The sequence below is a fragment of the Xenia sp. Carnegie-2017 genome, unplaced genomic scaffold (assembly GCF_021976095.1).
Source record: "Xenia sp. Carnegie-2017 unplaced genomic scaffold, XeniaSp_v1 HiC_scaffold_14, whole genome shotgun sequence".
NCBI lineage: Eukaryota > Metazoa > Cnidaria > Anthozoa > Malacalcyonacea > Xeniidae > Xenia > Xenia sp. Carnegie-2017.
Window position 1 is genome coordinate 7389007 of NW_025813447.1, and position 62873 is coordinate 7451879.

Genomic DNA, 62873 nt, shown 5'->3' on the forward strand with positions numbered 1-62873 from the left:
GGAATATCTTTAAAGGTTTAAGCACCCTGCATCCAAGCAAAGTTCTTGATGTAACAACGAGAGCCGATTTTGAGCAACTGCCACTTCCTAATCTACGAAAGGATCAAGATTATGCAATTGAGGAGCAGTACAGGAAGATCGTCCACCGAAATTGGAAAGAGGAACAAATTTTTAACGGCATCATACCTGATACAGCAGTTGCATTTTGGTCAAAGATAGTTCAGTTCCAAACTTCTCTTGGGGTCAAACCATTCAAGGAATTGGCAACTTACGCCTTAAGCTGCCTGACAAATCCTGTAAGCAATGCAGTGGTTGAAAGAACCTTTTCCTTGGTGACATCAGTGAAGACAAAACAACGCAATAGGATGAGCTTAGAACTGCTAAATGCCATTATTCGTATTCGTTCCAGCCTACACTTTGCCTGGAACTGCTGCATTAACTTTAAGGTAACTAAGCGAATGCTTGAGCTGTTTGCCACTAAACACATGTATGAATGTGAGTAGAATAAACATTATAAGAACTATGCATAAATATTTATATAAATCTGTATATATGGAGAGCAGTAAAAAATGACAACTATGCACGTCGAGATCTTATAGAAAGACAGATAAAATAGTTTATTCACTTTGTATTTTTGACATGGCCTTTTTAAGCTTGTAATGCTTATCAAGAAATTTTTGGATGTGTAGTTCATTTTTTCTCTTCATTTCGTCAACAAGCACCTTATATTTTTGCAACAGCGAATAAATTTTCAGTCTTACGTTCTGTATTCACCTCTTCCCATATGTCCTTTGATGTGAACATTAGGCGTTGGCATCGCTAGATTTGCAATGTATGGTATATATTTATGATAAATCCATATAGACTATAAGAAGCAATTAGAAAAACTTATTAAAACCGCATGCCATAAACAGTGCGGGCTCAGAAAACAAGTTTGGCCTCTTTTGTTGCCATTTGGCCACTTTTCAAACCATATTTGGCTACAAATGAGCGCTGGAGCCTAACAACCCTGGTTAACAGTCGTGATAATTCAAATGATCTGGGGTACAACCACAAGCTAACTTGTGTCCTAAATACACATTAAACATTTTACAAAGTCACAGGAAGGAGATAGGAAATCAACAACAATAAATTTTCCAAATATATTTAAATGTTATACTGACCTTGAGTCCATGACCTCATAATTTGGGTGTAATGTTGAACCTCTGTCTCAGTCCCTTCCCTCCTTCAAATGGATGTGAGTACAACAAATAAAGGGCTGCTCATCAGTTTGTGTGTATAAAATACTGACTTACTGTGTTACATTGCTTCATGCATACAAGCAAAGTATTAAATATGTCAAAAATATAGTAAAATGCAAAGCTACACTTTAATTCTTTAGTCTTGTGTTTAATTCATTTTCTAAGTTTTATATTCATTGGCAAGTCTTGTAGTGAGTTAAAATTTTGTATATTTCAACAAATATTTAAAATACTTTAGCATGGCGCTCACTAAGAATGGTAATGAATACATATGTGAACACTTTTCTTAAATATAGCACACCTTGCTAAGCTAAGAATACCGAATTCTAGCTGGTCCTTACCATAACAGTGACCCATTTTGAAAGAATAGATAGTTTACCTTTATAGCTCAGAAAAATTAAAACTAAAAGTATATTGTTGACAAAAGATCAATCTATATGGCTAAGTTCTAAAGGACAGAAGTGTTGCAAAAAATAAAAAATCAACATATTCAACAAAGTTGTGTACATGTCCAATTGCAGCCATTAATATTAAACTATTTCATGGTTGTATACTATTTTTATTAAGATGGGTAACGACACATCAAAGCCATTACCTCAAGTCAATGTTGGCTTTTCTACCATGTGTATATCTCTTCACGACACTGATTGCATCACTGTTCTTCACCATGATCAAGATGCACTGTCGACCATAAGGCAGGCAATTATGGAATCTTGGCCCCACGGCATTCAAAACGAATATGCCATTTGTGGGACGGGTCATGCATTCAAAGTTATAGGTAACTGAACAGATAAATTTTGATCGTAAACGGTGTACAATTTTATCTGAGTCGGCAATATCTCGCTATGTTTGTTTTAGGTAATCCATTTAATTCACCTGAATCGATTAGCTCTCGAAATTCACGACAAATGATAGCGACAATCCTTCATAGATTATACAACATTGGGCGAAGAGTGGTGGTATCATGTGACCTCGGACGCTTGAACGATAAAAGTGCGGTGTTTCTCACACGATCTCCCAGCCATTTCTCATCGGCATATCCATTTGTCTGCGTTGGCTTGAGCAGCACCGACAAACTTATGATTATCAATCTGCCAACCCAGCTCGTCGAAACCTTTAAGCAGACAGTCCGCCGCAATTGGACGAGAGGAATTCAAAATGAATCCTATCAAAATGGAGTGTTTGAGATAAAGATGTGCGGTAACCCTTGGGAGTCAACGGACGAGCAATCCATCATGGCAAAACTGCTGCTCCAAAATTTAGTCGGGTTTTTTTATCAACACCAATACTCCTTCGCTGTCAACGTGAACCTCAAAAGTACCGCAGACTCTCTCTTCTTTCGCCACGATCCCGACCTGCCCGCAGGCTCGTTCCCCCAACTTTGTACGATAAGCCTTAATCGTACCGATCGTCTCCGAATTCTTTGCGCCCCCGAGCCGATCATAACAATAATACGCGGTGTTATACAAAGCGTATGGTCACCCGGTACGATTCAGAATGAGAAAGACCATCATGGAAGCTGGGAATTCAAACTTTCAGGCAATCCTTGGCATTCTTCAAAGGGGGAGTCGGTGATGGCAAGGTACAAGAAAGACGGCTAGACTGCCGTTTAGCGGACACCCGAAGCGCTTTTATCGGGAGCGCGGGCTCGTTTTTGCCAATGATTATAGGTTAGGGTTTGGGTCAGTGTCCAAGGTGTCCGCTAAACTGCAGTAGTCCCCAATAGACAATACTGTTTCGAAATGTTTAAAAGAACGCAGCATCCTCATGCAGGCATAGAAACACACGTTTAGCTTAAAAGTAATAAATATTTTTTGCTAGAATTAGCTTACGTACAAGTAATCTGTAAGTTACAATGAGGCTAACATTGCATGCTTGAGTGACCATGACGTTAAAGTGCCCCTATCTGCAAAATTGTTATTAGCGATATCAAAACTTGGTGTAATATCTAAAGTTTTTCAATTTGGTCAAATTGTCTTCTTGTTGAAGGCTAAAGTTGCCTTTCAATGGACCTTGTCCCTCGTGGCATGAAGCCAGGGTCTAGCCAAATTCTGACGTCATCCAAGGTAGTCGGTAAATATATCTTGTATTGAGGAATCCCTTGCATGATGTCACAAAGGTCCGTTCTAACGACGGACAAGGTCCATTAAAAGGAACATTTTTGCTAACTTTAAATAGCAATAACAATGGAACGATTTGGCAAACTTAAAAATTTTTGCTGAAAGGGGCACTTTGAAATTGGCCGTTTCACAGCATGACTATACATAACGTTGTTCTTTCTACTTTTTTTAGGTATTTAATTCTCAAGATTTTGGAAGCAATGATGGTACAGGGTTGGCATAACATAGCAGCCATAGATATCTCACGTCGCCTAAGTGATAAATCCGTGTTGATATTTAAAAAAGGCGAGCCCAAATGCTGTCCGGTCATGTGTCTCAGTTTAACGGATTCGGATAAATTGCGTCTGATCAACGCGCCACATGAACTGGACGATACGTTCAAGGAGATTGTCCTTAGCCGCTGGATGAATGGGATCCAGGAAGAAAAAATAATGAACCTTAGTTTTGGTGGCGTACGCCAATTGAAACTCAGAGGTTGTCCGTGGAACGGTGGAATAAACAACGATACGTGTCACATGCGCAGCTTTCTTTGCAACGTTATAGAGGCGTACGCAGCACGTGGTTGGCGCGTGTTGATGGCAGGGGACGTCTCGGCCAAATACGAAAGTAACTGCTGCTGTGAACCTGACTACCCCATTGATGTCCACAGCTTTTGGTTTGTTTGCGACGGAATGCAACTATCCTCACCTCCAACAGCACATTATCCTACTTCCGGCTACGGCATCATGCCTTCTCCTAATGCAGAGAACCCACCAACCGCACCTTACCCACCAACCACAGGATATGGATTGCACCCTAATCCTAACCCAAACATTTCTCCACACGAACCTCCTCCTACATATGGTCAGGCCGTCGGTTGGGAAGCAGGAAGAAATTGAAGGAAACACGACTTTATGAAACGCATATTAAAGTATTTAGTCTGAATGATTGAACGTTCTGTGAACGCTTAAATGGTCTATTTAATCAATTCGAGAAAAGGTCTTTATAGCATGATGGTCATCAAGCGATAGATATTGATATTTTTCTATGTTATTCCACAATGCTTGTTGTCGCCATGGTAATTGGTGAAGCTGGGTAAAGCTTGTGTTCACACAATGATAAAATCAATCAAAAAACTTCACAAGCTAAATGTGCATACTTAATACCAGCAAGAAAATATAATGAAAATTCTTGTTAAATTGTATATCAACAAGTGTAGACTTACTTTCGGCAGGAAAACTCTTATTTCGGTTCCCTTTGTAGTATTTAGTACGTGCCTACTTAACTCCCATCGACAGATAATAAACCGTAGATGACATACTCGTTCTTTAATCCAATAAGCAAGATTGATGTCCAGGAATCTGTGCGGGCACTTAGCAAATGATCACCTCACGATACATCCATGTCAATAGAATCATCGGCAACGACTGATATATCCTTGGCTTCCTTGATGCCCCCTGGATCATCTAAAAGGATGATAACAAACATAGAAAAGTTTGGAAATATGTTACGTAACTCGAATTCGGTTTTAACAGGAAGGCGAGGTAGAAAGACCCATCGCAAATTTGATACACTTCGCATTTTAGAGAAGGGTGTTCGCCGTTTCTCATTTTGCTATTAAAATTTAAAAAGTTTGCGGAGATTTAATTGAGGACACAAATAAATATTCACCTTCCAACATTTCTTGTAGTTCGTGTATTGTATGAACGAGTAAGTGGAGCTGTTTCTTTCGAAGCTCGAGCTGTGGGGAAAATGATCACACAAAATATACTGAGAAAAACCGAGGCGATGCTGTTTTCTTTTATAAAAAAATCGCCAAACGTTACCTTCGTTGTGAGAGTTTGCTGCGTTTCAGTTAAAGTCTGCAGTTCCTTTTCTAAGACATTTATCTCGCTGTACACCACAAGACATAAATGAAATATAGACATAGATTTCCATATGAATCAAATACATTTGGTTCGATATATATAAAGTAGGTACAGTACATCAGAATGACCTAGTAAAAGGACATTCATGTTAAAATTGAAAGGATGTTTTATCGACTTGTACTTTTTAACGACTTTATCAGTTTCGATAATTGTAAATGGAAAAGCACCGCACAGTAAAAGGGTCTGCACAGTGTTTTTTTTTTAGGATTTTTTCCACCTTTCCACGCACTGACTGTCTGTCTGAGAGAGCGTTAATATCTTAAGTAACGCAGCATGTGGCACATTTTACAACGATTACTGTCAGGGCACATTTCGCGCCTATTCAGGAGCAATATACGCCGGTTTTTGTCTGTCAGTATAAAAACTTAATCTCCACACGGAATTTTAAGACAGATAATTGATTTCTTTAAACAGACCACAGCCCATCTTACCTCGAAGTTTCTTTTCGATTTGGCTGTTTTGATATAACTTTTGCGAGAGCATCATACTCTAAACAAAATACAAAAAGCAACTGATCAGAATGTTGCATGAAAAAAGTTATTTTAAAGCCAGAGCAAAGTGACTTTATCATAATTGTAATCAATAAATCACTGTGGCAGACTAAATTATAGTTTTCTAACAAAATGTACTATACCTTGTCTGTTCTTTCGAACTGTTTTAGCCTCATCCAAATCTCTTTTACACTCCTTAATTTGATCATTGGCACTCTTTATGCTTTCCCCTAAACACAGAGGCTCAATATTAAGTCCATTTTATAACAATTCAACAGAAAACTAATTTTATTATATGACTGAACTTTTTAATCCCAGTTCACATACGTCCATCATAAAGGCCAATTAAAAAAAAAACTCATAAAATATCACACCAATATTTTCATAAAGGTCCATGTAATTCTTCATTTCAACTTGATTCATTTCAAAGACTTGCAGCGTTTTACAAATGTTAAAGTCGCATTGCACCAGCAAAATCATCATTTTGTTGTACAAATGATCCCTAATATAACAAATCCATAATAAATTGTCATCTTGCAGGATTCATAAATGTTACTGCTATATTTTATAGTTTCCAAAACAATCAAACATCAATATAATCAATTCCTGAATACTTGAATGCATTGCTTTTTATACACTAACTAACGGCAATATAAACTTGATCGTTAGAAACGTTTAACCAGCAGACCAAAACTTTACAAGTTTACATATAAACCCAGCTTTATAAATGCTTGCCTATTTATTAATAATATAGGTATTTCGAAGGCTGAAAGAAATTATTTGTAATTAATCTGATCATTGGCTACCCCAATATGGACATGTTAACTCGTAAAGATCCTAACGACGCAAAGACAACTAGAGAGTCCACAGAATTTCAAAAAAGGATTCTTGCATATATACAAAGGACGGTAACTGAGCTACACCAGCGTTTTCCTAGAAATTGGTAATATAAGGTCAGACGTTGCTATCATTTCAATAAAAAACATACAATTTTGCGACATTTCTTTCTTGGAATTGCATTCAACATGTGTTAGTAGAATTCGCTGTTCACTACCGTCATTACACTGATCACACAGCTTAAATTACATAAAGTTGTGGTTTAATAGCATTGATGTCTTTGAACTGATTAATTTTGGAATACAATGAAACTCTCCGCAAGATACTGGACAACAGGAGTAAGAAGTAACTCTAAAACTATTACCTTTCGTCCTCGTTACCCTCGAAGTGAAACCACTTCAAAAACGTCTTCAGTAAGGTCTGAATTTTTCGATTATCCCCACTTCCTTCACCATCAATCAGCAATCTTCGTCTTACAATTATGTCTGCAAAACAACAGAATAACATTAAATGGAAAACGCGCTTAATTTCAAAATAAATATGAACGATATTTTGAAACACATACCGTCCGTGGAAGCCATGTTGGATTTGTGGCAAGAAGCCGCTGAGCCACTTTTCGTAGGCTCCTACAGTCGAATGCATGTTTCTAATTCTGCAACCAAGTTTTCATTTTATTCGAAAATTGGTTGAAAAATTTCAAATTTCGCTACCAGTTTCGCTATCAAATTATAGAACTTTTCACATTTATTAATTTTCGGTTTTCAGTAATAAAACAACAATTATTTACACAAATATATTGTTTAAAATCTCAAGTACTAACTTACTCAGTTAGTTAATACAATTTTAGTGGTAAAAGTATACGATAAGAATAATACAAATTTTTTATTTTTGTACAAGTTACAAATAAATTTAAGAGGGAAGTTTGATAAAAAATGCTCAGGTAAACACACCCACACTTATCGGGATTATTTGGTAACAAGTAAAGCTGTTGGCACCTCCCCATTCACAGATTTTTCGCTAAGTGGCGCTTCTGTATACGTATCTATTCTGTGTTAACAGCCGTGATAATTCAAATGATCTGGGGTACAACCACAAGCTAACTTGTGTCCTAAATACGCATTAAACATTTTACAAAGTCACAGGAAGGAGATAGGAAATCAACAACAATAAATTTTCCAAATATACTTCGCAATGTTATACTGACCTTGAGTCCATGACCTCATAATTTGGGTGTAATGTTGAACCTCTGTCTCAGTCCCTTCCCTCCTTCAAATGGATGTGAGTACAACAAATAAAGGGCTGCTCATCAGTTTGTGTGTATAAAATATCGGAATTACTTGGTAACAAGTAAAGTTGTTGGCACCTCCCCATTCACCAAACAGTCGCTAGTGTATGAGGAAAATGCCATTAACATGTCGAGAGATGAATTGCATAATCTTGTTATTTATGATATGCTCATAATGCTCATGCAGTGAAATTTAATCAAGCCCTTCGCTTTGTTTCGAAGAAATTCTTAACTAAGCGCCCTACAGGTGAATCACGTTTATCTCCTTAACCTTTCGAACCAGTATTTTAAAAAGCTGGAATTAATAAATTTTAATTAAAGTATAACTATAGGAATTAAAGTCACGCAATCAAATTGTTAAAATTATGGGAACTGATTCATGAGAATTACAAATCTAATGTTGTTTTCGTTCGCAAGCGTAACGTACCGACACGTACGTTTAAACTGATTTTAAATAAAAATTTCAGCCAGTGCTTGTTGGATAATGCTAGTGCACAAAAATACTTACTACAAACTACCTTTTCCACAATATCTAAAAGTTAATTTTACAATTCACGAGCTTCACAACAAGTTAAGACCTGATATTTACAATCACACTCGTTAATAAGCTCTTAGCTGACATGATGACAAACATGATTTGGCGAGGGAGCACAAGCGATGGCTAGCCCCTCGTACAAAAATTACGAGCGAGACACCTATCCAAGGAATCACGAGACTTTAGCAACTCGTATGCCGACGGCAATCGCTCGCTACCATTCGAAATACAAAATACTATGAAAAAGATTTGTAACTTTCACAAAATGCCACGATTACGGGACAGTTATGACAAAGCATGTTAATATTACGAAATACGAACGAAAACGGATAAAACATTACAAATACTTCGAGCTTATGTAAAAATTTTAAGAACTCCGAAAATACAAAATATAAAAGAATTTTCAGATAGTCACCATATAATGACTGTAAAAAGGATTTCAGTACAGTGCATGCGCATTTGTTAATTTCTGCCTCTAGTCTGCATTATTTAAAGTGGTTATATCACGAATTTTAGCCCCCCTTTTTTATTAGCTAAATTGAAAGACCTTGTTTCAGTGATTTTAAACCTGCAATTATAATTGAAATTGGATTGGTGAAAGTGATTTTACGGACGTTCAAAGTCACGATTTTCAGCATTTTTTTTGCGAACTTTTTGATCGGTATGCTTATGAGTTGTGACGTAGAAAGTTGAACACATATATCAACATGGCGTATTCTACTAGTAATCTTAATAAGAAACGCGGAGGAAAACGCTGTGTTGCTGGCGGAAATAATCAAATTAGTTGCGCCAATGATTCAAAAACCGAAGGAATGTCGATGCATCTGTTTCCTAAAAAAGAAACAGAGCCGCAAAGACATAGAAAATGGGTAAATTTTGTGCGTAAACATAGACCGGGTTTTGAGGCTTCCTCTACCTCGTGTCTGTGTTCTGCGCATTTTGAAGATTCTTGTTTTGACCTTAATTTGAGTGTGTAAGTCAAGCTCAAAAGAAGGTTGAAGAAAGATGCTATCCCAACCATTGACGTGGCTGGGATTCCTGAACCATTACAGGACGAAATAACCGATCGAAAGCGAAGACAAGTAAGTTTACGCTTGTTTATTAATTTTCTTTGTCATATGTAAATTTGATATAAGTTTTGTAGATTCGACATACTCTCCATAAGCCATCGCTGAAGGAAACATGTTCTCTCAATGATGAAGTACCATCTACTAGTGATGAAGCTGAGCATGTTTGAGTATGCACTGGGGAAGCAAACGATTCGCCATTTGAACGGCTTGCTATTTTCCATTTTTACATTTATGCTATGATTTAATTTCATATATTTTTTCTTTTGTCTTTTTTCCCAGACTGACATTGAAGAAAAGATATTCTTTCATTTAATTCTTTCAGCTTAACCTCTCAGTAGTTGCACCAATTTGTTTTTATTGTTTACTCTTGTTTCAAACCATTAAACTGCATGTCAACTTATATAGTGCATCCATGTATCTCCTATTTGGTTTTCATCTAGGCATATATCCTGACCATTCCAAACTCAGAAAAGAAGGTCAACAGTCTCTACAGTGCACAAGTTAAAGACTATTCCATCATCGCCTCTCTGATATAACCTGTTGTGTTACCACTTGATATGCTTTCCGAATAAAGTGGTAAACACAAGCAGGTAAAGGCCAGTATTCTCCCATCCCATAGACCCACAAAACCATCGCATCAACCATCTGTATGCCACAGCTCTCAAGTACCTGAAGTAAATAAAAAGGTTGGACTAATTATTGTTGATGAAACAATGTTGATTATAACATTGTTTCTCATACAATTTACAATCTTACATATTTAGTGATTGTGATGCTTGGCGGCGATAAGCACGTCCATTCCTATCTCTCAATAGTGGCCCGACGTTTTCAAGGACAGCCTCATGAACTAAAGGCCCAAATTTGGCATGCTGTGTTATGCATGATATTTTCTCAATGCTGCCATCGAATGTCATTTTCTGCAAAGCTGGTCCATTTCCTTACAGCATCTGTACTCTAATGCGCCTTCTAACAAATCGGTATGACAGCATTGACAATTACACCTGAAACGTGGGAGCATTCTGGTTTATAAAGTAACTTTATGTATATTACAAACAGGAGAAAACAACAACTTACCATTCACCAAGTGGAATTACGCCATCACTTCGTTGTTCTAATGTCGCAGGGAGATTTCCATCGGGATCATCTGGAGTATGCACTTCATCACCATCTCCTGCTAGCGGTTCATCGTCATATGCGAAGTCGTTTAAATGCTCGACATAACCCACGGATTCCGAGCTCGAATCAGATACGCATTCAGACATCGAATTCGAATTATCTGAGCACTGATTTGATGCCATACTTTCCGGACAACTTTTTTTTTAATATTTTATTGAAAATACTGTCATTATTTGTTTTTAAGACAAGAAAAACGACAACAAAATCACCTTCTATAATATAATATTATACTGACGGAAACAGACGTGTTCAACTATCTACGTCACAAGTATCAATATGGCGTCGTAAAAAATTCGCAAATAGTACCCGACTTTGGAGGCAAAATTAAGCAACTTATATTTATCTGTTTAAGTCCAGCGACATGTCATAGTTCTTCAAATAATCCAAATTTTCAATTAAGCTCGTAAAAAAGGGGGGCTAAAATTCGTGATATAACCACTTTAAGAAATAAAAGATGTTTACTGTGTTTACACGGGCTTTATACAAACCGAGGAGACCTTTGGGAGAACTCGAGAGCAGATAAGTGCAAGCCAGAGACCGAAGGTCGAGGGTTGTTCGTGCTCGAGAGTTCTCACAAACGTCTCCGAGGTTTGCATAAGCCAGTGCAAACACGAAAAACATCTTTTATTTCTTTTATAAAATAACAATAATGCGAAACAGACAAACATTTTAATTTTTCCTCTAAAATGTATTAATGATCGATTTGCAGATTCTCTTTGACTGAAATGATTGTTATTATTTATTTTACTGCTTGAGCTCAGATGTGTTTTGCACATGCTAGACCAATCAGCGCACGCGTTTCATTGTGTTAATTTTATAATCATAACTGAAACGAGGTTCACTTTTCGTTTTCATTCAAACGCCACTTTGACACAATGATTTGTTTGCAATTCAGCTAAATGTTTTCGCAAAAGGAGCTTCATTAACTATCGTTGAAAAATGAAAAATTTACGAAACAATGCTAGTCGTACGCGTTTCATGCACTTTAAAATCGTATAATGAATATACGTGGGATGTAGCTAAGAGTCATATACAGTCCCCCATAAAAAATACAGCCATCCAAACCGTCTTGAATGAATCATAAGTATCATAACATCACGTTTCAAAGCCCCCCCGACTAAACAGAAGGCGCTTTTTTCAAACCATTTAAAAATTACGTAGTTTTACACTTCCTACTATCGTTCAATCGAATGCATTCCGCGAATAACTGGCCACCATACAAGCACTCGCATGACGGAGGTAACCAAAGGATGACTACTAACAAATGATCTTGAACAAAAAACTACTAACCCATCATAAACGAAACAGATGTGGAAACTTGACCTTTGTAAATGAGAGAAAGTCGGAGTTCTGCCAAACTATGACGTTCATGGAGTATCTGTTACGGAAATGTTTTCACAACATGAAACCCCAAGCAGGGGAATGCCTGCATTATAAGAAACTCGCACATTCGGAGTAAAACCATCAACGCACACAACACACTGTCGAGTGAACATCTAAGTAAAGGTACGGAGAAGAGAGAATATAGAAGGTGCAAGACTTCCAGCAGAAATATCTTCAATCCTATTTGACTACAAACGGTGAGTGGGATGTCTTTCGTATAATTTGATTGGTATTTCAAAATTATATGCATGTTGCTATACTAGTTTGTGAAATCTTTCAACATAGCTGGTCCAGTCTTTATAGGCCGATACTAAGCAACCAGCGATTTTTCGTGAGAAACATGTTTTCAGCGCGAATCATGCAAATTATGGTTTTTTTCAACAAGAAGGTAACACCTAGCTTCACTGTTGCGTCACTGATCCACTTTTATCTTGTATTATGATCAAATCGGCTGCAAGAATAGGATATATCACTAAAATCAGATGTTTTAAAACATCTATGACGTAAATGACAGACATTAATAGCAAAGCCATGTGTTCGATGATGAATGAGGAGGAAATGTTCTCAGCTACAATGTTAAGCTCATTATCACGACCTTTAACCTGAGTTTTTTTTGCAAAAGTTGAAAGAAAACTGGCGTTTTCTATCATGCTGTTTTGTTTTGAAGGTTTCGATAATGTAACTGAGAAGAATATTTCCGCTGTTTCAACTTTGAAAGTCAAAAAGAGAGACGAATCGTTTTTAGTCTGACAACGCCCTCCCATCATGCTGACCAAAACTAAAGGAATAATTATGAAACTAGAGAACGATAACAAAGACTTTACAACATTGCAACAGCTATTAGGAAAATAAAACACGTTTATAAAGAAATTTTTGTGTTTTTTAGAGTATGACGAAAGACATCGTGATTGTTGGTGATGGAATGAGCGGGAAAACGTCGGCTATAAAAGTCTACCTTGGTAAACAATTTCCAAGCAAATACATGCCTACTATCTGCGAAAGTCATACGAAGAAAGTTCGACTTAATGGGAGACCTATATCTTTGCAACTTTGGGACACCGCTGTACAAGAGGATATCGAAGTATTTCGACCAATGTTGTATCGAAAAGCATCGGTGTTTATTGTTATGTACTCAATTGACCGACCAGAATCCCTGGAAAACGTTTACGAGAAATGGACACCAGAATTAAGAAATTATTGCCCTAACGTCCCAATTATATTGGTTGGAAACAAAATGGATCGTCGACAGCTGTCGTCAGCTCATGGCCAGCGGTGGTCAAAAAACGACGAAGTGCCAGTGAGTTCGTCAACAGGACGCGAGATTGCAAGGAAAATAAATGCATTCGCGTACAAAGAATGTTCAGCTTTATCTGGGAAGGCGTCAAAGAGATATTTCAAGTAGCCTTGCAAGCAACGCAAGAAAGGAAAGGACAGGATCCTTGGAAGCGATTGAAGGACGCCATGATTCCTAAAGCATGCAACAAAGCAAATAAAAGTCTCGCGTGCGAAAAAAAGAAGATTACTACAGAAACACACAGTCGAAACTGAATTCGAATCAAAGGGCTTTTCCGAGATGGATGAAAGAAAAGAGAGAGACCAAAGGCCAAAGGTCTCAAGAAGAAATCACGCAATCACGTTAGTGAAAGACGTGATGGAATGTTGAAGACATTCTTTGATTGGAAACAAAGTCGGAAACAACGATAATTGAAAACACTCAACAAATTGTGTGCATACCATGGTACAGACAGAACAGTATTAACAAAACTGTGAAATGTTTTACAGTAAACTAAAGTAGCAAGAAGAAATTACTCATTAATAAACTTTGTAAACTAAAAACAGAAACTAGTTGAATGTTGAGCTATTGCCAACAATACTGATTTATTTATAAAATCAGATGTACATAAAAAGTAGAAAACGTGTAAACCACAGGAAATTATAACAAATGATTCATTTTTCGCATACTGCTATCGCGTGAAAATGCATTGAAACAATGAAATGAAATTACAAGCGAGGAGTTTCCCCAATAATTTAAATTTTGTCATTTCTACAAAATGAATTGCTATTAAAGATGGCTACAAATCCATGTTACGAGCATGCGTGTATTGATGTTTGGCTCAGTTTACGGTCAGCGGTCAATAAATAGCGTAGTGAACGCACGTAACATGAAACAGCAACCTTAAAATCACGTGAAAAGGTTTACCTAAGCTGGGCTTTTTATTTTTACCGACATTTCTCGTTTTTTAATGGGAAAGGAACAAAATGGCCTTTCTCTGATGATGATTATTGATTATTGATTGCATTGTCGTAGTCATGCAACAGGAGATCCTGAAATTCGAATAACGTTAGCTTCAACGCCTCGCGTACATCATCGGAGCTGCACGTAATACATTCGACGCACGGATAGATGTCGACCACCTGAGACCACAGTCTTGGATCAACTGAAAATTGCAGTTTGGAATAATAATTTAAGACGTATGTAACTTGGAAATATTTATCGTCGGCTGCAATAGATAGAACAATCTTACCTTTGCAATTAGTTGAAGGCGATTTTGAATTTTTTCAATGACAACACTAAAGTTGCCATCGCCTTTATCACAAATGTAACCTCAGCCATACGTGTTCTGAATGAAAGGAAAAATGGAAGCAAAAAGACCTTTCACTAAGGATGACGAGAATTATAAATAGATTTGTAAATTATAAATAAATTTGGTTTGTAAATTATAAAAAGAACGACTGAACATCCATGTTGCTACAGTAAGTTGGTCATTTGATGAATATATGGGATTGGACAAGAACATATAAGGATGCAAATAAAAAACAGGAGATAGGCATTAACACATGGAGATGCAAACCTAAGTAGGGGGATAGACGTTTTCAAATAGGATACAAAGAAAACTGCAGGAGATAGACATTAACACATTGGGATGCAAATAAAAATAAAAGGGATAAACAATGAAACATCGGGATGCAAATAAAATACATAGGATAGGGAATGAATGTGACACATGCACGACATATATACACATAAAGGACATAAATTTGCGAGGATCGATGAGCATATGAGGATAGTTATGAGCACATGCACGATGGACGTAAATACACAACGAGACATATAAACATTTGGCTAAACCAGGAATGGAGCCATGATGGTTTCGTAGAAGGGGTGATTTAGTTTGTATTAGATTCAGATTGTTAATTCTTACTCTAGCAAGTCAGATTTATTTGTCAAGGTCTGTGAACTTTCATTATGATCGGAAGAGTTTCGGAACTGGGGTTCATTAAACACCAGTCGTGATCACAATTGTTTTTGCTTAGTTGTTTGGCACATTAGTATTTTGTAGCGATGTGGGCACGACTCCGCACCACTTCCATAAATCCATCTTTGAGTTAATCATACAAACAAACGAACCTTGGTAAGGGACATTTTCCGCCAAGTTTATCATCTTCCGAGTATTTGGAAAGAACATCCTTACAGCGTCCGAGAAGCGAGTCAATGGCTAATTGTGAGACCTTTCCCTCTAAACAAGGAACACAAAAATACGATAATGTTCGCATTGAACTAAAAGTTAAACTAAGGAAATTAATCTTTTCAAGTCGCAAAAGCATCTATGAATTAGTGGAAGTGGGGAATTTGGGCGAAGAATTGTGTAAATATATCAGATGAACGAGCCATGCTGAGTTGTGTAATGTTCATTACATTTTACATTAATAACTCGTTCATATAAACATGCCTGTACTTGCACAAGCGAGGTCAAGTCACGAACTTTGGCTCACTGTCGTAAATAAACCTTCTTTGGACTGGGCGTGGAAAGATTGGACTAGTTCAATTGCTACCTTCAAGGTTTGAAGTAGCATTCCAGTTATATTCACTTCTATGACCCATCCCTTACGAAAATTGTACCGTTAGCGATTTACCTTTCTGAATTCCCTTTGCATTGCCATGAGAGAATGAAAACTCCAAAAGAATTTCAAAACATGTTTTCGCAAACTCTTCACGAAGCGGGAATTTACTACCATCAAGACCTGAAATGGAAAAAAAATAATACACGAAATAAAAAATACACTAGCAGATACAAATATATGAACAGTTTGAACATCCTAAGATTGGGGACCGTTTCAAAAAATGATTTTCACTGTGTGCATTCCACACTGCTCTCGCAGTTAAATATCTTTGACGGCATCACAATGCAATCCTTCCTAATGTCCATCCCAAATTGCTGGGTCGAAATGCAATGGCTCCCATGAAGATCTTTCAGTTAAATTTTGTGTATTTAGAATGTTGAAAACTTGCGAGCAAACCTTCAAGAGTAGAGTTTGTAGCAGAATGAATGGAGCCTTTATTCAGTAGCGTCATTACTCTCGACAAGAAATCGCGTGGAAGAATATCAGAATGCGGCAGGATATCGTCGCGTATAATGCGAAGTATCTGAAAACAGAGAAATTAAAAACCCGGGTACTGAGAACGAAATCGCGGAATATATATCTATGTTGGCAACGTTTTGTTGACATCATCTCTATTGACAACATTTTTATTGACCAATATCTCAATTGACAACATGTTCATTGCAACATATGTATTGACAACATCTCTATTGACAACATCTCTATTGACAACATCTCTATTGACAACATCTCAATTGACAAAATCTCTATTGACAACATTTCTATTGACAACATCTCTATTGACAACATCTCTATTGACAACATCTCTATAAAATCTATATTGAGGACATCACTATTGACAACATGCTTATTGACAACATCCTCATTAACAACATCTCTATTGACAACATCTCTATTGATAACACCTCTATTGATAATATCTCTATTGATAACATCTCTATTAATGGGTTGCAAGCTACGTCATAGTCCCCATGTTGGATGATTTTAACAAAAGCTTTTCCTTAGTACAATGTAAATTTTATCCAACATGGCGAGCATTCCATTGTTCTCTTACTCCCAGGGGTTGCAAGCCACCAATTGACAACATCCTCATTAACAACATCTCTATTGACAGCATATTAAATGACAACATCTCTATAGACAACATCTCCATTGAAATTATTTACATCGACTCATTAGAACTAAGTCCACAAAATCTGGCAAAATGTCCAGAGACAAACCTTTAAGTCGAGCTGTTCGTCGCTCAAGTGATCGTCTAAAGTCTGTGTATCAGGTGGATTACTGAAATGGAAGAGTTGGACAATAAAATTAAATAATATATACAAACTACTGGATAAGAAAATGCGTTGTAAGATGCGTTGTAAACTGTCTTTCGCACTGATTAGGTCAGCAATTACTGCGATACGAGGAAGTCGATCTGCCTCAACAAGCGAACACACTTTAAATATTGACCTAGCTTATTGGGAAAGTTGTCTTTACACCTGACTGTCACTTTTTTTTATTTTGAAGCTAGTAATTTGAAAATTATCATGGATATTTTAAACAATTCATTTTAGTTAACATTTTTTATATTTGTATGCTGTAGTTATAAAAGTTGTACCATTTTTATCATTAAATAAAATTTTCCCAATGGGGCTACTCTTAAAAAAAAAACTGGATAAGAAAAGAAACATGTAGGTGAATACAAACCTAATGGCAAACAAAAAATCCTCAAACGTAGAGGCGATTTCTTCCCACATTGAATGAAATAGCTCTGAAAAGAAGAACTTGACTTCGTTATTTTTGTTCTTTTCAAGGAACAAAATCACACATGTTATTTCCCACAGTACACGCAGGTTAACAAAGAAAACAACTCGAATCGTGAGTGGAATACGGTCAAGGGGGAAACGTGACGAAATATCAAAGCGTTAAACCTGTACGAGTATCCTTATAAGCAACAGGTAACGCGAGTTGCAATATCGTGATGAGAGAATTGATAGCAAGCTTCCACGTAGATTGACGTCCACACTGATACTTCAACTTCAATGGCTCATGTAACGACTATAAATTGATAACAACAAGTCGGTGACTGACGAGTGCCTCAAAGGATCCGCATGTTGCAGTCCTAAAACACTAACCGACTCACCTTAACAATGCTATAAATCACGTGATCTTGGATCACATTATCATTATCGGCGCACTCTCGGTACAAGTCCACCACACGTTCAACACAACTCTCAGCAAACGGTACCAAAGTTATGACGACCCAATTCTTTCTTTCATCCTCTTCAATATCCTCCAATGCCGGGGGCTTGCAAGCGAAATTCACCACTTGCAACAGCGTTGAAAAAACTGTTGGATACATTGGTTGAGAGCTATTGTCCAGAACTGAGCCACGGTCCGGAATCGGTTCCCGGAGCATGTCCAGCGCATTCGAAATGGAAAGTTGCAGGGGTGTAAGAGCAGACTCGTGTAAGGTAGTGAGAAACGGTGCTGCATCTACATGCACAGGCATTCTAAGAGAGCTAACCAAAACGTGCGACAACTTTTGCAAGTCTGCAAGGCCGAAACGCGAATAAATACGCGGAAACAAATACGGGAACACGTCTATCAAAGCGGAGAGGAAGGGCTGAGTAGGATAAACACGGTATTTCACCACTTGCCCATTGGAATCCTTCTTTTCCCTTAACGTATGCGAACTGGAAGTGGATATGAAGCCAATACTATGCCAGACTCTCCAAGCGTTCACCCATAGATTAACATCTTCGCTTGCCTTGCAAAATTTCGGCTTCACTTTAACTTTGATTTACCTTTACTGACAAAATTGCCACTTTCAGTGTTATAAACAGCCTCGGGTTTTCACCTCGTCATCAGGCGTGGGATCCTGCACGATGTCCAAGAAGCTCTTCAACGCCGCCAGCGATACTTCAGCGGATTTACTTAAAGCAGAGGCTTCGACAAATTCCAAAGTAGTGCCCAAGCCCTTGGGAACTCGTCAAGAGACGCAAGAAGCTGCCTGCGAGTGTTGAAGACGCGGGCAACGCCATTGAGGGAGTACACGTGTCTCGTCCCATTGTTTCTCCGCCGTATCACGTGAATGATGCATGAGAATCTTTCCTTGGTTTGCAGTGTCGCTAGGCGGTGGGACTGAAGCAGCACTGCTCGACATCGTTTTGACGCGTTCCAAAAGGGGAAATAAAACCTAAAAAAGCCCGAATTATATTGGAAATTTTTTTTATCAAATCCAGTCCTCAAATAGCAGTTAACACTAGGCTGAGGCGGTTATTCGATTAACCAGATTGAGTGATCAGTTAGTCCGGCTTTTTTTTATAACCGACAAACCAAATTACCTTCAAAAACGACTGGCTTTTTATTCTTACATCACAATCGATAAAAGAAAACGTTTGTAAAAAAATCAATTCCAAACAGCAATAACTACCTTCGCCTACATTGTAAATTTCAAAAAATGTTTATTGAAAGCTTGATTGACAAATCCGATCGCTGAATTGCTTGATACGCTTTCACTGGAACTTTATGGACATTATAGTTTCCATAATTTCGTAGTAGCACCAAAGTCGAGACATTTAAAATAAACGACAAAATTTTATGAACATGTTTCGGCATACTTTATGCCATTTTCAGTGCGAAATGGACTGTCAACTTCCTATTCACTTCGTACTGAAGATTGCATAACGTATGTCGAAACCTGTTCGACTTGAAAATCTTGCCGTTTATTTTAAACGTCTTAAGACAATAGTTCACGTTACAGAAACTTTGCAAATTAAACAGGCGATATTTTCATATAAACATGTCGTATACATCACAAGCTTTGTATTGTACAGAGCACAAGTGTCGGTTATAATTTATATACTGTTATTTTATGGGTTTCGGTCATATGATCAAAGATCACACGCGGGAGAGGGGGACGGAGAAATAAATTTCTCACCTGCCACAACACGGTGTACCATGTTTGTTTTTCTAACAGTGAGCCATGAGCACTTATTGTGGAGAACAACGTCTGACCAGCACTTTTGCGAATCGCGGGCCTAGGATCGACACAAAGTTCGCCCATTTTGGAATATAAAGCCATCCATAGCCTGTCGGAGGGAGATAACGCGGGCTCTTCTCTGGGAGTCTCGCCCTGAGTCTGCGCCTCATGTTGCTTAAGAGCTTCTTCAATGGTGACGCGGTTTTGATTCAAAAAATCAGAGATGTTCCACTAAAAAATTTAAGAAAGATCATGGCATGTAACAAACGATGTCGCTAACAAGCCAATTTAGGAAATGTTAAACAACAAAGTGCATGGAATATTAAACAAAAAAAAGCGAGATATCATCTTTACAGCGATAAGATCGACAATGAAAGTGAGATGTACAACCATCAATGTTAGACTTATACACATTAGCAGTTTTCATACATCCTCCTTCCTTACCAATAATCCAACGGCTGTGAGGCTTATGTTCAACTCTTGTGGTTGAAGGCCAAACTTGCTGACGACATCGATCACCAATTTCAAATTGGAATAATGAATCATGGGAAGGTAATCGGTAACGATCAGATTCAGACTTTGAAATCCATGTTGAATTATTCCCGAGCTGAAAAACAAATTTTCTTAAATGCTTCACAAACGGTGCTAAGTACCACAAAATTAACGTTAATTTAAAGGTGAGAATAAGTAAATGGCTTACCTTTTCTGATTTGTAGCAGCTCCGATAACCTCAACGATCACAGGCCACCCTTCTCCCAAATTAGGACCATTTGATTGAAGAATCTAAAGAAAAAACAGTTTCAAGCAATCCAAAAAATCGGAATAATAACACGAAGTAAAATATTTACATATACCTTGAAAACGCATTCCAGTTGCTGATTGCGTACATCGGCATTGACATTACGCGACATATCACGCAACGGTGACAGAATTGTCGATTGAAGAGACTGAAACAAAAGGAAATAAAAATCTTAGATCTTTGTAAATGAAATGTGAGCAAAAAAAAACAGAATTACGTTCATACTTTGAACGTGGGCTTCAATGCAAATGCTCATTTTTATTCCGTAAAGATAAAAAGATTTAGGTAAAGGCAATGGTAGAGACGTAGTTAATTTGTCAGGTTTCGGATTCGAAACCTGACAAAGTTGCTGACTTGATCATATCGGATAGTATTTATCGAATTGTGAGTTATACATACAATTACTAGTAGCTAATAACTGACAAAAATTCAACACTAGCAAACTAGGTAGGAAAGATTGTAAGTTTTTTTTCTCATTAATATCTTTATGTCTTTTTCACATCTTTATGTGAAGCGTATTAAGAGACTTTAAAAGCAATTAAGACATTATTCCGCATTAACAGAATGATTACCAGCCGGCCGCCTTGTTGTTTTTAATTCCTCAAAATGGCGGGCAATAAAGCTTCTCGTGTTTTCGGAATTGGCGGAAGAAACGCACAATCTTATGCCTGATTAGATTCGTTGAATATATACCGAATTTCGAATACTGCCAGATACAGTAACATGTGCACCCTAGTTTTAGAAACGCTCAGCCAAATTTCAGACATTGGTCAGTTTGTCTCTGAGAACACTCTTCAAGAGAGGTTAAATTTAACCATAACGCAAAGACAGTCAGACAGAGAAGATATAAATTTATCAAGTGTTGACTTACCGCGTTGGCGACCAAAGGAGGCTTGTGATCGAAATTCAATGCCTCGCAGATCAGCAACGTGACAGCCTCGGCACTGTACACGCGCATGCGCCCGTGACGACTTTGACAAATCTATATATAACGAATGTATGAAGAACTGGATGGCAAAACTAAAGCAAGAAATGAAAAGAATTTTCCAACAATTCAAAGTACCTCCAGCAAGTGAGCTGCCAATGGCTTCCATAGTACAGGAATTCTGTGAAGATTGTGCAGACCCGTCTCTAGCAATTTGGCGATGGGGAACAAGGAAGGATCCTAGAGGGATATAATGGTACACATCGTTAAGATAATAAGGCAAACAGGTAAGTAAACCCACAGTTCCAACCTTGTTCGTCTCCGCTTGCTCTGCTGACTCATTCATAAGACGACACAAAGCGTCTATCAAATGATGCACCGCTACATCGTCCAAAAAACTATAAAAATAATGTATAAATATGAAAATTTTCGTATATAAGTCACAGAAACATATAAAGAATCACGGAAGTGTAGAAAATCATATCAAATGTTAAAAACACATGAAAAAATAAGTGAAAATATAAAAAATTTTACACAGGTATGTATGCATAATTTCACAATAACTGGTGTAATTGGACAGTTTATTGGTCCCGCTACGCAATTTTTCTGTGTTCACTCACGGAGAAGTAAAGAAACTTCCAAAGAATTCAGCAAAGATTTTGTGAAGTTTGCAAGGCACAAAAAAACATGTAGAAGTTCAATAAACATTTACAAAACCATGGTAAAACTTAAAATAATATTTACAAAACCCATGCAGAAAGCCACCTATTCGTGTAGAAAATGACCTAAACAAGTGGAAAGTCACGAGAATATTTAGAAAACCAAATCAACATGTGCACAATCACACAACACTTAGATAGTAGAAAATCACGCACACGCATAGAAAGTCATAAGAACATTCGGAAAATAAAATGAACACGAAAAAAATCGCACAACACTAATACAGGGGGAAATCATACACAAAAAGGGAGAAAACAAAGTAGATTTATAAATACACGAAGTTCAAACAATCATATTTCTTTTACCGCGAACTTTCAAACAATCTCGAGAGCATAGCAGAGAGGACAGGTACTTCATTCTTCAATGAGGAGCTGACAACCTTTAAGCACACGAATACGAAACGTTTAAAAAATAAAAACGGAGAAAAGAGTAATGAAATGGCCTGATAAAGTGCAACGAGCACTGTGATTTAACAGTGACAGCAAAATGATGGGCTGATGAGAAACAATGAGTTATGATCGACTGGTGAGAAATAATGTAATTGGCTGGTGGGAATTATATTGACAATATCCCTAACCAATCATACTGCGAAAAATGGCCACGTACCAAATTTGGAATTTCGTTAATTGGTCCGGACTTCAAACTGCCATTTTCAGCTGGAATTAGGCCAAGCATCCACGTCAGATGCTGAAAAACAATGAACCAAATAAACACGAGAAAAGCACATCGCGTCTAAACAGAAGTACAGAACGCTACCTTCAGGGTGGCACCACGATGTCCCCAAGATTCCACCATGACAATGGGCCAGATTCAAGATTGCCCGCATGCACATGATATTTTTCGACGACAACTGAAACAAAAGGCATCGTTGGAACGTCTCGATTTATACTGGCGTTTTCATTGCAAATTAAACTAATCTACGAGCCCGTTTCGAATGTCAAACTTTACATGAGCTGAATGCATTTAAAATAAAAGATATAACGAGGAGTTTTATAAAGAAATTTTTCTCTCGAAGATAACGTGAATTTAAAAACAGGACTAAGTGGAAAATTCGGCGTCACTGCGTCAGTCACAACAATTTCGAGCAGTCAATTTTCAATTGAAAAATCCTTTATTACAACACTACTGGATCATCAATGTATGTCCAAATGAAAGTTTTCCCATGACATAGCTTTTAAAGAAATTTGAAATGTAATTGTATCCCACAATTAGTTGCTGAAATTATTTTGATTCATCCAAAATCCTCAACGTTTGCAACCATTATTTAGAAAGAGCACTTGTCTCATAAACTAGTCGACTAGCTGTTCCCGCGAGAAGCGTTGATCTTCAGAACGAAAAGCACGCTATGGGGTTTATAAAAGACAAAGATAAGGCGATGTTTAAATAAGGTGCGAGCCTATAATAAAGGAATTTAAAACTACGTGAATTGGCATTATGTTGTGCTCCACTATATTTGAAGGTATTTTTAAAAAACACAAAAAAATTGAATTTTAAAATCAAAACTTGATGAATACTGGGAGAGAGAGGGGGTATGTGAAAAGAGGATTTCCCGAGTTCCAACATAGATTCAAAGGAATTTTATCAAATCTAACGATGTCAAACAGTATCCAAACAGTTTATTCCAGATCAAGAAAATGATATTTTCGCAGCATGAATTCTACTAACTACGTGCTTAGCACGTGGCCTTTCACGTGAATGCACGACTTACCGTTACTGGTCCATTTTGAGCCCCAGGAGCTACTCCAGCAACCATTGTGAAAAGTGCCAGTCTTATCAGATGATTCTGAATCTTTGGACAACGCAAGCCTTGGGTCGGCGGACGGGTCCAAGAGGGAACACTGAGTACAGAGAGAGAACATTGGGATGGCAGCGAGGCTTTGCACAAGGACATGATGAAAGCGTCTCGAGGAAACGTCAGTCCCAGTAAACCAGAACAATTTGCAAGTATTTCATAGCATTTCAAGATCCCCTCAGTCGCTGATTCGTCGTTGCTGAATAATGAAGAGGGAATACTCGATATATTGTTACTCTTATACCACGATCGGGAGATTTATACCAGATTTGAAATATGCTTCATTAAACACAAATCTCAATGGTGAAGGTGAGGGGTGTGAATATTCAGACGTTCAGCTCTGCCTGACTAACTTCTTTCAAAACTACAATCGATTTCAAAACAACCTCCCCCTGGCCTGATTCGTGCTGAATACAATATATAATTTGACGACCTGTGTTAGAATAAAAAAGTACGAACACAGACCTTGCTTCCAATAACAAAGACAACGCAGCTAGTAAACCACACCAAGAAGAGTTTAGCATTTGTTTCCAAACTTCGTTCAATGTTTCCCTATAATGTGAACATAAAACGTCATTGAACTCGCCCACGCAGTCACAATTCAACGAGAAAATCAGAGACCTTCAGTAGTTTCGTTATGCTCAACAGCCTCTGTACCTACTCCAGTTTGATCAGGGGTCTTTGCTTCCTCAGCTGGCTCGATCCAGCCTCAACCTGTGGCGCTGCGTCCAGAGTCTTCATAGTCGACTTTACTAAAGCGTTGATACTGTTCACCAGAGCCAAAAGGGTTCTAAACGCGACTGTCATGGCGTAAGCCTCTGTTACGTTTGGAGTGTCGACCCTGTCGAGATGATCTAGGCTGGAGAAATTAAAGACTTTATGTTATTTGGGGAAAAATTAATCTATGAGCAGAATTATTACTCTTTATTTACTAATTATTACTCTATCCAAATCTTACATAGTCTACCGGTGTAAAACAATTACATATTTTGCGTAACTTCGACGACTAAATATCTAGCAGTTCGGCTAGCAACTGTCAACGGTCTTATAGAAAGACGAAATTAACTGTGAAATGAATAATGGGCCATTTTAATCTGCAAATTTTCCCATTTCTAATAACACTTACTACACAGGTTTTGCTTTGCCTGCAGGTAATTTGACCAGCGGTAACCATACACCATGATACTGGAAACCAGAGACAGACTGGTTGCCATTTCCAGACAAGTTTGCGTTGGCATTTTGAATAGATGACGCATTATTAGAGGAGGGAGAATGGGGAGGGCTCCCAGTGGATGCTTGCTGACCGGCAGCGGAGTACAACGATTGGATGAAACTAGCCAATGAGTTAACGAGATCATGAAAGACTTTAGTCGAGTGTTCTTGCATGTCGTAGTATTGACAAAATGACCTGTCAAAGAAGAATAAAAAAAAATATGGAGTTCAAGTGATCAGGAGATTGCAGCAAAGTGATATTGCCATAGCCATAACAAAATACCCAACCGTCCAATGTAGAGCTTCAAGTTTCTAATATTACATAAAACCAAAAAAAATCTCTCTTTACCTAAGAAGTTGTGGCTGAAGGCAAAGAATGTGAAGAACTTCAAGGCCAAAGAACGTTGCCAAAATGGCTTGTCGATGTCCAGAAATTTCACCAAAAGCGATAGAAAAATTTCACACTCCGTCACCTAAAATTAACGAAATTTCTCTCAAAAACCTCGCACTCTCGTCGTAGTTGACATAAAGAGAAGTTGACATTTCAACTTCCAGTAGAGGACACCGCTACCATTACAGAAAAGTCGATCACAACAGTTCAAAACCTCATATTATAATATCTCCTGGCCAAATTATACATAATTCAACTAGCAATATGAACTCACCAGTAATGTATAAAATTGTTCAATCAACACTGACACGATTCGCAGCAATCGCATCGAAATAGGAAACACCGGTTTTTCCAAAGGAGGATCGCCCGAATTACCAGAAACTTGTCGGAATTTGATACTCGGGGAAAATAACTTGATGACAAGAGGGCAAACTCTTTCCTTGAGAAGAAAACTGAATTCCGGATGCTACGAAGACAAAATAATAATTGGTCTTATCGCCAGGATGCATTTTAATAATGATGAGAACGTTTTAATGTAAAGATAGAATGCAAACTTTGCACTCAACATAAATATTGCAGACCTCATGAGAGACGTGTATAACGTACAACAATCCATCTGTTAGAATTCCTTACCTTAAGAAATACATTAGGAAAGCTCTTGAGAATACTTTCAAGTAATTCAAGACCAAATGTTCGTATCATTCCGTCAACAGCAACCAACCAATATGGTTGCTCGCCATTCGTCAATTGACACAGATCCTACAACGACATATTATTTTATCTTGTAGGCAAATTATGAACGTATCGCTGTTTGTGTTTTTTTTTGTTCAAAACAAGCCTGGTATTCAATAAACTTAATCAAATTAAAATTCATGGACAACTAAATTAAACAAAGAAATATTATCAGTACAATTCCAAAGGAGAATGCACTGTAATAGAAGACCGTTTGTTTCGAAATGTCGAAAAGTTTCTCTGCATTTCCACCAATAATCAAATAAACTTCCTACGTTAACATAACAATAAATTGCTTTGAAGAACTTTGTAAGAATTCAGTTGCGTTCAAAGACAACGTAATTACCTGGAATATGAGATAGGCATCTCGTGCAAACGGTTTTAAGCTCACAGGACAATTCTTATGTCGAGGACTATTTGACGGCATTACTTCGGGTTCATTATCTGCAACAGAGAAGGAGATTTCAAGCGTACTTACTGCACGTACGACTTATTACAAAACTCTTCAAAAACAAACTAAATGATTGTTTAGCGATAACTACTATCTTTGGTGTGACCTCTTCTTCGGGTAAGTCGAATTGATTACATGATTTGAGTCCAGTTTTTCTAACGTGGATCGTTACTATCCAGGATTTGAAGATATCTCATTAAATTATCGAAATATCAACCGAACCGAAGTTTAAGTTAATCATCTTAATCCACGTTACAAGTTATTTTCTATTGAAAGATGAATGAAACTGAAGTTTTCTAAACATTCTTTGCTTTGAAGATTTGCCCATATTGAGCAACTTCACGGAGATGTTATGAAATTAAAAGACTGGTAATCTCAAATCTCCCATTGAAGTTTAAATAAACGCACATGGGTAGCTAACGTTAAGGCTGTTAATTCAAACATTGGGTAGCAGTGAAACCTATCATAATTTATGATGCTTTCCTATGCTTCAAACGTTTAAAGTTTAACAGCGTAGCCGGAGAATCATTTCGGCAAAATTAACGGACTTCGGTACATATTGAATTTAAAGTGCTCAACATTTTTTCACAAACCGACCGTTCACCTTGCAAAGCTTAGAACAGTCTATCAGTTGAGGGCTGGAAAAATAAACGTAATGATATATCACCTTCGTTCAAACTGTCTTCATATACAACTCTATCAAAAGCAGCAGACACAATTTGCCTAACACTCGCAGCTGCAGTGATACTGACTGTTGGGTCTTTGAAAAAATACAGCTTAAAACAGAGCATGACTGCCTGAAAACAAAAAACATGTATGCAACTGAATCAATATACTTCCATAATAGACTTCTTGACATTATTGAGAGGTGGTTGTAAAACAGTTTTGCTACCAAATACTCCCAATTGAGATATGAAAAAGATTTGTTGATAAATGAGTTTGCAATGAATTACCTTCGCAAACGAGTCCCCCCTTACAATTCTTGTAGTTGTCAATATCAAAGCAACGTCTGCAAGATCCTCAATTCTTCAAGTCCACTCTCCATAATGAGCCACAATGTGTCAATCAGATTCTGCAGAGGTCTTAAGGAAATTTGAAAGAGGGAAGAAAAACACTAAAGAACATTGACTGTATCAAAAAATCAAACATATGATTTGAAAATGTGAGACAAATGTAGTGAAATGTGGTTCAGCCCTCAATAGCTTGATTACATGGAGGTTTTTTCACTCAAACAGTTTCCACTGACAAAATGCATGCATTGAACATAAAATTCTCATCCTACATTCTGCAATTACAACACACAGTGTTGTCTTGAATACCTCTGATACAGCCTGATGTGAGATAAGCCTTTGCAATGCTGTTAGCGATATTTGAACAACACGAAGACTCTTTGTGTCGCATCCCAGTATGAATGGTTGAATAATATCATTCTCTTCCGACAGAACTGGATAGAAATTAGATGGAATGTTTGACATTAAAATAAAAATAAAAATTGAAGCTTTCTCCGTAAGGAAATCAGATAAAGAGTAAATTATAGAGCAATATACCCTAATGCTTTTGCTTTCTGATAAAAAAATGATCTTCTATCTAATAGGTACATAAAACCTCACTTTTGTATGAATGATCATACATATTCTTAAAATGTTTCACCTTAAAACTGGGTATAAAATGATAGTAAGACATTAGAATGAATATTTGGTTAGTACATCAACCATGTTGGTTGTATCACACGAAAGCATTTGTAGGGATGCAAGCCAATGCAGGCAAGCATCATCGTTTTCTAAAATAAAGGAAACTTAACCACATCCTATGAAAAGAGTTTATCCCCATACCTCTGTAGATATCTTTGTCTTTCTGGTATATTGCAGGTAGATTTCTGCTTCAGAATTCCCTTCTGATGCCTACATTAAAAATATGAAAAATTGCTTAACAATTAAAAAGCAAGTTTTTCCTCAAACGAGTTTCATTGTGTTGCATTATTATTGCCAATTGACGACTATGCTGTATAGTTGGTTAACAATGAAATAACAAATATGGTGAACATTGAGTGGTAACTGCTGGGTAAAAAGCCAAGGCTTTCATCATATTTGAATCAAAATTAATAAAAGATCAATAAAACTCCATGGTATTAAGCAAAACAAAATCAGGAAATCCTTCTCATGATCTCATGTTAATAAGTTGCAAATACTGACGTCGTTAGCACGTTTTATATCAAGTAAGAAAAGATCAATCAATATTTATTGACAAATAATTGAGTTCGATAAACTGGCAAAATAACTTACACAAAGACGCAACAATGAAATAAATACCCCGACAAAATGCATGCACGTCAAACATAAAACAAAAATAAAATGGCCACGTATCAAATTCACAATCAATGAATCAAATGACCATTCCACTAAAAAACATATACTTACTTCTTTCACTGGTTGAAATTTCTTTTTTTCATTAGACAATGCTCGAAAGTCCGAATGAAGAGCCTCGATGAACTTTTCGAGCGATCATTCATGATTGTACAGATTTCACGCTTTCAATGATTTATTGACAGTATTGTCGACGTTGGCGAATTCCGTAAGTTGATTAACTCTGTAAATTTAGTATATATTACGGCGTTACATCTCTGCCTTCAAAGCCCAATTTGGAGTTTCAACCATCTATATCTGACGCTGTCCCCAAGAAAACGTCAACAGTTTATGGAAACAATATTTTAATGCGAGAAAAGATTCGAAAGATAATTGCAACATTTCTCCATATTGAATTTGACATTCCAGAAATCTAAACTTGTTTCCATCCATCAAAATAACACGCGAGCATTTGCTTTACGTTAGCTCAGAGTGCAATTGAGTGCAATGCTTCCAAATAAAAAATACACGCAAACACAGAGCCATTCAAGGGAGCAGTGGAGAAAATTAAAAAGTCGTCATTTCATGGGAGCGACATGAACGATATTTCAAAATGACGGATTCAGACAATTTAAAATTCGTCGTTTCATAGGTCTCGTCATTTCAACCTTCTTTGTCTACACTTTTGTCTACTTTAGTGTCAACACTTTTCGTAATATTTCTCTGAACGAACCTGGTCATATACTAGTTGATATAAAATCAAAAGAAATTAACACAGAATGTAGTTCAGAACACAAAACTGAAATAACGACTTCGCAACACATTGAAAAGCACCTGGAGATGTAGCTTATAAGCCCGGACATTTGGGCTCATTGAGGCATTAAATGATTTTGATAGATTGAATTGAACTGATAACATAGCACACTGGCTGTTTTCAAATTTGTGTTCCTATTTTACTTGACTTAGATCGATTTCTTTCAATGTCTCAAAATCATATCACACTTTAAACATTACCAGGCTGGCCGGGCTCACGCGAAAAGCAAGAATTCGCAGAATTTATTCGGCGTTTCAAAAATGCAAGTCAAAAGTATCAAACAACTGCGCATATGCACATGGCAATAATGGCAAATTTGCTGTCATAATTTGAAAGGGAATGCCAGTGTTTGGTGGTTGATGTTTATCCATAAAAACTGACAATTAAAAAAAATTAAAAAACAAGCGAGCATCTTCAAAAGTTTTCTTATTTCTTTCCAAACCAGATAAAAATGGCAAAAAAATACTTATGAAAACATGTATTTTTAATAGAATATTTATATACTACTACAACTGTTTCGTTAAAATACCTCGTCAAGATAAAGATACCGTACTCTGCTTATTCTTCACAGATACGAACTATCAACTCCATTGGCTAATGCTATTAAAAAACCTCACATATAAATAATTTTATACACAGTGAACAATGTTATCGTGAAAATTACTGTTCGTTAGATCAATAAGCTATTTTCGCTCGAGTCTTCTCGGCTCTTCTTCGTGAAATTGGCTTGGAAACGTCTCTGACTATTCTCCATGCCTGCAGCACTTCCCCCGGTATCCTACGCTTCTATTGTTTGTGTTCGACTTTCAGCACGAGGAATTACTTGAAACACTCCGGTATCTGTTGTAGGTGTCGCAGGCCGGCCTATATGAAGTACTTGATGAGCGGCCAGAGGTGCAAGAGAGACCTTTCCACAACAAGGTGTTTGCAGCACCGCGAGTGTTTGAGGCGAGAACGAGTTACCGTGCGTGATTGGCTGAAGTAACGTATATGAACGACAACCGCACAACTCTGAACCACCAGCAAGCGTTGTGATTGGCTGAAGATAAACTGGAGTTGTCGTCACGGTATCACCGTGTGAGCTAAGGATGGGCTTACTTTCATACAACGCAACGGTGCCGGAAGAGGTACTTCGAGATGTCTCGGACGTATTCGGAGGAAACGAGAACATCTCTTGGGTGAGACTATTTACGGGCGGACTTTTTGCAACTTCAGAAACGCTTTTAATGACAGACATTTTCGTCGCCATCGTAGGTGGAGCCGTTTCCACGTCGTCACTCTTGTTGCTGACGTCGACACATGTATTTGCAAGCTGACGTAACCGCGTCGCATCCAGTTTTTTGGATGGCGTATAGTCACGGGAAGGTTGACAAACTTGTAAACAAGACGTTGTCCGTTCACCTACAGAAATTGCCACATAAAACAAAACATATTCACTTGTAAAGTTTGCTAAAGATGTACAACCTACGAATGACGACGTCACTTGGGAGACAAGTGTTTCATTGTTTATCAACTCGGGATTAATTTCTATTGAAGAAATGAACCAGCTATGAGGAAAAGCGTAGGAAGATCGACAATTGAGGGGGCTTGTATTAATATATACATGATATTCCGAACTGAATAAAGTCCTTCGAAATCCATTTTCCCCTCTGATTATAAATTGAATATGAATACTAGCCCCAATTATTGATCTTCCTACGCACAGGATGAAGACAAGTTTCTCCTCCCATTTAATCCAGGTTCAAGCTTGCATTCAATTGCACATTCAGACGCAAACGTAATGATACCTTTTTAATGATGTTTTTCTGATAATAATATCGCAAAGCTCGACTTAGTTTGTCGTAATTCATTCGCGGTTTCTGTTTCAGATTACCCCATCGTCTTGCCACCTCTTCCTGGTTCATCAATTTGAACTCGAAGTCTTCGGCTTTCGTCCAACAAATCAGTGATTCGCACTCCTTGTCGTGCAGTAATTCCAAGAGAAATTCCCATAAGTGAACCGCATTCTTTGAAGTCCAAGGTTTTATCGCTTTTTTCACATCTTGTACTTCGTTTTTTTCTGAAAATAGGAAAAAAGTCAACGTAAATAGACAGTTCTATTGAACACGGCTAGAAAATTTTAAATTCGGCGTTCTTTAAATGACCAGAGCCATTGTGTGTTAAACCTTTATTTTTAGCGATGGAACCGGTTGTTCAGGATCAATTTCCTTATTCCCTCCTACGAGTTCAATAAGATCCTTACGCTCATTTGCCTTTGCATTTCCCAGCTTGTTTTTGTAAGTCATGGTATTAACAATAAGGAATAAATTTAATATTCAAACAGGTTTCCCTGTTTCATGAGTTTTAATTATCGTGCATTTGAACAGTAGATCGCACGGTTTTCAACAGCATAAATGGTCTAAATCAAGAACATTCAACTAGTCCGGAATGGCAAGAACCAAAACCTAATTATGTCTAGGTACAACGGACCTCTCGAAAGCCCGGGCCTGTAGGCTTCAGCACTGAGTAATCCGCCACAGCTTGTCTTATAATCGTTTTGATCATAATCAACTAAAAAGGCCTGAGGTCACCGACATATAGATATGACGTAAGAAGCTTAACATCCTACGTGGGCAACTACGAACATGCTATAATTATTCTAATTTTAAATTTGTAAAGGTGTTTCTAAACACAATTCAACCCCACAAAGAATTCAAAACGCATAGATGAATTTGCGCACGCTTCGACACATCCATCATTCTAAATCGAAACTTTTATCGGATATTTTATCGCGTCGTAGCACTATCGGCCTCTATTTCACTTTAATTAAACATTGTAAGGATTCATTGTAGTCCAGGTCATTGGCCAATATCACTCCTTGTACACAAATTACAATGACAAAGCAAAGAACAGAGCACAATCTAGTCCACTCACATTTAAATAAGTGGCAAGGTAATTTTTTAACTATTTTTTTCTTCTTCATCAATGTTCGGCTGTATGAGCGCTATTTTGTTATCACAAGACGTTCACAATTGTCGCGAGGGACACACTATTCGCTATTTCACAAGCTGCAAACCGTTTTGGATTGTTTAGTAGAAGAATTAAACGACTACCATTAACGTGATTCCTGATTCTATGTATGTTTATTTTATGCCACCGTCTGCATAACACTGTGTAACGTTAAAGCATACAATACATTTTAAATGAAATCATTACTAATAGCAAACCAAATGACAGATCTGTAACGGCCTTCGCTAGGGGGGGAATAAAGACTGAGAAAAGCATACATTCCAACAAAACAAAATTGCTTAAACGCCAAGTTTTACTTTGAAATTCAGTGGTGTTACACGCAAGACATAACAACGAATAAACGAACTAATGTGCTACTTTGACTAGCAAATTGAACCATTTACCTTCTTCTTGCATCGTGATCTCTTTAGCCACGTCCATGTTATTGCGCTGTTCTGTTCAAATGAGAAAATGAGTTGAAGATACGAAACAGGAAGACAATAAATCCAATCATTATATGCGGAAGTTATAATGCTCGTCTTCCGCGACGCCTTGAAAGCTGAGACGTAGCTCGTATGAAAACCGGGATGAAAACGGACTCAAGACAAAGAATGGATTAGCATTAGCGATATTGAATAATGGCACCAAAAGCTTTATTTCAAAACATCGAACGTCTACTTTGCTTGGCATACAAAATTTGCATATTCGTGGATCTTATTTCCTCGATCATTCATCATTTACATAACTTTTATTTGCAATTAATACAACTACAGATTCTAGGCAGCAGCACGTCATCTAAATTTTTCCTATTTACTTTGGGCCATCATAATGAATGCAGCTTCAACTGTCCAGTGTGAGAAAACTATTGAGTTGAAAACGCTCGTACACCGTGCTCGTTATACTTCAGACCTGTCAAGAGCTTCTCAGGTTTTGTAAAAGGTCTAACGAGAAACACTCAAGCTTGGCAAGAATGAAAGTTGCTTTTTCGGCCCTTTCTAATTACGACAAACAGAAAATAACTCATTCCTATTACTTTCATGACGGAAGCTTACACAGCAGGAATATAAGATGATATGACAGGGTTAATATTGTCTCGATGAAATCAAACAAAAGCACGATAACGATCTTAGTGATTCATTATATTTCCTGCAGTGGAAGTCTTCGGGACAAGAATACGGAAATTAGACCGTTGTTGATGTATCAGTAATAAAATACATCAGCTAAAAAATTCCTTTTCTATGAGTTCATTAGTCAGTTTCAACAATGTGGCTATGTTCAAAAAGACAACACGAATAGCACGAACAATTAATTACACGAGTGCACATGAAAATTAAAGTATAAGAAACGTAAACTGAAATCGAAGTTTACAGAAACAATAATGTCTTGTTGTTTTAATGTGATCTTTTTATCATTTCATAATATCATTTTGTTATGTTAGAAAATGCAAGTAAACATGCACTTAAAATGAAGACAAAATACGTTATGTAGTACATGTTTTGAATCTTGATGGAGGGCACCGCCATACAGATTAAAATGAATGTAGCATACAAATTTCCTTGTTCACAATATAGTTACAAGGAAAACATTATATCTTATAATATCTTGATACCTCTTCACAATTGACAAAGCACTGAGACGATCGAGGCACGTTCAAGCCACGATCGAGTTGTCTCGTTATAACAAGTTACAAAATAGAGATAAAAGTAATTCTTAAGGCAAACATGTCTCGTACAGAATTGTAATGTTAATCGATTATAAAATCGTACGATGGTAAATGCAAAAAATAAATTACTTTATCGTTTAATAGTTTATGCAATGATATCTTTTAAAATTCTCGAAAAATTTATTTCAGGTGACGAATAGAAACGAAACCCAAGGAGACGCCATTACTAATATCATGTATAATTACATGCTGATAAACCTGTGTATATGACCGATTGCTATCTGCGACAGGTTGACGATTCGATTAAAGTTCACGCTTTACACAAGTACGTATACGTCAAAGAAATTACCTTCTTTAAAAAAGTTGTCATTTATGAAAATTGAAAAAAATGGGTCAGTTAAGTCTGGTTCCATTTAATCGAATGAAATCTTTGCAGGGCTTTCATACACAAATGATGCATTAGATGTTCATAAAAGTAATCTGAGAAACAAATAAAATGGTAAATTTTTACCTTTTACAAATTCAACTGTTCCAATCAGAAAAATTCAACAAACACATTCCGGGTCTAATTTATAGAATTACAGCCATTGTTTATCGAAACTGTGTCCCAACCAATGCACTATCGCTTTTCGGCCAAATGGTATTTAAGACACACTAAAATAACTCATTCAGTTAAACTGAACTCTTTTAAAATTAAACAGCATCCGGGCTCGTAGTAGAAAAGTTCCGCTGGTCAAACGGTAAACATTATCGCTGTTCACAGCACATTTTGTATTTATTTATAGGAACATTTCGTTAGTCTTCCTGAGTTAGACAAAACACTTTTGTAGGTGTATGATGTAGCTAAATATAACTTTTATAAGTTTACGTTCGATTACCTATAATGCGTATAGTCCAGAATAATCTCTACTCCAATATGGATTAGTCTAAATTTAAATGCACTGCCGATTTATTACGTAAAATAGTGCTTCACACCATGTAGAAGATTATATATAAATATAATACATACACACATTTCAAGTAATCATGTAATTTTTGGCATTGAGAACGAAAGAATTTTCGTCATACATACTCACTTAAACAATTTCAACTCTCATAAACGCTGTTGTTATGAGACTGATATAACTGAGATAACAAGAAAGTGTTAATGTTATAAAAAAGCTAAATGGTAGCAACTTTATTTAATCAAGAAAAAATTTAAATGGAACGAATTTTGTAATTATATTATCGTGAGAAACGTGTGCCTACCAAGCGTTCGTTAACGGCAAAATCGACTCGGTCTTCGATCCACGTGGCAGGAACAGAAGTGTCAAATTTTCCGCTGACATGCAGCAAGATGTTTTCATATTCAAATGTTGCGGATTGCAAATAATAAGAAAACAAAACAAGATAATGCCCCGCAGTTTACAGAAGAAAAATCATTATGTGCGATGTCAATTATAACCTAAGCCAGCCCTATGAATTGAATGAAATTACTCACCCAAATACATCTGAGTCTCCAAGTATGACGTGTTTGTAGCTAAACCAAGCTGTCGTATGGTTTCTGCATGCGATTCAAAATGGCTGACTTAGTAGTTTACAACTTCACTTAATGAGACCACGCATTCTTGACAGCCTGTTGCGAAAAAAGCGGAAAATATTTTCTCCACACGCAATTGTGACGTAATCGTGACGCACACGCGCATGTTAGTCACGGATACAGGAAGTCGATCATAAATAATATTATTCACATCTAGCCAAAGCCACATAAGTCGTCATTCAAACACCTGTACACACATTTATATTTATAAAACATTCCGCCTAACAAGGTCATACACCATGTTACACACACTGATAAAAATAATTTCACTCGTACATGTGACTTCACGCATGCGCACGATTACATGACTAAGTATTATAAGACGTGGCACTGTGCTGGGTTAGAAAATAGAAAACGCGAGACTGCTTTAGAGAAGCACTTTGCCACTATCAATTTCGAGTGCAAAATTTTGCATTTATATTTTTATTCGAGAGGTTCTTCATATATATATAAAAATCAAGGAAGAGCCGAACGATGTACAAACAACAATTGTGTTTATTTAAGGAAGAAAATCATGAAGTCGGACCCAAGGTCATCTCTTCAAGTTCATTTCCGAATGTAAATTTTCCATCTCTTTCTTTAATGACAGGAAATTTGCCAGATGAGAAAACTTCCTAAACCAAATTCCACGACTAAATAATGTCGTACTAACAGCGTTACAATCCTTTTGGCCGCTTATAAGTTGTTGATTCAAAAGTTACCGAACGGATATGAAAAGAGCCTTGTCTCGTCGATATGAAATACAGTCAAGTACAAATCGATTCATTCAACTTTTCCCCCCTTTTCTTATTTTATATCTTTTTAAGGCGGTATAGTACAGCGGCATAGTTGATCCAACAGGCATGGTGAAGAATATTCTATGTATCTTCCATCTCTTAGCGTTTTGTGAATGATACTTCGACGTGAGAAAATTCTCCTTTGAAATATCTTGTAGATGGCACAGGGATGTGAGATCTATCTCGGTAAATTAAACTTTCGCGCCATACTGGCTTTCCATGTTCATCTTCAACCAAAATGACAACTGACCCGGCGAGTTCAACGTAAAAAAACGCACAATAAAACATAGATAGCGAGCTAGCAATTGAAACCATAATTGAATTGTTTTATTTGACGAGCAGTCAAACTCCTCAAAAAAGATCTTTCAGTTCACGTTTCGTTCACGACGTATGAATATAACTTTTTCAACATCCACACAAAATCCCAGTTGCTTCATCTCCTCTGAAAATATATGTTCTTTGAATAAAAAGGACTGAACTTTTCCTTATTCGCTTAAGGTCGTAGCTTTAACTGAACGCCAGTGAAGCGTTAAAGGCTTGGCAGGTAGTCGAGCCTCATTTGTATCTCACGAGAAGCGCATTACAAGTGAAGCTGGACGCAAATATTTGCAGATCCAACATAAGTCACGGAACACACTACGGTTTTGTTCTAATTTAAACAAAACTCTGAAAGAACTTACTGTTGAAACAAATTGTTCTTCTCCAAATTATTGCTTAAAATATCTTTTTATTCAAGCTGATTGCAAAATGGCGAATAAACGCATTTTGAACTTTAAATACATTTCATAAGACAAAATAAAGTTATAAAGAAGTAAGCGCCGCAGAACATACGATTAGACATAAAACTTCTTATATTATCTTACATTATTCAATAAATAAAACAATTGTTATGTTCACTACGTCGATTTATGCCTTTGGCAATTCGTCATTGAGCTGAATCCTCGAATAAAGAAAAGCAACGATTGGATCATTGCTTACTTCAAGGAAATTTATACAATGAAATTGAAAGTTTATAGTTTAGTTTCACTTATACAAAATGCAATCTTGTTTCGTGCAGTGTTGAAATCCTCTCCTGAAATCAACGATACTTGAAAATGAAGAATGCCATAATTGGCACTTGTCAAAATCTAAAATCATGGCCTGCATGTAGCAATATAAAGTCTACATTGTGTCTGAAAATGCTATCACATCGGTCAACGCCGAAAAACTAGTGCTACATCGCACTTCTCGCAAATTTTCAATGTCAACTAAAATTATCGACCGAAATGGCTTCGTCTACAAACGTATAATATAAATAAATTTTCTTGATTGTTATCAATTCCATGTTTCACGAAGAATACTAGTTCGTGAAATCTACAAATTAAGCATCAACCAACGATGGTTGGGCAAGCAAATGGAATTCTGTTGTCAGGTGAGCGAAGAATCTCCCTCAAATCATTGGTCAACTAAGCACGATCCCACGACGACGTGTAGCAAATCACAGATCGCCTTTCCACGATGGGCGGCTCTGACCGCTTCGGTAAAACTGGGTGGTTGTAGGGAAGGTGCAAAAACTTGTACACGAAATGTCTTCCTTTCACCTAACGCAAAACAAAACGTTTAATATACATCATTTTCAAACATAATTACGTAGCTCATCAAAAAATACAATCCTAACACACAAAGTGAAGCATCTTGGTCATTCAAAAACTATCAAATAACGACAGGCAACCATTGATAAACGACACGAACCTTATGAATGATATCTTTTTTGTAATAATATCGCATAGCACGACACATTTTAATCTTATCCATGTTCGGTCGGCGTTTCACAATTCCCCATTGCCTCGCGACCTCGTTGATGTTCAAAAACTCAAACTCGCCTTTGGCCTTGTCCGTCCAGCAAACGATGGACGAGCAGTTAGGATCTTCCAGGATCTCAAGGAGAAATTCCCAGAGATAGATCTCGCAGCAAGAAGACGACGAGACTGACTGGCTGCGATCAAAAGGCGTGTTTTAATGAAATATTCGTATGTGTAGGAAATGAAATTAAGTGTTTTCCGCACGTTGGACTCAGTGACTCATATAAGGTAGAGCGCGCTTAAAGTTTAGCAAAAACTACAAATGAAACGCTTTTCATGTAACGACACAACGCATGTAAAGAAGTAAAAAACCATTGTTTTACCTTGTTTAAATAAAATTCTCTGTCGTAGGGCATGGCCAGTGACCATCTTGGACTTCTATAAACGAAAATTTGAAACAGGCAATCAAAAAAGGTTCACGAAGGAAAATCAAAAATTTATAAGCAAAAAATGCAACTCGTTTCGGCTAAAATACAATGAGACTACTAATACATCGCATGCGAAAAAAGAAATTGCTTAACAGAAAAGAAGTTGACTCACAACTTTCCTTCTGTAGCTAAGTCAGTTCATTCATTCATTTATACTCAATAGAAAAGTTATCAAAGATATTTATACTTGGAAACAAATAAATCAAACGTAATTAAAATATTTGAAAAATACAAATGCTTTTTTCGAACAATCTTCCCCTACGCATACTTCTCTCAAAAACGTCGAACTACGTAATTCTCAGTTTCGTTTTGCGTAATAACTCATTCCTTTAGACCAATTAAAAAAAATACTTGGAATTACCGTTACTAAAATATGGGCAATTTGCCCGTTTGCACATAGCTTCAACATATCTGAAATGAATGGTGAGCCGAGTCACAGTTAACTGTCTAACTGATGGTATAATAGCTTGCTTATAGCACGAAACTCTTTCTGATCAGTAAGGGTCTTATGAAAACAATAAAGATTTGCTATATAAGGTAACGGGTGCACTTGACAAACTTCCCTTCGATTTCCTTTTCAGATCAAGTTCGACAGAAACTAGTCAAAACACTTATGTAATTTACCCTGAATTCAACCGATGACGTTCTAATTCTCGGACGATCAATGTGCGCAGTGATCCCCCGAAGACAATAACTAAAATTTGCACGATGAGAGTTACACGTTTGAATTCAAACCTTTCACCAGTGTCATAGTCGAGGCATTTGATGACGTGTATCAAAATGAGCTCAACCGCAAAAAGTATTTCACAAATCTTTAGAAATAATTTTCTTATCGTAATTGGTAAAGGACAAAAGTTCGAAAAATAGCGCGATCCTCATGACTTGCACGATTTGAGTACAAAAATCAAGAAACAATTTTCTTCAAACTTGTGAACAAATGATGAAGACCCAGCTCGGAGGAAATTATTTCCTCATGCAAATAACGAGAAAATAGGTATCATACATCAATGTCAAATACAGCGATGTATTTTAGAAAATACAGTATTCGCCCATGATCGGAGATTTCGATTATTGACGATTCTGCTTGAAGCAAAATACACAATGTTTTGAAACACTTTGAAACATAACACCAGGCATGCTTAATCATGTGATGATGGCGGAGCAACAGTATCGCAAGAATCTATTCTACGACAAATTCTAGTGCATTTTTATGATAGCAAATAACGAGTGCAACAAATGAATGCCTTGAATCAGCAGCGTTCGGAGTCGATCTAACGATGACATCATACCGAGATGACAAGCACATACGATCACCCGATGCTTGTAATTTTAAGCTTCAAATACGCGCGCTAGTAGAATAATTGACTCCGCACACATCACAAGCCACTGTCGTAAACTTATGGACGAATAAAAGAGATGATACAAACTACTTACCTCGTACATTCTAACTTAGTGCGCCGCGTTAAACGTCCGAAATATGTTGATGCGAGAAGAAGTTTTTAGTTGTGAAAACGGGAAGTCTCACTACATCACTTCCCGTATTTACGACAATGGGCAATTTAAATGCAAAACATGGCTTGCGGGGTCAGACGTCCTTTAATTTATTTCCTTTAGAGTCGAATTACTGATCTAAAACAGCGGCATGATGCAGGATGAAATGAAATTTCTTATCATGGTGACTAGACAACGAAGAATTCGACCGACAGCAATAATGAAATTTATCGTAAAAGGCCTGCTGTAAACACGGCAGAAGAAATGAACCGCGACGATCCTGTGGATAAATGTCTTTCATGAATTCAACGTAACCTAGGAAATAAGCATCAAATTAATTTCTCATTTGGTGCAGTTATGACCAGAAAAAAAAATCAGGAAATAAGCAATGCAATGACAATGAAGGATCGCAACGTTCTTATGTGCTGGAAACAAAAGGTAGTCAAAAAACGTTTTTTAAAACATAATCAAAACAAGTTATAGTTTTGTGTGACGTCGATGTGTGACACCGAGCAAAACGTTGGTCATTATGGCAATTCGCACATGCCTTCAAAAACGCACGCGAAATGAAACTGAAAACTAAACTCCCTCACGCAATGCATTTTCTTCAACTGTGTACTATGCGCGCGCACGAATAATTGTTCTAGACCCATTCCAAACGCAGGTCTTCAATAACAGGCGTGTGATTTAAAAAAAAAAGCGACCTGCGTATTTTGCTTTTAGCTGAACTGACTTAAGCTAAAATATGAATAAGTTATCAATTGTTTCGCTGAGCTCAAAGATTAACTTGAACCATTTATATAACGTGTGATGTCCGAGAGATACATGATTGCCCACAAAAGGCATTTTCTTTTACATCTACCTCAATTTTTTTGTCATGAATTGTATGCATCAAGGTAGAGGAAATGCTATATATTTGGAGTTGTCTTTGTTCCCACTTCTCTAACTCATGAAATTTGAAAGCCAGTTGATTATTATTATTAATATTATTATTATTATTATTATTATTATTATTATTATTATTATTTATTATTTATTCATTATAAAAAACTATGCACGATAGTTTCGAGTTTTCGCACGAATAAAGAAGTATAAAATAAAAAAATAAAACGCGTGCAGTGATTGGTCTACAGCCGTGTTTGCATTAGCCTATGCAAAACACATCTGAGCTCAACCAATCAAATCAATCAAAACAATCAATCAATCAAAGAGAATTTGCAAATCGATCATGAATGCATTTTAGGGTAAAAATTAAAATGTTTGTCTTTTTCGCATTATTGTTATTTTACAAAGAAATAAAAGATGTTTTTCTTGTTTGCACTGATTTGCACTCGAGTTCTTCCAAAGGTCTCCTCGGTATGCATAAGCTTGTGCAAAAACAGTAAACATCTTTTATTTTTTAATTAACTTATTCTTAATATAAATATTAAAGCCCAGCAAAGTGCTTTTAAAAGAGCCATTTGCTGGGCTTTAAAAGCACTTTGCTGGGCTTTAATATTTATATTAAGAATTTGCTTCCCGCTCGGTATATCACTGGTCACAATTCTTAATTAACTTATGCATTAATCGTATAACATTGATGTTATTTATATCAGCAAAAACACCCAAATCACATGGTCCAGAAATATCTTTTTTATTGATTAGTGAGGTAAAAGCTGTATCTTGTTCATATCTTCACTCTAAGTGACGTCATCATGGCAGCAATCATTGCACGTTCGCATGAACAGCCCGTCGCATCAAAACTAAAATGGCTTTGATTTCCTTGTATGGCTGACAGACGACCTAAACATGGCGAGAAATGGCAACAAAGCTCAATTGCAAAGACTGTTGAAAGACTGGCACGATGTCGTGACTGGCTCGCATTACTTACGATAGATTTTTGGCATTATTTCATGACATAGGGCCAATGGCATCATTTAATGACATTGACTATGAGAAAACGGTTTTGATTACGCTGTTTATTTTAAGGTTGTCAAGATGTCATCTCACGACCTCATTCGCAAATGACGTTTATGAAGCGGTTCAAGTTCGAGCCGGGTGTTTAAAGGGCATAAGACTTAAATATTTTACAATTTAAATTATATTTTCATTTAACAGAACTTTGAAAATGACAGTGTATTTTATGAAACAGTTTGTGCATATCTCTTCGTTCAAAGATACTGAAGTTTTTGTAATGTCCGATTTACACAACTTTTACGTCAATTTGTATAATGAGTGACTGCAAAATATCAAACATCCTCTGAATTCAGGGCCACTTTTGGTTGAATAGATCAGGCAATTGTTTATACCATTAAATCTTCACAGTGAAGGAAGCTCTGATAGGCTGAAGTAACGTATCATAAATTATATCTGCTATTTCAAATTCTCATTATGGAAAATGACGTAGACAGATGTGTAAATCAGAGACTACAAAACTTCAATATCTTGGAACGAAGAGAGCAAAACTATTTTAGAAAATACACTGTCATTTTCAAGGTTCTTTGCATGAAAATATAATATAAATAGTAAAATTTTCAAGTCATATGACCTACAAAGGGCAAGCTAATGAAGCTATGCCAAGGTCATTTTCAAATAACCCTTCAATTTCTTGCAAGATAATGATATCTACAGGAAAAATCAATAGGACGCAGATAAAATCATTTTGGCAAAATCAATGTGCGGTATTTTTACCAGAACAATCCGTTCCTCACCATGCAATGGAAAAGCTATACAATTTTGGTACTCCACCAACCAATGGAATGCACTGTTTATTTTAATCTTAAACGTTGGTTTCGCCTCTTATTCGAGATTTTTCGTGTTGAAAACAATTCACACAGAAATCGCTTATATGCATTGGCTGTGATACGTCAAGGGGATGCAGTCAATCTTTTGGAATATCATATGTGTAATTACCAGCAAAGCAAATATGCATAAATTTATATATATTTCTTTGGATCGTAAGAACACCAAGTCGAGAAGTGCGGACAAAAGTTTTCATTGCACTAGTCGGAGCTGGAATTTGCAAATGAGGCGATTAATTACTAATATGATAAAAAATGGGAAGAGGAACAGTTTGTTTCACGTCACAGAACACAAATTTAATATGATTTACCAGCGGATTTACTACAATTGATTTAACAGTTCAAGGTCAATTTGAGCCGTGCCTTAATCTGATAATGCCCAATGACGACATTAATTCAGAAATAGACTGTGTTGTCGTCTTATGCTTCCTTTCAACATGTTTCGCGCCTGTTAAATGCGACACCACATTACGCCAGTCAGTCCCATACAAGGAAAACAGCATTTGAAACTGATTCAAAGGTATGTTATTTACACAAAGTTCGTCATTGTAAAGTGTGTTTTTTTTGGTTGGACAAATTGACCAATAGGAATAACTCAGCTGATAACAAAATCCCAGCTCATCCGAAATGTGAATTTGATTTTTTAAGTTTTTCATGTTTTTAAGCCTTATGCAAAGGTCCTAGTTAGAATCTTGCAATAACGAGGCATTTTGTAAGTGAAATAGAATCTATGGCGAACCATGTTGTCTCATCAGCGCTGTGAAAGTTGTAATTGATTGAAAAATACTAGACGTGACTAATTCGTTCACTGCATGTTCATTAATAAACTTTGTATAGCCCAGTTACTTATGTATATGACAATTGACTTTTAATCGCCGCTATAAAAAATTTAGATGGTTTAGTATGGGTATAATCTTATTAGCCTGCGTACAGACATATTTTCTTTGCAACAGCCCAAAATAATTGGTTGGGCACAAAGTACGGAATGTCATTATGGTAGCAAAAACAGCATATTATCCTTTAGTTACTAATCATAATAACCATAAATTCGTCTGCATGTACAATTTATCAAAACACATCCAATGTTGATAAAAATTTCGCTCATATCACACTAAATACGGATGTTAGAGGCTGAGAGCCAACAAATCCATTATAGACAAACGGCGTCGCCAGAGAGGGAGCTGAAGAGACCCCCCATCCCCACCCACGCTATTTCAAAGACCAATTTTGACATCTTTCAAAATGTGAAGAGAAAGGAGAGTGGTCAGGAAAACAGCTATAAAAAGTTGCTTCTTAGCATTTAACGGGCACATAGCCAAGTCAACATTATAAACAATAACCTTTGAATACACTCCTTGACACATCTAACGGAAAGCTGCCCTTCTACAAACGTGCGGCTTTCAGATTACATTTAAGACCTTGGGAAAAAGCGTTTCTTTGAGTACCTAAAATAAACAAATTGTCAATGAGGTCTAACCACAGATATGTATAATAAACTGGATTGCGCACTGCAATACAACGCCCAATCAAAAGTTGAAGCCAAAATAATCGGGTGCCCACATTGTTGTCATTGGTGAAACCCAACTTTAATATACGACAGGGCTTTGATGACGACGTATTTCTGTTATTTTGGAACTTAAAGCTATGTATAAACATAGCAGATTTTGTGGAAATATGATTATGATTAATATTATGATTACTTTTTCGTATCAAGTGGGACCTCTTCCAATATGGCGGCTCTGGCTTCACAGAAATAGCGGAGAGCGTCTATTTTCAGATCAGTGGGTCCAACACCTTTGCGCCTTGCATAATCCTCCCGGTCTAAACAATCCGACGACGGCACTGTTAGTTTTTGAAATATTCCTAAGAACCACAAACACATAGCATATTTTATCATTGTGTCAGGCTTCAGAACAGATCGATTGACATGATCTTTTCATGGTGAATTGTTCGTCTGTGGTTTAATCATTCATGGCGACAAGTTGACAACGGTTTCATGGGGTTTTAACAAACAATACTTCTGGACGTGTCTGGCGATGAATGTTTGCAAGCAAATGAAAGAACGTTTGTAGGTTTTACATGCAAGCTACAGGCGGCATGTTTTGACTCATGAATCAACTTCTTACAGCAATGACTTGTTAAACAAATATTATATTACTTAAACGCCCACATGATGTCTGGATTGAACGTCGGAACGATCATTCACGGTCAACCATTAAAAAATCGTACGACGGAAGTCGATCCTTATCAAAAGCATATATTACTGTGTACATTCGTGCTATGCACTTTACTATGCTGAATAACTCGATTAACGATTGGTCGACAACAGACAAACTATACTTGACCTGCAAGAGCAGATGATTGTTAATTGCACTTTAATATAAAATGTAAATTAATTTATCGAAGGCGACACCTTCAATGACACAATTTTCATGCATATAAAACGTCTGTTGCAATCGGCGACATGGCATAAACTAAAGCAAAAAACATAGAACACATCGCAATGTGCCCAAGAGTTGCATCGGGGAAAGCATGAAAAAATACATTAAAAAATACAAGTTTCGTGTAGGGAACATAAAATCCAGTTTAAGTAAGTTTTCAAGAGCTTTCAAAAGTCAAATGTTATTTTCTTGTGTGGGGGTGGGATGGGTGTGGATCTATGTGATCAGTATTTGGATTTACAGTTTGTCAGATAACCCTTTAGTTTCCTACTGAACAATTGTAAGATGAAATCAGTGGCTTCGCCAGGGAGGGAACTGAGGGGGGACTGCCCTCCAATTATTTCAATGATCAATTTTGAGATTGAAGGAAGAAATGAAATAAGTTCAACTTCGAACGGCAATAAAAAATTCGCTTTCTGTAAACAGGCACATAGCAAAGTAAACAGCAATCTTCAAGCATTGTTGTCAGAAAGATTGACTTGACTTGAATGCACTTGTTGATACATCTAAAAAAATGCTACTATTCTGAAATAGATTATCATAAATCCTGCCTGTGAGAAATAGCGTTTTAGAGAACATAAAGTCATACAATTCTCTAAGGGTGAATGCCTCTGAATCTCCACTCTAGTCTTGCACATTAGACGGTTACTTTGCCTCCCCAGTCTGAACAACCTGGCGACACCACGGGTTGAAATTACCTTAGGGCGGGACTGGGAGCAAACAATAAATTTGGATTGGTAAATTCCTCCTTTGCCCCCCCTCAGTCACTGTAGTTATTTGAACACATACCAAGTTTATTTAATAAACCTCGGTCGTCTACAAACTTAGTCTAGTGGGAGTGACACCCGCCATTTGCAAATATGCTAACTTTCCTAACCTCAAACACAACAAAACCAAGTAGAGACATCATGTTAACAAAGTTAAGTACGAAAGCAGGCGTACTAATGATAAAACAGCTTTTGAAATTGAATTTCGATTTAATATTTATTGTAAGCTAATTGTTTTCATTCGAAAAGTTTTCTGATTTGAAAAAATCCAATCATCAGTCACACATTTTGCTCATTGACATTGCCCATACGGCTATAACTGACGCTACATAAATGATAAATTCTTATTCGGTTCCAAAGTGAACCTGAGGGAGATAACCGAGTCTGAATAATTCATATATTTGCTTAGCCCGTTCAATATTAATATATTCGACAAGATAATGGCTTTGGTGCTTTGGTTGTAGAGCCACACTCACACTTAATATAAATATTTAGGCCCGGTTCAAACGTCGCATTTTACATGCGCCGAATCAAATGCGAGAATTATGTGCATGTAAAATGCGACGTTTGAATCAATTAAATTCGACGGATTTTAATTTAATGCGACTTTAGTCGCATATTCGACTGAGTCAGTCGAATATTCGACGAAAATTCGATGTTGATTCAAACGTCGCATTTTACATGCTAAGCAAAAATCAATTATTTCCATACTAAATGCCATGCGCAAAGTTGCAAAAACATGGCGGCGGCGAGTGATGGTAATGGCCCTTGTATTTCGTGCACAAGTTTAACAAAATACACTTGTTTAAAGTGCAAAAAATTTATATTTACAAGGAAAGTTTCCTGGAGATACACGAAATGTTTTTTTGAATCAGAATAAATACTCCAAACTTTCTTCCACCAGCCGGAATTTCTATCTTGTCTTCGACATGATCGATAAGGAGGGCTACGTATGAAGGCTTTTTTTTGACCAATTAACGGTAGAAAAACATGGGAAATTTGCAGAAGCTGCCGTCTCGTTTCTAATAGTTTATTTGCTGTAACATGCATCAATATTCGTCTTTTCCTATTAACACGAATCATATTTGAAATGCATAAACTCAACATTTTTCTGTTCGCCATTTTAGGAAATTAGTACAAGAAAATGAATAAACTATGAAAAAGAGGAAGCATAACTATAATAAATGCGACTATTAAATTCGACGTCTGAATCAAACTACGCATAAAACTATTTTAGTCGACTAAAACTCAGATTTGATTCGGCGCATGTAAAATGCGACGTTTGAACCGGGCCTTATTTAAATATTACATGCGTACGTACCTATAGTAATAATATAGTCATTAACTCGTTTAAGACGGTCCAAAAGATAGTTCTGCATTGACATTCACAGAATTAGCAAACCCTTTGACTACGTTTTACATAACTCGACTTTGTAATACGTTATGTAGAATTCAATAGATGTGATGTATTGCTAGATACGAACAGTGATTATTGCCTACAAGAAAGTACCTATCTAAAATTTGCTGAGTTGCTTTTATTGACGCCATGTGCATAAATTAAAGATGAACATTTGAATTTCATAAATCGTGAATTTGAATGGAGCTAGGAATTTATTTATACACATTCAGTCAATAATCCAATTTCAGTTCAACTGAATTAGTGAAATTCCATTCCTGAAGATTTCAAGCTCATCACTCATTCCGATTAAATTTTGTGTATCGTTCCATGCTTTTTCATGTTCTAGAATCATTTATGAGTTATGACGCATGTCTGAAAAATATCATTGTCGACAACACTTTTCCTGTTTTCTCCATTCAATCGGAACGGACGAACCACAATATAATTGAATTGACATTTGCATCTTAAAAAATTGCTTCACTGAGCAGAAGTCCTATTGTCCTCCTGCATACGCGCGCGCGCGAACTTTACAAATGTATTTGCGTTTATAACACTGCGGATCATTAGCAACAACTGGTCATCTGAGTAAGAACAAGTCACGATCACCACACACAATAAGGTTAGTAAATGTGAAAGATTTGCAATAAAATAATCATGTAGTTGATACCTTTATGCATGTTAAATGAGAGTATTTGATTCAGTCATGGAAATTTCACTGCTACAATAAGGCTACACGAAACTAGATTTTTTGGAGTTGTTTTGTGCTCGTTGTTTCATACAGCAATAAACAAGAGATGGTGTGTGTAAGCTGACCCAATCGGTATTTTCAAGGAGGTCGAACAAAAATATTACATTACTTCCAACGTCTTTATACGTATAAACACCGATTATATTGAAAGCGTATGAGGGTATATTTGCAGAACACCAGGGAACCTGCAAAAATCTTTGGCGGTGTTGCTGAATTTGCCTTTGTTAGTTCCGCAATGTTAGGGAAGTAGGGTTGGGCTGGGGTCAGGGTTTGGCTTTAATGAAAGTTAAATGAGAACTGATTTTCCTTTTGTCTACATACTATGAAGTTGGGTGACTCTGTACCTCATGTAACAGGGCATTCTGCAGCTGGTTATTCGTTCGACTTACATCAACAACTTCGATCAATTAAGTATGCGCGCGTACAAGTATCTCCCCCGTGCACTTGTGATGTGAAAATGCGTAAAAACGACGAGCCACCTAAAATCAATAAAAATAAACAGAGAAATTAGCTAGTGAGCAGATGGATCGTCTCCGCGTAGCCTTAAAGATAGCTTGCTTGCGTCAAACGTTGAAGGACAGTAGGAAAAACAACAAACAAACACGATAATACAGCCACTCAACTTTACCGCTGAAATATCAAACAAAGAGCTTCAAACGAAAATATTGAGTCATTTGATCGAGTACTTTTTTGTCGAAATTATTCTCGCTGCTCTAACCAAGTATTGCAGTAACCTCACAAACGTTACTGCAACATTTCTTTGTGCAAACTATTTTTTCCGAGCAAATATCTTGTTTGAAATCGATCACTTTTCCGCACTTATAAAGAATAGTTATTTAATGCTTATAATATATGCAAATCACACAGACACTACACTGCTCAAAGAAAAACTTCGCAGTCAATTTTAGATTTCATTTCACAGACACATCTATTTTGAATGGATTCCTACGTAAACAAAAACTTCAGAAGGACTATATCGCTTCGGCACTCACTGGCTGCAGCAACTTTCTCGCTATCGCTATTAGGCATTGCAAGAAATTTTACCCATGACATGTAACATGTAGTGTTCTCTCATTTAAGGTATTGCCACTTCTAATCCTAACACTGACTTCAAAGACTGTGGAGTGGTATCACAATGGAGAACGGAAAAGTCATTAAAAGACGTATCCAAGCGTATCTGTGGGAATTTCTTGTGGGATTGCTGGAAGACGAGGAGTGCGCGCCTTTTATAAACTGGACAAATAAATTTGAGAGAGAGTTTGTGGTTCAGGATCCTGACGAGGTCGCAAGTCTTTGGGGGATGTTGAAAAATCGCCCTAACATGAACAAGACAAAGTTAAGACGCGCTATAAGACAGTACTACAAGCGAGACTTAATAATGAAGGTAAGCGAAGATCTTGCGCAAGTGTTTGTGCGCATGTCCATTTCCGCTCTTAGTTCATAGTGAAAGGTAATTTGCAAGTTTTTATTAGATCTGCAATTTGCATGAAAGGCAGCCAGGCAGGTAAACATAAATAACGACCAGCACGTAGAACGCAAAGAATGATCACCAAAGTTCGATGTTAAAATGATTCGAAATGCACTTCATTGCTGTGCTTCTTTTTGAAATGAAAACACGATTTCTTGCTGTCGGTTTGCTTTCGTCTACGATCACAATACTGAGGTTATTCGTTTTCGGTGTTCAGCTAATGTAACTATTTTCTGAAATTTCCGAAGCATTCTCGAAATGCTTGTTGAAATTATTGGTCTCAGCCACGCAGCAAAATCTTATAGACATAATAACAGCTTGTAGACATTTGAAGGCGGATGAAGGGTGTGGCGCTATAGTCTAAATAGTGGATTGAAGACTCTTCAATAGAAGTCAAACTAAAGAAATACATAGCAGGAGATTTTCTGCTCTCTGCATTTCCATTTCATTACGAGACTGCTAAGCCAGTGTAGGTCATATACATCAAAAGTTCGACTGCTGTATTAGTTTGGTGCATGCAGTTCTGTAAATAAAACTCGTGGTGACGTCATATAAATTTTTGCAGCTCCATTATGCCGTGTTGTAACTGGATATCAAATCTCAACTGCATAAAACAAGTGCAAATATTCTTGTTCGGATACGATTTAATTTACAAAGATGTAAAGTAAATTATATTAAAGATTTAATATACAATCAATGCATGTAAGTATAAATCACATAATTTTGTCTATCGTTGGCTGATATTTTTGCTTAAGAGATAGATTTAGTGCACTAGATATAGATTTAGTATAGAATTAAGTGGGAGAGTCCAAAATGGCAGCAGTCATTATGAAATGGATTAGTAATTTCACTGCAAGCACATGTAAATAAGGTTCTTAAGAGCACCAATGCACTCTTAGAGACTTGAAATTTTCAAGGGTTCTACTTTTGGGTGCATAAAAAATTGCACGCAATATTTTCAAAATATATAAAGCCCATATGTCAAAATTAAACCAGGATAGTGATAAAAAAGACTGTTTTACATCAATTTGATACAACTTGTATATTACGAGGAAATTATTTTGCCAATAACTATCTACGACCGCTATTTTATAACGTGAAGCCGAAGATTTGTTTTCTATAACCTCGAATGTATGTTGAAGATTTGTTGTGCACGTTTAAGGAAGTTTATCTAACGAAGCAAGACGATAAAACGGATGAGCCATAATTGAGTACAAATTCAAGAATGCTCTCAACACTCGCAAGACAAATAACTAATGTCTGCCAACTATGTACACGAAGTATATTTTCACCAAGACTATACAACTACTTAAAATTTTTGTCGTCGGATGCCGAAAGAAGTTGATTACATCTTAGTGTTACCTAATGAGTGTTAGCAAACCACAGAGAAAACATCTAATAAAAATCTATTTATAAATCCTCAAAGGTATTTGATAACGCCGGATACGACTGTTGAAATTATAAACGAGACGCAATATTGACTAGAATAAAGTCTAAAATATCTCGGACAAAACCGACCGATTTCCTTAAAAAATATCCAAGAATGACCAATGAGTCATTTCTCGTTTTTTTATGTAACAGGTCAAAGGAAGAGTTGGTGTGTACAAATTTCTACATCTGCCTTATGATCCAATCGGCCTGAACGCAGGTAGACAGAAACCAGAGTACTACGTGGAAGCCGAAAGCTGCAGCAGTCCCGAGGTTGAAGTGAACGACGACAGTGGCGAGGAAGACCGGCTGAATAACGCAACATCCTAACAACAAGTTGCTGAAAACGTTTGCTTCGGATAACAATCGAAGATAAAACTACAAACTATAACCTCGACCAAGGCATTTATAACATCGTGCTACAGAGAGCCTTCACTCTAAGTTACGCAAAACCTGCTTAGCTTAAACCGTACATTAATCGTTCGTAAATGTTATGAATATGTTATAATAGTTTGGTTAATGCACTATTAAGCTAAATGGGCTTTTGTACAAGCAGCCCTTGGTCACATGCAAGCGAGATTTGTAAATTTCCGTAATGTTTTTTGTCGACAGCTGACAATCAAAAATCGTTCATGAGCCGACATCCTTCCGTTAGTGCTGGCCGATTTTAGCAGCTTCACGAAATCATCTCACGAATTAAGAGTGATATTTTGCTTATTAATAAAATATGTATAAATATATGTAGAACATTGAGGGGTAGGTTGTAGTCTGTGTAGGTCATTAGAGGGATAAGTACTCGTCTGTAGGTCATTGGAGGGTAAGGTAGTAGTCTGTAGGGCATTGGAGGGTTAAGGTAGTAGTCTGTGTAGGTCATTAGAGGGGTAAAGTCGTCAGGTCATTGGAGGGTGGTAGTCGTCTGTATGTCATTGGAGGGTAGGTAGTATTCAGGAGGGGTACGTAGTCGGTAGGTCATAGGAGGGGTATGTAGTCAGGTATATATTGATGTAAGGTAGCATTGTGGTAGGTAATGTAGAGGGTAAGCGTCTGTAGGTCATTGGAGGGTAGGTAGTAGTCTGTAGAGGGGTAAGTAGTCATCTGTAGGTCATTAGGGGTAGGTAGTCCGTAGGTCATTGGAGGGGCAGTGTGGGTAGGGTAAGGTAATATTGTGTAGGTCATTAGAGGGGTAGGTAGTCGTCTGTAGGTCATTGGAGGGTAAGGTAGTATTATGTAGGTTGTAGAGGGTGTAGGTCTGTAGGTCAAAGGAGGGTAGGATAGTAGTCTGGTCATTGGAGGGTAGGTAGTAGTCTGGTCGGTCATAGAGGGATAGGTAGTAGTCTGTAGGTCATTGGAGGGTAGGTAGTAGTCTGTAGGTCATTGGAGGGTAGGTAGTAGTCTGTAGGTCATTAGAGGGTAGGTAGTAGTCTGTAGGTCATTAGAGGGGTAAGTAGTCATCTGTAGGTCATTGGAGGTAAGATAGTAATATGTAGGTCATTAGAGGGGTAAGGTAGTCGTCTGTGGTCAATAGAGGGTAAGGTAGGGTAAGATAGTAGTATGTAGGTCATTAGAGGAGTGGTAGGTCTGTGTATGTCAATAGAGGGTAAGTAGTCGTCTGTAGGTCATTGGAGGTAAATACTTGTATGCGGGTAAGGAAAGAACATTTATAAGCAACGAAAAAATCAGACCGCACAGTGTTTTCATGGAGTCTGAATGGATGATCGATTAGATTGGTGCAGCTCTAATCAGTACCATAGTTAGCAAAAGTGGGGCCAGAACCTTTCTCACATTGAAAAATATAGAGGGTCAATAGGCCATAAGTTTCATCCTTAATTGCAATACATGGCAGATGTATCGGTGAGGTGGGGTAACTGAATAAGTCTATGCTAAATATGGTGCTTTTTTCCCAACCTTGTTCCTCATTTGGCTTATGCAATCCATGATACAATGTTTCATCCTTAGAGGCATATTACAAAATAGATATTTTTCACCATTTACATTACTGCAAGATGAAACAAATTTTGGAACTCGCGGTAGTGGCAGGTATGATTCGTGCATTTTTTTGTAAACGTTTTTACTCATTTGAACTTCGACAGCAAGAATTTCAATGCTACGTGGAAACTTGAAAAGAAAACGACAAAAACAAATAACAAGCAGCATTTGCTGTCGTTTGGATAACTATAACAATATGTTAAAGACATTCAACTGAGAGCAGAAAAATATCAACTGCACATCGTCTCATTGCTCGTACTGAGTCCTGTTATTTTGTGGGGCTTATGACCGAATTTTGGGTTTTATTGATTGCAATGGATCTTCAAAAAGTAATCTACGTTAGCTACTGCGTAAAAAGCTTATTTTCTGAAGTAGAATGGATTAACACGGACTTAAAAAGGTAGCAAATGCGAAGTCGTGGATTCCAAGAATACTTTTCAATATGAAGTTTATAATACAAAAAATATAATGCATTCAGACGGGCAAATCGGGCAGTGTAATCGAATTCTTCGCTTTCTGGTTGAGTTAAAGATAATTTTTTTAAACACATACTGTTTTGTTTGTTATCGATTAATACATGAAATGTAAGCATGATCAAGTCAATTTGATATTATACATATAGAGAGTTTAAAAAAGATATATGGAGAATAGTTAAGTAAAGAAAAAATAGGAATTGCATTCTTATTTTTTCAATGAGGATAATTAGGAGATGAAAATTTCTCAATGAGATAAGTGTGGCACAAAAAAATTCAATGGAGTGGCTCTACTGTATGTTCTCTATATTGTGACACAGGTTTATAGTAAAACATGAATGTTTAAAAAAGTAAAACTAGTCGGACGCTATTTCCTACTAAAATTTCACAATATTTTACGCAGCGAATGTGTTTTCCTGATTACGTCACATCCGGTACAGAGTCTCCTACTTCTAGGCCCAAAAAGTCCATTAAGATGAAATTTTCGACGTATCAAATATGTTGAAAATGTTCTTTAAATCATCTAAAGAAGTTATTTTCCTGACACGAGTGTAGGCACTTCAATATATTCCTGAAATATGCTTCGTCTTTGGAGAGTTTAAAATATCTGAAATATCAGGAAGTGGGTACTGATAACAAAAAGTGACTGTAAAATGTTACAAGTGTGTTAACTATCTTCATCCGCTGGCTAGATTGTTCGAAGATGCACGCGCTGGAAAAGAAGGAACGCGCTCGTTTTCCAAACTTTATAAATGAAATTGAAGGAATTCGTAGTTTTGGATCCTGAAGTTGCAAATCTTTGGGATGTTGAAAACTCGCCCACATAATGAACAAGACAAAGACACGCACGTCATTAGCGCCCCGCAGCAAGGGGCTTAATTTTTTGTCTCGATTGAGAACCGAAATTAATTAATATTATTTCTTGGTCCAAATTTTACCAAGGCATTCTTAAGACTTTACTTCAAATTATTATATTATTGATAAACGCTGTGTTTTATGATAACATATCTTACACACAAAGACATTTTGTTTTCTGCATATAGTATGCAAAGGCTTTTCGTGCTGCGAATCGAAGGGATTTTGCCTTTCACGACATCATGCTAAACGAGATAAACTTCTCGGATGCATGTATGCATAAATCTTGTTAAGCTATCTTTGTACAACTGACCAAAAAAATGAGAACGAACTTAAATTCGAACTATGATGAATGCATAGCATGCATAGCAGCATTTGGACTTTCCAACTTCTTAATGTTCTTAATCATTGAAATACACGTTTTAATAAAAGCTCACACATACATAATTCTAGAACTGAAATATATGGTTGACGAATTTCGAATTTTGAGCTACGAATGCTAACGCCCGACAATGGATTTGTTTTAAATCGATGGTTTAAGATATAGGAAGTCTATAGCTATGGAGTGCTAAATTTCCTTAAAATCTTTTTTCATAGAGCGTGCTACATAGCTACTTAAGATACAGAGATCAGTAACTTATTTCAGGTTTTTTATTTATTCCTGCAGCTGTACATTTATATGGTATTAACTACCTGAAGATACAATTCTACACAAAAGTGTATTTTGAAAGTACTACTGAAGCTCTAAACAAGCTTGTCGCCACCCTTACGTGAATTTCAAATCATGACATTCAATGAGAACATCATGTCAACTGGAGCGATGCTTCTGCATGTGTCTTAAGTACAACTTCTTTATACGAAATCCAAAAATTCTCAAAATCTACCCCTGATAGTAGAGAGTTTGTTTTAAGACAGGAAGTCGATACTAATTACACCAAATGACTCTAGATCTTTACACGTTTGACTTGTCTCCATCCGCTGACTATAGATGTGCGTGCAATTTCGCACTGAAAATATTCCATTCATTTTTTTAGCATATAATGACATTAAAATAAGGCAATTCAAACAGAAACGGATGTCTTATCCGAACAGTGCAACTAATACATCTGCAAAGTTTTCCTGTATTGTAATAGAATGTTTTTGGATGTCTTCAAATCAAGCTGGCTATTTCTACTTGCACAGACTGAGAGCATTCGAAGATAAATGCCCTACAGTACAAATTGTACAAGTCGACCGGATTTTGAAAAAAACAAAGTCCTTTTCATCTTTTTTTAGCACAAATAGGCAGGAATACGAATGAAGATAAAAGTGGGACGCGACTGACCCGTAAAATTCGACTTCCTTCATGGTAGAAACAATAATGCATTGAATATTATTGTAATTATCGACATATATGAGCTGCAAAAGAAACAAGATGGGGCATCGGCAAACGTTTAATGACGATGATGTAGCTATGTATGCTTGGTATTTTCTTCCGAAAATTTGCTCGTGCGTTGGCGTAGATGCTGCTGCGGAATATCTATAGAGCAGCTATCACCGATACAAGAACAGAAACGATAGATAAGATCATACCAGTACAACGTGGCAAATGAAATGTTAATGTCTGGAACAAAATGGCCCAAGCTAAAAGTAAGTGGATTTTCTGTGTACTTATAAATGTAACCAGTATCAATTATATCTTGCTTGTCAATATACTGGTAAAAACTGAAACAGAACGTTTTTTAAAAGGTAATAGGCACAGTACTTTCTTGTATCTATACCATACATTATATACATAATCCTACAGTTGCATCTCTTTCACCAAACAGTTGGAGAAGAGCGATAAAGTTATGAAAAACAATGCATATCTACTTTGTTCGACCTCGTCAATGTATTTACACCAGCATCCACGTGCAACACGTAGAGAAACAACAAGAATTTGCCAGCGCCATTTTTCGTCAATAATGGCCAATAACTGTAGCTAATTCATTCACAGTTTTGGACAATACACGGCAAGTCTATTTTCAAGTCAAGCAAAATATCTTCTCAACAATGTTAGTTGTCGTAAATATAAACAAATTCAATTGCACTAATTAATAAGACCAAGGTATAAATGTGTGTAGCTACATTTCAAAATGAGCTGTGGTAATTTATTATAACGAACATTATATCTGCTATTGCTATAATACATTTATAACATAGTATATCTTTTTTCATGTCAATCTAAGAGTATACCTTCCTTTCATACAAGAAAACTTGTTCAAACGGAAGTTCAGAAATATTCTCATTAAGTACATACAAGTACAATGAGAAGCAAGATTTATGTCAGGAATATATTTCATTTTGCTTATTTAAGAGAGTTCAACTCCTCCTTGACTGAGAAACTTACGTTCGTTTTGAAATCAAAGGACCCCATTAAGGTTGTCTTGTGTTAACTTTGCATTGCATGGAAGGCTCGACAACATTAAAAATAAAAAAATATCTTTATAGGCTTACGAGGCCCTACAGTGGCAATTGAAATGCATCATATAGCAATAGCTTTTGAAGATTATATTTGTAATTGAAAAGCCAAACGCAAAGATTACTTAAAGCATGACAAGTTAAGTGTTGATTCCTTTCGTGTATAGTTGGAGAAAAATGACAAGAAAAAATATGATTTTCCACAGAATACCATTCATCTATGGATCATTTATCATGATTAAATTTATTGTTGTTGTTATCAAGCATTCTTACATGTTGACTTCTGCATTAAATTCTTTTATGTCATCTTACAAAAACTTAATATCTACCAGTCATGATAAATTTACAAATGCAAACATAAACATTAAACAAATAAAACTACATAAAACGACTATAAAAAATTTAAGACGCCTAGTTTGTAAGGACTTAACTTTTTCTTTTAATCACAGAGTCAACTTGATTTTGGACATCTCTCATTAATTCATTAGGTATAGCTTAAACCAATGGAACCTAATCTAGCTTTAGCTTTGACTCACGAAGGGTGCTGTCGCCTCTAATCCAATATTCTTCAAATGACTAAGAAACTTAAAATGATAGTCTTGGAACACAGGATAGATGAGGGAGGGGGGGGGTGGGGCGTTGAATTACTTCATAAACATCTAGAGTAGATTTTTCAATGAGAACGAGTAAATAATTGTTTTATTATTGTGCATATAGAAAGTAAACGTAACAGCAGCAGAAAATCGCTGTATTTGTGGGAGTTTTTGTACGGACTGTTAGAAGATGAGGAGTGTAAACATGTGATAGAATGGACGAATAAGGAAGAAAGATTATTCTCAATCAACGATACGGAAGAACTTGCCAAGTTGTGGGGAATTGTAAAGAATCGACCAAAAATGGACCAGTTCAAGCTATTTCGAGCCATGAGAACCTATTATGATAGAGGATTGCTCAAAAAGGTATGTCTAACAATGAACAAGCTCCAAATTCAAGAGTGTACTTCTTCAAGTGTTTATTTAAGCGTGTGAGTTTATAAGTGTGTAAATTTTCATTGTTGCCATGGTGTGTATGACGAAGGTTGATACAAAGTTAAGTCATATTGAAGTGAATTCCCAAGAATTCTTACCTTTCGCACAACAATAATTTTAGTACGCTTTATACATGCTGGTCTAATTGCGCATTTGACACTTTCTTGAATTTATCAATTCCAAGAATGCCATCACCAAAGAGTATCAAGTCAAATTGTATGAAGCCATCAGTTTGCTTATAAATGGTGTTTATGCAAAATACATGTCTAAATTACTAAAAAAACACTCAATGATCTTTACACGCCAAAAATAACCAAAACGACGAACACTTCAAATAATTGCCATTAGAGATTTCAACACACATCAAACATATTCTTTGTTGAGGTTCTTGTCCTGACAACTCTTTAAAAGTTGACCAGCCAGTCGACTAAAATGATCAGCATGTTCAAAGTTTTTTCTGATTGGTTTTTATGAATGTTTTCTCGTAAGATTGATGCACATGTACATCGAACTGTTTTTCTTGCCAAGTGAAGCTTCAAACACCTATCATTACGAAACGTGAAACTATTACAAATGCTTTACTCGTTTTATAGATAAAGGGCTACCATCGTGTCTATAAGTTTCTTTCCATACCATACGAGATGGACGGGTGTGGACAAAAAGCTGAATTACCAAACGAGAACACCGATAAAGACATGATTTTAACGAATACAAACGATCTTTTTGACCGTCTGAAAAGTTCGGAGGTTGACGTAAAGAAACGTCAATCATCGGAAGACCAATCCCGTTCATGGAAGTGCTTTCGCCCTCGAGTACAAAGCTCCTCGTCGTTTTCTAGTGAAAGTAGTTCCTCTAGTATGGACGATCAAAGAAATGATTCTTATTCAATATCCCTGATGAATGATGATGACGACATTACAGTGAATTCTTTATTGGACTCAGTTGACTACTCAAAATCCGTCATGACCAATCATAACAGACAAAACCTTATACCTCCAACAGACATCGACGACATTACAGTGAACTCTTTATTAGACTCAGCTGATTCCCGAAAATACGTTACCGAAAATTTCCAAGCGTTAACTGATTCGTCTTAAAAATGAGAACTGCCCAAGGAGATTTTGCGAGACAAAAACTTGATCACTGGTCCTACGACACAAGAACGCATTTTATTTTAAATATGGTTAGCACCTGTGTGATCACGTATCATATATTTTTTAACTGGACTCGGTCGAATGAGCTTCCACTTTGATCTGGTGAAAAACATTTTCATTTATGGCAACACTGAAATATTATGGATTTGGATTTATTCATTTTATCGAATTGCGGAATTTATAACAGCAATACGTAAATCTCGTTGCGATACCAAGGCTACGGTTTTTATTGTCGACGCACACGTCACACATATGTACGACAGTAGGAATTATTTGTTGGTACTTGAAGTGGCATAAAAAGCTACGAAAATCATTACTGACACATGACTTTAACAAATTAAAGTACGAGATCATTTAGGGACATTCACTCGGTGGTTTAATAAAAAACTAGTTCAAGCTTAAAGAATGTGTGAACCAAGATACGTTGAGCACTTTTGTTCATGTTTACATCGTTACTTTTTGAGCTTGCGGAACACCGAATTCAATTTCGTCACCAACGTCGTCAACTTTATTTGAAAGTTAGCAAATTAACTAAAACCTTATTTTACATCAATTATTATCGTTTGACTAACTTGCATAGACTGCAATAACAAAATCCGCCATTTTCTCGACACTCAAAATGGCCGACACGCTGTGATTAACGCGAAATGCATCTTGGTCGACACACATTCTTTAAGTTCATAATGCGAATATAAAAAGCAATTGAAAAATTGAAATACAAATTTTCTTCATTGTCCAGCATATAAGTGTAACAAGAAATTTTCGTGTATAATATTTGCTGCATACGATTTGAATGGAGACAATTTTTTTAACTTTCTTCGGTGTTTTTTAATAGATTGACTGTAACAATGAATGTACTTTAAATGACCGTTGTCATGTACTTGCTAAAATTTGCGTTCATCATCAGCGCTGAATTCAAAGGCAAATGATTTAGCTCTCAATCCTCTAGATGTCTAAGTACCATGTCAAGGTGAGACAAGGATGTCATCTTGAAAAGTGGCAAAAAGAAAACACAAAATGAAAAATCAGCTGAAAGAAGGTTTAAAATCTCAATCCTATCAAACATTTTGAAAATCAAACCTAGACTATCAACTTTGCAACTGTCTATTAGCTCAGGAAAAGTAGATATTAGCCTTAAATATCGTCAGTTTTGCCACCTTTCAAGATGGCGGCCTGCCTTACTCGTAACTATGGAATTTCAGCGGAATCAGCTATCTAGATTGGATTCTAGGTCATCGAATAGACCATAAATTTTAATTTAAGATTACAACGATGACTATCTGTGCACGTGATTCGTTCTTGTAAAGACCACAGACCGAAATCGATGATTCTTTGAATCATTGTTTCCCAATGACCTTGAACCCAATCTACCAGATATCTGACTCCGCCGATATTGTATAGTAATGAGTGAGGCAAGCCGCCATCTTGAAATGTAGTGAAACTGACGGTATTTACGACTAATATCTTCTTTTGCTGAGTTGATAGACAGTCACAAAGTTGATAGTCTAGGTTTAATTCTTGAAATATTTGATAGGATGAGTTTTTTAAACTTTGTTTTAATTGCCTTTTCATTTTGATTTTGCTTTTTGCCATCTTTCAAGATGACATCCTTGCTCACCTTGACACGGTAGTAAGAGATCTAGAAGATTGGGATCTAAATCATTGTTCTTACCACGCTAATGTACGAGGGTGTTATAAGCATGGCGCTTATTACCACAAACATACTCCTTGCTGTTCGGCCTTTGCAAGTTGGAGTCGGTCGAATGAATGACAAAACTGAGCTACGATTAATCAAAAAGTAATTCATTGTTAATGTGATACTGTGAGAATTTTGTGATACAAAGTAATCGTTTTCTATTACTACTTATACTAGTTGATACAAAGCATGTTTGTAATCCCCCAATAATTCAAATTATCTCTCCGAGCATAATCAGACACAACGAAACCCTTTTAAAACTTTCTGCATTGTCTTATCATTTTCATCTGCATTTGATCCGAAGTGGAAGTCGCCCGTTTCCGACTTCTCACATTCAGCTCCTCTTTAAGTCGTTTATCAGCGGCAATCACACAATACATGTACCACTTCAAAAACAAAACAATAATCGGGAGTAATTAGTTACTACATTGATAAAATTACATTTGGCTTTGAAAAAATGAACGGTGGTAATAATATTATACGCAGTTTCACAATATTATACGCTGTTATATTTTACGCAGCGAATGTGTTCTCCTGATTACGTCACATTCGGTACAGAGTCTCCTACTTCTAGGCCCAAAAAGTCCATTAAGATGAAATTTTCGACCTATCAAATATGTTGCAAATGTTCTTAAAATCATCTAAAGAAGTTATTTTCCTGACACTAGTGTAGGCACTTCAATATATTCCTGAAATATGCTTCGTTTTTGGAGAGTATAAAATATCTGAAATATCAGAAAGTGGGTACTGATTACAAAAAGCGACTGTAAAATGTTACAAGTGTGTTAACTATCTTCATCCGCTGGCTAGATTGTTCGAAGATGCACGCGCTGTAAGAGAAGGAACGCGCTCGTTTTCCAAACTTTATAAATGAAATTGAAGGAATTCGTAGTTTTGGATCTTGAAGTTGCAAATCTTTGGGATGTTGAAAACTCGCCCACATAGTGAACAAGACAAAGACACGTACGTCAGTAGCGCAGGAAGGTAGCGCTACAAGGGGCTTAATTTTTTGTTTCAATTGAGAATCGAAATTAATTAATATTATTTCTTGGTCCAAATTTTACCAAGGCATTCTTACGACTTTACTTCAAATTATTATATTATTGATAAAGGCTGTGTTTTATGATAACATATCTTACACACAAAGACACTTTGTTTTCTACATATATCATGCAAAGGCTTTTTGTGCTGCAAATCAAAGCAAAGGGATTTTCCCTTTCACGACATCATGCTAAACGAGATAAACTTTCTCGGATGCATGTATGCATAAATCTAGGCAAGCTATCTCTGTACAACTGACCAAAAAAATGAGAACGAACTTAAATTCGAATTATGATGAATGCATAGCATGC

The 62873-nt window shown here is 36.7% G+C and overlaps 6 protein-coding genes, 1 long non-coding RNA gene and 1 pseudogene across 10 annotated transcripts; 3 read left to right on the forward strand and 5 right to left on the reverse strand.

Annotated features, from left to right (window-relative positions):
* The first annotated feature begins 1812 nt into the window (after positions 1–1812).
* Positions 1813–4544, forward strand: LOC124434494. The gene is made up of 3 exons (XM_046984389.1): positions 1813–2019; positions 2100–2823; positions 3534–4544. Exons 1-3 carry the CDS (start codon positions 1863–1865, stop codon positions 4237–4239), a joined length of 1587 nt encoding a protein of 528 aa, XP_046840345.1. The 5' UTR covers positions 1813–1862; the 3' UTR covers positions 4240–4544.
* Positions 4500–7247, reverse strand: LOC124434496 (THO complex subunit 7 homolog). The gene is made up of 8 exons (XM_046984390.1): positions 7162–7247; positions 6961–7081; positions 6134–6261; positions 5903–5989; positions 5700–5757; positions 5167–5233; positions 5012–5081; positions 4500–4806 (listed from the first exon to the last, which is right to left on the reverse strand). Exons 1-8 carry the CDS (start codon positions 7175–7177, stop codon positions 4730–4732), a joined length of 624 nt encoding a protein of 207 aa, XP_046840346.1. The 5' UTR covers positions 7178–7247; the 3' UTR covers positions 4500–4729.
* A 4737-nt stretch (positions 7248–11984) lies between these two features.
* On the forward strand, positions 11985–13551 carry LOC124434390 (rho-related GTP-binding protein RhoC-like). Its single transcript, XM_046984281.1, has 2 exons — positions 11985–12242; positions 12932–13551. The coding sequence occupies exon 2, from the start codon at positions 12935–12937 to the stop codon at positions 13445–13447; it is 513 nt and encodes a 170-aa protein (XP_046840237.1). The 5' UTR covers positions 11985–12242; positions 12932–12934; the 3' UTR covers positions 13448–13551.
* Positions 13552–14240: 689 nt separating this feature from the next.
* Positions 14241–27927, reverse strand: LOC124435176 (annotated as a pseudogene).
* A 2944-nt stretch (positions 27928–30871) lies between these two features.
* Positions 30872–40934, reverse strand: LOC124435177 (ETS-related transcription factor Elf-1-like). The gene is given in 7 exon segments (XM_046985125.1): positions 30872–31452; positions 31455–31494; positions 31881–32152; positions 33486–33536; positions 36225–36359; positions 39264–39318; positions 40803–40934. Coding segments are annotated over 5 exon segments (954 nt in total). The 5' UTR covers positions 36235–36359; positions 39264–39318; positions 40803–40934.
* On the forward strand, positions 32884–52637 carry LOC124433648 (protein C-ets-2-like). 4 transcript variants are annotated; one of them, XM_046983418.1, is made up of 5 exons: positions 32884–33024; positions 34934–35069; positions 40983–41297; positions 50075–50378; positions 52044–52637. In XM_046983418.1, exons 4-5 carry the CDS (start codon positions 50130–50132, stop codon positions 52218–52220), a joined length of 426 nt encoding a protein of 141 aa, XP_046839374.1. In that variant the 5' UTR covers positions 32884–33024; positions 34934–35069; positions 40983–41297; positions 50075–50129; the 3' UTR covers positions 52221–52637. The 4 variants fall into 4 exon arrangements, with proteins under 4 accessions (XP_046839374.1, XP_046839375.1, XP_046839377.1 ...); XM_046983419.1 differs by lacking the exons at positions 32884–33024; positions 34934–35069; positions 40983–41297 and adding an exon at positions 43542–44159; XM_046983421.1 differs by lacking the exons at positions 32884–33024; positions 34934–35069; positions 40983–41297 and adding an exon at positions 48767–48865 and having other exon boundaries at positions 50059–50378.
* LOC124435178 (protein C-ets-2-like) lies at positions 38545–40811 on the reverse strand. The gene is made up of 4 exons (XM_046985126.1): positions 40803–40811; positions 40104–40180; positions 38831–39074; positions 38545–38679 (listed from the first exon to the last, which is right to left on the reverse strand). The coding sequence occupies exons 1-4, from the start codon at positions 40809–40811 to the stop codon at positions 38545–38547; spliced, it is 465 nt and encodes a 154-aa protein (XP_046841082.1).
* Positions 44440–45855, reverse strand: LOC124433650. Its single transcript, XR_006944551.1, has 2 exons — positions 45340–45855; positions 44440–45084 (listed from the first exon to the last, which is right to left on the reverse strand). It is a non-coding gene; the product is annotated as an uncharacterized LOC124433650 (long non-coding RNA).
* Positions 52638–62873: the final 10236 nt, after the last annotated feature.

Bases quoted from the DNA above. Each gene is read 5' to 3' on its own strand.
- LOC124434494 (XM_046984389.1), top strand. From the start codon at position 1,863: ATGTGTATATCTCTTCACGACACTGATTGCATCACTGTTCTTCACCAT. The intron at 2,020-2,099 runs GTAACTGAACAG...TGTTTGTTTTAG, and splicing joins TCATGCATTCAAAGTTATAG to GTAATCCATTTAATTCACCT. The intron at 2,824-3,533 runs GTACAAGAAAGA...TACTTTTTTTAG, and splicing joins GGGGAGTCGGTGATGGCAAG to GTATTTAATTCTCAAGATTT.
- LOC124434390 (XM_046984281.1), top strand. From the start codon at position 12,935: ATGACGAAAGACATCGTGATTGTTGGTGATGGAATGAGCGGGAAAACG.
- LOC124434496 (XM_046984390.1), bottom strand. The intron at 6,262-6,960 runs GTAATAGTTTTA...TTGTTATATTAG, and splicing joins GAGGGTAACGAGGACGAAAG to GGATCATTTGTACAACAAAA. The intron at 5,758-5,902 runs GTATAGTACATT...TATTTTGTTTAG, and splicing joins AGTTCGAAAGAACAGACAAG to AGTATGATGCTCTCGCAAAA.
- LOC124435178 (XM_046985126.1), bottom strand. The intron at 39,075-40,103 runs GTTTGAATTCAA...TTTTGATCGCAG, and splicing joins GACTATGACACTGGTGAAAG to CCAGTCAGTCTCGTCGTCTT. The intron at 38,680-38,830 runs GTTCGTGTCGTT...GTTTTGCGTTAG, and splicing joins AAAAAGATATCATTCATAAG to GTGAAAGGAAGACATTTCGT.
- LOC124433648 (XM_046983418.1), top strand. From the start codon at position 50,130: ATGGAGAACGGAAAAGTCATTAAAAGACGTATCCAAGCGTATCTGTGG. The intron at 50,379-52,043 runs GTAAGCGAAGAT...TTTATGTAACAG, and splicing joins AGCGAGACTTAATAATGAAG to GTCAAAGGAAGAGTTGGTGT.